Consider the following 72089-nt stretch of genomic DNA (forward strand, 5'->3'; position numbering starts at 1 on the left):
TTATAAATTATGACTTTAATAAGAAACTATTAATCTGTTTGGTGCAGCTGTTGAATTATAGATTTAAGTTGCTGAGTAGTATTTGTTAAATAAGCTGTGAAGTAGCTTTTTTTATTTTTTATTATTCATTACTTGTCTACATTTCTCATAAAAAATAATAATAATATTCTATAGTCCATTTGGGTCATTTTTTATTTTTTAAAAAATATAAAATAAAAAAATCTAAGAGTATAACGATAAATTAACATGTCCACAGCAGGAGTTGACAATAAAAACAAAGGGTGAGTAGTTTTTCAGAATCAATTTTTTTGACTTAAAACAAGTTACTAGAATCATAAGCAGTTTGAAATAAATTTAACCAAACAGTTCAAAATAACTTTTCAAAAACTAAAAATCATAAATTAACTAAAAAAAGCCCAAACACGCCTAAAGAGTGAGTAGTATTCAGTGTGAGTGTTTTGAATATTATTTTTTAAATGAGCAAATCTAAATCATTCATCTCTCTGAGGATGACGTGGCTCAATCTAAACCGTTTCTCGTAGTAGTATTCAATAAGGTCCCATTTGTTTTTACAACCATGCTGTAGATTTCCAGTGAGGTGGCGAGCCTCCACTGACTGAAACTCAAAAAAAAATAAAAGTAAAATAAAATAATTTTTTTTTGTCCAATCACAACGCGCGACTTTAGTGGGGGTCCACCGCCAGTGGGGTCTAAAGCATTTTTCTTGTTTTTAATTTGAAAAATGAGTGAGAGCACTAATTAGTGCTATCACTAATGATGTGACAGTGGGCCTCACCAGGAATGATTTGATGGTTTAACCTTGATGTTGTATTTTTTTTTTTTTTATGGAATACCATGTTATTAGTGGACTTTGTATTTTTTTTTATTTTATGAAGTAACATGTTATTAGTGGACTTTTTAGAGCATTGTTTTAATTTTATCCGCTCCCCACTTTCCCGTTTCTTCCAAATCTGGTCGCCAATTCTCTCTCTCTCTCTCAATGTCGACCGCGAACCCAAAATTTCAGTTTGGTTTGTTGGTTCTCTGTGTTCGCTGTTCTTATAGATCAATTAGAAATGAAAAGAAAACCCTAACTTTCATTCCCTTCAATTCCATCTCACTCCAACAGTACATATACATATACATGTCCCAGTCTTCTTTGTGAATTCCAGATCTGTACATATTGAAGTTTGCTTTTTCGAACGGTGGTTCGTGCTCATACCTTTGGATCTCGAATAACTGTTCTTGTTTATTCAGATTTTTCAGCGTCAATTTGGAATCAGGGGTACGTAAAAGGTATGTTGAATCGATTTCCGAGTCTTTTCTCCGCCAATTCGAGTTCGAAAAGGTTTGGATGGTAGTTGATTGGTTTGAATTGGTTGTTTCCTTGTGTTATACGTTGGTTTGTGTCTGGGCTAGGGTTTTGTTGCTTGAATGATATATAGGGTGCCACTTAATTGTAAATTTGTTTCAGCTTCACATTCAGGCTAGTTCAAATCCTAATCCAATCAGTGTGTGTGTGTGTGGGTGCAATTTCAATCATATTTGGATTAGGGTTTTGTTTCTTAGTTCGATTCGGCAATTTGAATGCTGTTGTGGAGGAGTCTGAAGTCTGGAACTGCTAATAGCTTGTAGATTTGAAAAAAAATAAAGGTGGTGTGTTTGGATGGGGGAAGGTGAAGGTGAAGGGGAAGTCTTTGTGGCAGTGTTAGACGATGGAGGAATGGAAAATGAGAATTCATCGAGAATTGAATGGTTAGGGGACGATACTGAAGTTGAGCGTTGCACAAAGAAGCAGGCAAAGGAAGCTTCAAGTGATACTGAATTGGAGTCTTGTGCTAACAAGTATGAATTGGAGTCTAGTTGCACAAAGAAGCAGGCAAAGGATGCTTCAAGTGATACTGAATTGGAGTCTTGCGCTAACAAGCATGAATTGGAGTCTAGTTGCACGAAGAAGCAGGCAAAGGATTCTTTAAGTGATACTGAATTGGAGTCTGCTAACAAGCAGGTTAAGGAAACTTCAAACGATGAAATATTCTCAGAAGTTTCAAACCCAAATTTGTCTCCAAGAGATAATGCTTGCAGCATTCAGACTATTAGTAGTCAACTGGCCGAGTTGGTGAGCAATAACCAAGTTGCTTCTAGTGAGAATTCGTCCACTTGTTCTGGGAATTGAAGTTCCGAGGAGAGCCTGAATGAAGAAGAGGAGTAAAAATGATACATCTGGAGCAGTGTCTACGTCCCTTTTTGTACGCGAGATTCCAAAAGATTTCAGCTCCACTGGTATCAGGAAAATGACCTTCAAATTCTGCAAGCGTAAGGAGGACTATGATAATCAGTTATCTGCAACAGCAGTGGGATCTGGGTCTGATGGAATTTCCCAGTGGAATCATTCAGCATCAGATGATATGAATACAGAAATAAGTTCATATGGGAAGGTTGTGGATGAGCAGCAAAGTTTTTTTATGTCAGCCTAATATGGAACTGAAAATGTCTAAGAAGGTTCTGCCAGACAGTTATCCCACAACTGTTAAAAAGCTTTTATCTACTGGGATTTTAGAAGGAGCTCGGGTGAAGTACGTTACTGCTTCACAGGAGGTACGTTGTAGTTCCATTTTTATTTTGGTAAAATTTCACTCAATCTTTAAAATATGTGGAACTCTTATTCTGTTTCAAATGATTGTAGAGAGAGCTTCCTGGAATCATAAAAGGCTGTGGATATTTGTGTGGCTGCTCATTATGCAATTTCTCCAAAGTAAGTTGTTTTATCTCAAAATTATTATTATTATTTTTTTGGTGGTCATTTGGCTGTTTTTGGCATTTAATTTTGTTTACCATACAATTGAATGGCATAAGCAGATACTCAGTGCCTATGAGTTTGAGTTGCATGCTGGTGGCAAAACTAGACACCCGAGCAACCACATATACTTGGAGAATGGGAAGCCAATATATAGTGTAATCCAAGAACTCAAGACTGCACCACATAGTGTACTAGATGAAGTGGTAAAGAACGTTGCCGGTTCATCTGTCAATGAAGAGTCTTTCCAGGCTTGGAAAGGTGATGCAGATTCCAAGCTTTTAATTTACTTTTTAGTGCCTTAGGCATAAGCTGTTGATTTCGCAAAAGCTCGTCTTTTTAGTTATTGAATTGATTTTGACATTCACTTTTACCCGCAGAAAGTCTCCAAGAAAACAGTCATATGGTTAAAACTGAGAAGAGACGTCACATCAGTGTTCCTGGGATGCATCATGCTACCACAAGGTACATGAAATATTTTCTTTTGGGAATTATCTCATTTATATATTTTATATTTGGTTTTGAATGTTTGGTTCCCTGTATTTGGGAATTTAAGGTTAGGCCTTTTGTGCTGGTAGAGTTCTTTTCAGATTTTCAAAATACTTGTTTAACATGTAAAGTTTCATTTCGAGCTTACAAATTTATTATCCAATATGATGTGTTGTGTACATAATAAAGCTGTTTCGTGCTGTGCAAATAATAACAGGAAGGTGAAACTTGAGTACATGTGTGTCATCATATACTGCTAGAAGACTCATGCTGTATATACATGTCATATATTTTGCAAGTATAAAAGTGTACGATGTTCTTTTTGACAGTACATTGCCATTCTACTAATGCATGGTTGTGGTGATCTTAATGGTGTTAGAGATTATGGTTTGTGGCCATAATCGCTTAAGAGATCCACCAAGTAGCAGGTTTCTGTCAGTTTAGGATTTTATGAAGCATAGTTTTTTGAAGGCTCCTTATAGTTTATTTATTTATTTTGATTTTGATTTTTCATACTTTGTGTGGTCAAAGAATTGTTAGGTTATTATTTCAGCGGCCAACAACATCACTAAACTGAAGCTTTTGGCTGCAGTGGTCAAATGATAGAAGACAGCCTTTGCCCTACTTTGTCTTCCTATGTTCAGAACTACGATTTTAAACAGCAAAACTGCATGAAGGAGGCGCTAGAGGGGAAGAAAAAAGGGGTGGCTAAGAAGTTCGTTCTCTCTCAATTTGTTTTTTCTTATCTATATTAGTTAATTCATATTTCTGAAGCAGTCAAGATTCTTTTTCATAGAATTGATTACTAAAATGAAATTCATCATTCTCTCTGTCACTGATTTTGCAATCTTTTGTGCAGGCCAAGCTTCTACCATTCTAGTTCAGTTGTGAAACAGAAAAAAACTGCGGAAGGTCGTACCAAGAAAAGGTAAAACTTATTCTCTCTATTCTCCTTCTCCCCGGTCAGGTGTCTCAGTTTTCTTGGTACTTTTATAGAAGTCTGCTTCTAATTCTGGGATTTTTTGGGCTTGGCTTGAAGTCTTATGCTTATTGAAATTTTGCACATTGATTACAGGGATAATGATCTGCATCGATTACTTTTCATGCCTAACGGATTTTTAGATGGTGCTGAATTGGCTTACTATTCCAAAGGACAGGTGGTTTTTTTGATGCACTCTCTTCTTTTGCTGATGTGTTTATATTCTTCTCAATTTCTTCATTTTATATATTTTATTTTTATTGCAGAGAATACTTGGGGGCTACAAACAAGGAAATGGAATAGTTTGTAGTGGTTGTCACACCGAGGTAAATTGTTGGCACAACACTTATTGAATAAAGTGCTAGGATCCCCTTCTCTTCGCCCCCCTTCCCCCAAACATTTATAGGTCTCAGTTATGAGATTATTTTCCTTTGTGAGCAGATTAGTCCTTCGCAGTTTGAGGCTCCTGCTGGATGGTCTGCTAGACGCCAACCGTGAGTAGCCTTAAAAAAAACTTATCATTGGTTCGGTGATTGTGAGTACGCTATGCTGAATTAATATTTTCCATTGTTTACTCCAGCTACCGGAACATCTATACTTCTAGTGGACTGACGGTTCACAATATATCTCTGTCATTGGCTAATGGACAAAATCTGGCTACTGGAAGCAGTGATGATATGTGTGCAGCATGTGGAGCTGGAGGGGATCTGATTATTTGTGATGGATGCCCTCGGGCTTTTCATGCAGGTGGGTATTTCCCTTGAATGTACTCTCTCTGTTCTTGTTGTGATTGATGTTCATATTGTGTGGTTCTCATCTCTACATTATACAACAGACATTTAATTTATTTCTTATTTGGTGTTCTAAGAATTACATTCCACCATTGAAGTGACTACTACGCACTAAAAGTAGAATAAGATAACCTATGTAGATACTAGAACAGTTGATACAAAAAACTGTAGTGTAGATATGCCATGGTTTGGTTGTGTGTTCATTGTCATTCATTAAGGGATACATTTTCTCAATTCATGTCAACTTTTTAAGCTTGTATTTTTTTGGTTTCATTTTGTCTAATGGCCCCATTTGGTAACACTTATGAGTCAGCTTTTTTAGCTTATTTGCTTAAAAAAAGTCGACTAATGTTGTTTGGTTGCAATTTTAAATTATAACTTATTTGATTTTTTCAGCTTATTTGACAAAAAAAAGTGAGATTTTTTAAAGTTAAAATTTGTAGTTTTTAAAAAAAAAAAAATTTTCAAAACCATTAAATATGTATGGACAGAAGAGCCTCGTATCTTTTGTTTTTACTGGTATAAAAAGACTTTTGAGGGCATTTGGGATATTTGCACAATAAAAAAACTATGTGACAACTTATTTAGCCACCATGCTCAACTTTTTTCACATATTATCAAAATCTGAACCAAACAAAATTACAACTTGTTTTAATTATTTTGAGCTAATAATTTGAAAAGCTATAAACATAAAAGCTAACTCTTATAAGTAATACCAAGCTTGCCCAATGTGCTTTTTAGGGAATCATATAATGGTGGTGAAAGTGAAACACAATTTGTTAAAAGCGGTCTTGAAGTATTTATAAATGACTTGCTTCTTCTTGGTTGCGTTATTGATCGGTTATTTTAGTACTCAATTGAAGTATTGCAAGGTAAGGCCAATTTACAACCTTTACATTACAATTTGAAAGCGTTAAATGACAAGCCCTACACTCAAATAAGCTAGTATATTTAAGCGTATCTAACTTATGTTTAACCAAATATACATTTTCATTGTTTTTCTTCTGTTATATAAATACTTATCAATTATTTTTTACTCTTCCCTTTTCCCACTCTCTCTTGTGGCTTCTTTCAGTTTGTTTGGATTTACAGTGTGCACCTAAAGGTGACTGGCACTGCCCATATTGTAGAGATAAATTTGGTTTTGGACGAAAATCTGCTGGAGAGTCCTCAAATACGGGAAGACATATTATAATTCAGTTGACATGAGTTGTTAAAGCCCCATAAATTGAAATAGGTGGTTGCGTTGTTTGCAGGTTGGTTTAGTGTAGTCATTCAATAAAATTTTGGTTAAAGTTCTCTTATAATGAAGAAATTAATTACTTCTTCTATGGATTTTATACATTGCTCTGTAATCCTGAGAACCCAAATAGCAGTTTTGTGTATGATGGGCTCTTCCAAGAGTGTTGATCAAAAGGTCACAATCTTATATTTTCCTTGAGGCTCATTGATTTGTTAAATATATACACATTTAATTATTAGTATAGTTCCATGTTTATCAGGGTCAGTTTGTTGTGTCAGTGGTCTGAATGGGTTTTTATCTCATGTCAGCTCCTTTTAATTGTTATCTCTTCATTTAGAGTCTCATTTGGTATGCACTTATTCTGTCATTTGGTATGCACTTATTCTGTTTTCGACTGTTTCTTCACTTGTGTACCGCTGCTAGAAGGACTAACTTATTGGTTTCAAAGTCGCAAACTATGACAAGAACTTTTAATTCTTGAATATTTGTCATTTTGGCTATTCCGATAATGAAGGAATAATAGTAAAAGTGAAACTGGCCGCAGTAGAATCGATGGTAATGATTAGAAATTTAGAAACCAATAGTTTCATTTAACCCAAAGGTTGAACATGGCTTTACTCAGAAGGCCATGTAGAATCGATGGTAATGATTAGAAATTTAGAAACCAATAGTTTCATTTAACCCAAAGGTTGAACATGGCTTTCCTCAGAAGGCCATTTTAGGTTTTGAAGGCCAGGAGCTCCTTTGCTTTTAACTTGCAGTTTAACAGTAAAAGTACAAAAAATTTATACCAATATAGAAATTTCATGCTATACACAACATCAAATTGTGTGACTTACAAAATTATTCACTGTTATTTCATTAACCCATATGCTTATTTATTCCCTCCAGAAAATTAATTATCCCAATTCTCTCCATCTATGCCCTTTCATTAAGTCATGTCCACTTCTTTGTTGTTAGTAAGATTGATTTTCTTTGTTATCTTTACAGGGCTCACGATTTTAGTGTTGAAAATTTTGATGAACGAACAATTATGCTCTGTGACCAAGTAGGGCTTGCATTTTCCCTTATATATTTTACCATATGTGTGTTTTTTTTAATTATCTAAATCTGACTGTTTATTGCTGTTTAGTGTGAGAATGTTGGCTGCTTGCGTGACAGTGGCCTCTGTGATTTAAAAGTAGGTTTTAGAATCTTTGTAATGCTTTCGACATGTATTTATTCAGCGACTCAGTATAGTTTCTCACATTTGGTGCAGGAACTGCCCAGGGATAAGTGATTTTGTTGTGATGACTGCAATAGGATCCATGTGGCACTACAAAATTTAGTTTTAGTTGGTGCGGAGATGATTCCAGCTTCAGTGTCATATGCAATACACAGAAAACATGTTGAGAAAGGATTTACAGATGGAGTTTCAAATGATGTTCAATGGCAGATTTTAAGTGGGAGAAGTTGCTATCCAGAACATTTGCCAGTACTGTCTAGGACTGCTGCAATTTTTCGAGTAAGTTTTTGCTGATACCATGTAGAATAGCAAAACGTGATTTTTAAAATTTGTAACAGCCTGTCTAATTTTGTTCTTATCTATTCTAGTGCTACTTCTCGGTTACTTCTCTTTAGCAACATAATGTAATATGATGTGCTAGAAGAAACAGATCTGGGGGCCAGGACCTCTTCGGGGCATTTGGTTAATATTGATTCTCTATGCTATATCTTAAATGTATCTTTGTCCAAAAATGGTTTTGATTTTGACTTCTTTTTTCTTTTGCTGTATAGTCCTTCTGACAGCAGTTGTATAAAGATACTCCTTTTTGTTATGTTATACTTTCTTTTATTACTTAATTTTATTGGGGGGTTAAACCTATTTGTATGTCTCATCTTTGGCAGGAATGTTTTGATCCTATTGTTGCAACTTCTGGTCGTGATCTTATACCTGTTATGGTCTGTGGGTAAGTTATCATTGTACATTGTGCTTAAGTAGCTCTTCATCTGAAGGGTGTATCTACCAAAACTTATGCCATACGGAAGAAAGTTAAGTGCTTTGTGAGGAAAATTTCATCATTTCCCTCTATTAATGAATTGGTGTGAAATGAAGTTATTTTGTAGGTTGTCAACAAATACTTGTGACTACATTAATCAAGTATACATTATTAAAAAGAATGCATTTTGGAGGAGGAAAATATGAATTTTGCTTATAAACGAAGCTTTATTTTATGTCCTAGAATTGTTCAACTCACATTATGTGCTTTTCAAAGATTGACCATAAGGTTCAATTAGGAGAAAAGGATTGGTTTTATTTAATGAAATTTGAGAATAGAAAAATAAGGAGAAAAAGGGCACTATGTAAGTAGATTGTTTGCTTCACTAGTTAAATTTCCCTGACTTCTTATTGATCTTTTTGTTTTTGGTTAATCTACCAAACCTGTTTAAAATGCCCTTTGTTGTACTTAATGCAGGAGAAATATATCTGGGCAAGAATTTGGTGGAATGTACTGTGTCGTTTTAATCGTAAAGTAAGCTGCTTCACATTAAAGTTGTTTCTGCATGTTTAATTAATTTACTTTACATTTTCATTTTCATTTTCATTTTTGTTAATGGTTGTTATTAGTTTTATGTTCTTATTATTTTTTAATCATTGGATTCCAAATTGTCGTGCACAGGTCAGTTGTTTCAGCTGGTCTTCTGAGGATTTTTGGACGTGAGGTTGCTGAGCTTCCTCTAGTGGCTACAAGTAGAGAGAATCAAGGAAAAGTAAGTTTTTCTTTTGTTTTTTAATTTTCTTTATTTATTGATTTTTTCCCTTTCTATGCAGCCGGAGTTATTCCTTCATTTTTGTTTGTGTTGATGATTTTTTTTTTATCTGTGGGGATATTTCCAAGCATTGTTTTCATGTATCAAGAACCTATTGTATTCCCTGAATGTTGAAAACCTGGTACTCCCTGCTGCTGAGGAAGCTGAATCAATCTGGACGAAAAAATTAGGTTTCAGAAAGATGAGTGATGAAAGGGTAATGCTCTTCTACAACTTAATTAATGGCTCAAATTTTTTTCTCCCATGTTTTTACCTTAAACTTATAGAATCTCCAGTCTGCATGAAAAATGCAATGGGAATGCATTCTATGCTACACTCGGTATTTGGCACCGCATATTAGTTACTTTTGTCAGTGCATTTGACCAGAGATGTGTAGCTAGAACTTTTCATTGCCATTCTATAATTGGGTAAGGGAAGAACATAGATTTTGTGGTTTTAGATGATATGGGTTTGTTATCAAAGTGATCAATAAATCACATTTTGTTAATTACCAAATCTTGTCTTTCCCGATCGGACACTGTTTGAGGTTCTTTCTTTACAGTGTCAACCTTAAAATACATTTGCTTCAATTTTGAGTTAATGCGCAACTCTACAGTTTTGTATGCCTCGGAAGGAGGTACATAACATGTATGCACAGTGGGTCTAGGAGGTCACGTGCCTCTCTTGGGTTTTGGAATAATTTTTTTTTTTTTTTTTTGCAAACATAAAAAAAATATTTTAAATAAAAAAATTATAAAATATTATTTAGAGTGAAATATCAATGACATTTTTAAAATTATGAGAATAATAATGGTTGTTTTTTTATTGAAAATAAAGATATTATGATAAGTCATATTATTAGCTATGAAAATTTCAATACAATGGTGATGTCTATCATTATTGACATACAATTATAATTAATCTCAATGAAGATATGGAATTTATTGAATTGTTAGTTACATTTGACATTTAGGGTTCATCCTCTATATGTTTCTTTACTATTGATTGGTAATATCATATGTTAATGATGACGTGATATTACTATTATATTGAATTTTTACTAAACTTTTTATAAAAAATTACTTTATTATTATATAATTTATTTTAAAACTTATATCCATGATTTTTTTTTTTTATATTGTCTATGATATACTAGTTACAAATAATATATATATATATATATATTTTTTATTTATCTTTCTTGAAGTCAATCATAAAAATTTATGTGAAATATTTTTGTAAAAATTTTCAATGTTATAATTAATAAGTGTCCACCTTTGATTTAATTTCTTGGCTTCACCACTGCATGTATGCCATGAGATAGGATTGAAACAACTGCATATTTATACAAGTGAAGATGTTACTATAAATTCTTTCTTTTTTCTTTTAAGAAGGAATTTTTTTTTTTAACATTTCCACTATGAAAAAGGGTGTTGGCAAAATGGGTACTTTCATGGTTTAATTGGGCATCGACTTTGGTACTATTTGTGTCCCATGTTTATGTTCACAGCCAGTGCTTCAGTACTAACTGATATAAACATGTTTGAGCAGTTATTGAAGTATCCGAGGAACCTCCAGTTGACGATTTTTAAGGGGACATCAATGTTAGAAAAGAAGGTGCAGCAGATAGCAGATTAGCGCGTCGCGGTTAAAGGTGTAGGAATTAGGGATTATTTTGTTCATTCTTGGTTGTTTATGTAATATTGCTGCTATTTTCTTTGGTTAGCATGCCAGTGATCTGATTGAGAATTGTTTTTGTTTTCATGTATGAATAGGAGGGGAGGTGTGTGACAAAGCAGCCATGCATGCTGACCTTTTAATATGCATGCATAATGTTGTTTCTTTCTTTTCTTAAATCTTTTATCTCTGCATTTTTTCTTCGTGTATGCGAACAGTTTGAGATGAAAAAATACTCTTTTAGAGTGCATTGCAGGAAGATATTTTTGTTAGGGCGAATTTCAAAGAAGGGGAGAGTAGAAAAAAATAATTTCAAAGTGATGAAGGTACATGATAGACTTGCACAATCTAATGCATAAAAATCACTTGTACTTCCATCACTTCGAAATTATTTTTCTACTCCATTTTTTTATTTTATACTCCCTTTTTGTTGCAGTATGTACCTGGACATAGAACAATGAAACTCTTTAGGCTGTGTTTGAATTTTGGATTTATGGAAGTAATTGCTTAGTTCTCTCTCCCCTCCACCCCTCCACAAACTGCAGTTTGCTAATATGTTTTGCTTAGTTTGGCTGTTCTAGGTTTAGTTTGGTAGACAAACAAACCTGTCATCTAGATCTGTTTTTAGGGTAGGATTGTCAATGTCAAGGGAATGGTTGTAGAGCAAAGATGCATCGACTATTAAAACTCTAGCGGCAGGCCATTGGCCGTCACGTGGAGAAATTGTGTGTGGAGCTGAGCAGAGGCAACGCTGTTCCGAAAATTGTAAGGACTACTGATTCATTGCTTTTTGTGTATGACAGTGAGACCTAGTAGTATGAATTCAAAATTGTTTTTGTTCAATGAATTGGGGTCAGATATATGCCACAGTAACAGTGAATCGAAATTTGCCTATCATATGGCCTTTGTTGAGAAGAGATTTTTGTTATGGCCTTGTTTGGATTGAAAACAAAATTTTCACAGTTTGGTCTAAGCTTTGTATGGTGAGTACAACGCAGAACCTTTCAATTAGCCCAATAATATTATTAAATGAAAATTAGAAATGTCATGTACATAAGGGGGGAAAAAATTAGAAAAGTTTTCAAAATTTAGTTGTATGATAATTTTGTTTTATTGTGTTGGTTTGGGATATAAAATCATGTGATTAGACTATGTATCTAGTCAATTCTTAATTCCATTTTTGGATATAAAAATGGGTCTTTAAAAACATTTATATTGATGTATTATTTTTTATCCTTTCATTTTCAGTTGAAATACCAACTAGCTCATGGGTGGAACTGAATCAATAAATTTTGAATCCATAATTGATTTTACTATGTTGTTTGTTTGATATCCTATATTCTTTGTATATTGGACAAATATATAAACATAAGGAGTATACCAAAAAAAAGAAGAAACAAAAAATCACTTATATAGAATATGATTTTGGAGATTTATATCAATTCATTTTAAACTATAAGACCTAGCTTATTATTTTTAAAATGTCATGCAAATTTGTATCAGTGATTTTAAACCAAAACACCTAACCTATTATTTTAAAAATGTCATTATCATATATTGATGCATTTTATTTATGTCAACGACATTTTTAAAATAATAAATCAGTTTAATATTGGCCTCTCTTTTTTTTTTTCTTTTTTTCTTTTGAAATGAACGAATTCAAATCTATGACATTATTTTGTACAAATTTTTATTTGCATATCAAAATTTTTCTTTTGTTTTTATTTTTATGAAACCAATTCTTGGCCATGCTCTCATGCTTGTCCATCCTTTTGGTATTTTAATGGTTCTTCAAAAGTTCATATTTCATATTGCAACTTCTTTTAATTTGACAAAATTAAAAGACTTGTATTGATCATAAAACACTAAATAATTTCGGGCTAATTAGTCAAACTAACCAAGGTCTAATTCGCATGAACCAGTTAATCACACAAATCTTATGTGCTCATAATAAGGTTTAAATTTTTTATAACTATATACTACAAGAAAATACACTTTTGGCGACTACTTTTGCCAACTAAAAATATTTTGGTCACCAAAAGTTGTGGAATTGGGGACCAAAAATTGTATTAGTCGGCAAAAGTATAATATTTAGCTACTAAATTTTTTTAGTCAGGGTATATTGACTATTGGTGACTAAAAAAAAATTTAGTCGCTAAAAATATCACAATTGGCGACTAAAAAAAATTAGTCGCTAAATTTGCCACAATTGGTGACTAAAAAAATATTTTAGTCGTTGTATAGTTAGTTTTGGCTATTAAAATTGTTTAGTTGCTGAATGAAAAATAAAAATTAACTTTTTATTTTTGGCGACCAAAACCATGGTCGCCAAATATTTATTTTCAGTGACTAAAAAATATTTGTCGCTGTATAATTAGTTTTAGCTACTAAAATTATTTAGTCGCCAAATGAAAAATAAAAAATTACCTTTTTATCTTTTGGTCGTCAAAAAATTATTTTTTAGTCGCTGTATAGTTAGTTTTGGCTTCTAAAATTATTTAGGCACCGAATGAAAAATAAAAAATTACTTTTTATCTTTGGTGACCAAAAGTTTGGTCGCCAAAAATTTATTTTCAGCGATTAAAAAATATTTTAGTCGCTGTATAGTTAGTTTTAGCTACTAAAATAATTTAGTCGCAGAATAAAAAATAAAAAATTAATTTTTATCTTTGGCGACCAAAAGTTTGGTCGACAAATTTATTTTTAGTGACTAAAAAAAATTTTAGTTGCCAAAAAACTAAAATTTTTGGAGGGAGACATTTCAAATTTTGGAGGGATTTATAAAACTAATTGGCAACCAAAATGTTTAGTCGCGAATTGTGTAAAATGACCCCATATATATATATATACATATATATTTTGTTTCCAAACCAAACCCTAAACAAACTAGCGCCCCTCTCTCTCTTCAGCGTCTCTCTCCCTCTCCCTCTTCTTATTTTCTACTCCTCTCCTCTCCCTCTCTATCGCTAGGGATAACAATGGGGTTAATGGGATGGATATTAATTCCCCATCCCCATTCCCCTATAATAATTTTTCCCTATTCCCCATTCCCCATGGGTACTAACCTCTCCATCTCTTAATGGGTTTGGATTTTCCCCAACCCAACATAACCTTCTTTTTTTATCTTTTTTTTCTTCCAAGGTTCACAACCAAAGCTAAACATATATTCAATCTTATTTTATTTTATTTGGCTCAACAACAAAATCAAATACACATTAATTAATTGAAAAGTTTGTTTTAAATAATCAAATATATAATTTTGAGACTATCAAATAAGCTCACAAGAATATGAGATAAAATTGTTTTCATATATTTATATAACAAAATCAATCCGGGTTAAAGGCATTCTAATAAAAATAATGTTGTTGTAATTTGGAGATGAACCAGCCCATCTTCTCTTCTCTTCTCTTTTCTCTCCAGTCTCCAATAACCATGTATGTATAGGTATGTTCCTCTTTGTGTCCTCATTGAGTTGCTTTTCTTTTTTCCATTTGGCTGTATTAGGGGGATAATGGACACCCAGCTCATGTGCTAGACAATTAGACAGCTATTAGAGTATCTCTAATGCTTACTCAAAAAAAAAAATTGATATTAAATTTGAATAAAAAATTAATGAAAAGTTTTATATGATACTATGTGTTCTAATGCTAATTTTTTAATTTTTATTAAACAATTGGTTGACCAGGAGGTCGTCAAACTTATGTAAATTTTCATCAAACAATCAGTTGATCGGGAGGACAATCGGCCGGTCATCCAGTGTACGGTGAAGCCTCTGCAAAAGTAACGGTTATTTGTAAAAATTTGAGGAACGATGAAGCCTTCCTCAATTTGATGAAATTTTTTATTTTCCTTTCATTTGATATGGGTTTGATGCCATGGTTGGAGTAACAAAAGTGTGCGTATTTTAACAAATTTAAATTTGATGGAAAATCTAAGTAAAAATTTGAGACGCTCTTATCGGAGTAAGAAAAAAAATATATATATATATATATATATGCATTTATACTTAGGGCTTGTGAAGGAAATGATTTTTTAGTAATTTTGTTAAATTATGAGGTGAAAAAAATAAAGTGTTTGAGAATAATTCTTTGAATTTTTACAGAAAGAAGTACAAAAAGAAAGAAATGAATCTTTAACTTTTTTATATGATTTTTTAAAACGTTTTTAATGATTTTTTATTTTATTTTATTTTATCAGTTTCCCAAACAACCTCTTAAGCTTAATTTCATATCACTTGATGGGTAAACGAAACAAATATCACATGTTTCTTTTTTTGTCTCTTTAAATTTTATTAATTTATAAAATTATTCATGTCACAAAAATCATCATAAGAATCAAATAAGATCCAATAGGATAGAGAAGAGAAAAGAGGTAACAAGTAATGTAGATTCGTGTAAACTATCATGATGATTTACATTCGTTTATATAATGCTACTTTTTATTTTTATTTTTTAAAGATGTGCTAAAATTTCAATCCTAACATATAGTTTGGTAGAAAAACCATGATCATAGGGTAATTATTTAGTAATTTCAAAACATTATGTGATATTATTTATGTGATATTTTAAATTAATCATGTAGTAAAATATTGCATGACTGAAATATGGAGATTTATACCTTTATTAGATAATTAAAAGACAAATGATGGTTGTGTGTTGTGATTTTTCTCATTTGCCGAGATTAATTATCATATAGACAATGTCATATGAAGATAAAAAAAAATATAGACAATGTTGTATGATAATCCGAAAATATTAATAATTTTTATGATCATATTGTATACAAAAGACGAAAAACTGAAAATAAAAAATTGAGGGCGCTAGTTGTCAATTGTACGGGATAATAAAATTAGCATAGGTAGGGAGCGTGGATTTTGGGCGTGTTTGTAGTATCCTACCCCTAATGTTTCATTTTATGCATAAGTTATTTTCAATTGACTTCACTACTGAATCCATTATAGGGTGAATTATATAAAATTGGTAAATCACTTAGAAAATACTTTTTAAAGCCATGGTAGATTTTCAACCAACTGAATCCATTTTAGAGTGAATTATATACAATTGGTGAATTACTTAGAAAATATTTTTAAAAGCAATGGTAGATTTTCAACCCAAAATTATTCAGTTTGACATGTAATTGCATAAAAAACAAAGTAGATAGGGTGTGCCATGTCTCTCTTCCCTTTTTTTCAAAAATAAAAATTTAAGAATTATTCAAACATGAGGGTAGCCACTAGAATCTATGAATTTATTGAAACAAAAAACTAAACTTGATCAAGGACCCTATATTCATCCACAGTTTTTCATCCTAAAACATCCTCAGTCATAAAGATTTACTAAACTCAAATGTTACAACTACTGAACTTTTTTTTTTTTGATCGGCAAAAAAAAAACTTTATTGATGGAATAAACAAGTACAAGGTACAAGACAAATTACATCAATAATGATAAGGGAAGTGCAAAAGTATCACAATAAGCTAAATGATCCCAACTAGGTTGGCACCACAAAGCTCATCCTATCATTTGCTAACACCCCAAGTTAGTGAGAGACCAACGATAAAGAACAGACCATAGTAACATTAGAACGGCCACCCAATTCAGACCACCAGCCAAACATCTGAAATAAAACAACCAACCAACCAAACCTAGCACCTAAGCATAGCAGACCAGCAAATCACCAATTCAGATCTCAGCAGATCACCAATTCAGATAAAAAAGCAGAACTGAAAAGCAGAACACCAGCATCACATTCCTTGAGTTGCCAGCAGTAGGCCAAATCTGTTGACGGAGGCACACCATCTGCAGACCACAGCAGCCATCCATACCCATCCACTTTCTGAGCCTTATATGAATAGCATACAGCAAACAGAGCAGACCAGCTGCACAAAGCAGACCAGCTTCCCTCCTAAAATCTCCAATACCATATGGCAGACCAGCAAACAACCAGCTCCTAAACATCAGCCTCAATCCTGCACTCCTAAACAGCAAAATTAGCATACAGTAGCAGGCACAGCCAGATTAGCATAATACTGCAGCTGGAGGTAGCCCCAAGACATCCTACAGCAGCAGGCACACCAAAATAGCAAACTGCAGAAACCCAACAGCAACCACAAATCATTAGCATAACTCTGCATGTGGATGAGGATCCCCTTTGATTACTGCATTCAAGTTTGCTTAGCAGGCCAAACATAAGAGCAACATACACTAGTAAGACTGCAGTGCAGACTCCAGCTCCAGAAAGACTGCAGCTCAAAAAAAAAAACAAGACTACAACTACTAAACTTAACAGTAAAAAAAAAACATATGCTAATATATGGTATGAATATCGAGTATTTTTCTCAATATTTTATTCCCCATCTTCTCCACCTACTATTCCATTCCGTTTAATTCCATTCGCTTGTCTCTAGCTCTGCCTAAAATCGAGTTCTGATCCATACTTAACATATTCGCAGCCTCCACTATTAGGTCATCCATCAACAATTTCTCAATTTCCATACCTATCGCGTCCACGCCATCCCCAGCATCGAGCCACTGCATCTCCCTATCCAACACCCTCTCTGTCACGTCCTCATGCATGCTCTTCTCTTCACTTGCCAACAACTTATGCAGCTCGTAACCGATCCCATGTTTCTGCCTTGTAAGGCCCACCTTCCCTGTTGGCTGCTTCACCCACGGGAGTGGGTCCACGAACTGATGGGACATTTCAAAGATCGAGTTCTGATCGATACTTAACATATTCGCAACCTCCACTATTAGGTCATCCATCAACAATTTCTCAATTTCCATACCTATCGCGTCCACGCCATCCCCAGGATCGAGCCACTGCATCTCCCTATCCAACACCCTCTCTGTCACGTCCTCATGCATGCTCTTCTCTTCACTTGCCAACAACTTATGCAGCTCGTAACCGATCCCATGTTTCTGCCTTGTAAGGCCCACCTTCCCTGTTGGCTGCTTCACCCACGGGAGTGGGTCCACGAACTGCTGGAACATTTCAAAGAGCCCAGAATTTATGCGATCAAACAGGAGCTTCCTTTCAGACCTCAATGACGTTGTCTCATTGGAATACTTCTCCTCGACGTTGTCAAATAAACGAGGGTCCAGAGGGCAATCGAGAGAGTACCATGTTGACACGAAAGTGTCGGGGTCAGCATCATCATATCCAGAGTCGATTAGCACATCAGCTAGATAGACAGATTCCCAACTCTCATCATTAAATACTTCATTGTCCTCGGACACCGAGACAAATCCTTGGCCAACATCTTTGTCACTTGGTGTAAGCATTAGTCCATCTGCATTTGAATCCTGTGCTTTTGAATCCTCCGGACCAGGGGTAGAAGAAGTAGGATTTCCTAACAAACAAGATGATGGTTTTGAGGGCAACTCCTCATCAAGAGATTCAGAATACATATCCGCATGTCCACCATCCACCTCAGCATCATTAATTGTACTTTTACCGTTGATGTTATGAGTCCGCATATGAGAAACTAAAGAATTCTGTTCTGCAGGATCTTTCTTTCCAAGGTTGATCTCCACCTGAGATAGGTTAAATTGCTCTTCCCCGAAGGAATCAGTACTACCACGATAAGTGCAGCGAGAGGATTGAGATTTCTTATTATTGGATCTTATTTTTCTAGATGAACAATCTTCTTTCTTATTGGAATTTCTCCTGATTGCCTTATTTTTACCCCGATTCATGGCTTCTCCAGCCATCAAATAACTGTCCTGGCCAAGAGTTCCACATTGCATGTTTGTTTTAGGGCCACCAAAGCTAGTACATGAAGCAGCAAAATATCTCGATCGGGATGAAATTCTGATACTATCCTTCCAACCATCCCTAAGACTAATACCCAAAGGACTATCCCATTCAGCAATTTCATTATTGCTAACAAATCTGTCACTGGATCCATCCAAACCAGTCATTGGATAAAAATTCTCTGGCCTGCTGGCTTTACCAACTGCTCCAACATTCTGATACCTTTGGGACATCTTCCACCTCTCTGAGTGTCTCTTCTTGGCCTCCCTACTTACAAATGAAGGTCTAGGTCGGTTACTCCGGTGAAAGGACTTTCTGGGAGTCGATATTGTCAATTCTAATTCACTTCCAGAATCACTTCCAGACACATTATATGAGCTCTCATCCCCAGCATATCCCTCAAGTATGGAGGGCAAATCCATCGGCTCACCGCATAAACTTCCTCTCATTTTCCTAGTAATCTCCTTAGCTTTTTCTTTGGACTCTCTAGACTTGGGCCTCAAAAAACCTGCATCATCATTAGATGAGTTTTCCTTAACCCAATGTCCTCCCTCTATCAATGGTTAAAATTACAGGAGACAATATGTATTTGAACTAAATTTCAGGGAATGTATTTATAATTTATCTGTCAATTTTTAAGCAGATGTGAATTACTTTATTTATTTATTTAACTTTTGCAGAGAGGCTCACATCTTTGTTTGAAAGTGAATTAAAAAGAAAGTGAAATTGAAATCACATTGCACAAAGTGGAGAAAAAAAAGTAATCAAGCAAACAAAACACAGAAACAAATTAAAACACAGAAACTCCACCTTTTTTCGTCTGACCTTCCTTCCTCCTAGAAACCTTCTTGGACTCTGGGAGTGAGTCTAGACCCATGAGTCTTGCGACTACTCCTGGGGTCTTGACTTGGGTGGTGGTGGTGGTGGTGGTTGGGACGTCGGTGGTGGTGGTGGTGGTGGTGATGGTGGTTGGGATGTCAGTGGTGGGGTCGGATGGGAGGCTGCCGACGCAGAGTAGGCAGCGGAGGATGCCGGAGAAAAGCTTGAACTTGGAATTCTGTGCGGCCATCTTTGACACACAGAGAGAGAGAGTGGAAAGGCAAAAGCTGTGTATTTTTGAAAGAGAATTAATTGTTATTTTAAGAATTCTTAGGTAAAATATGAATCAGCTTGCTTAGGTAAAATATGATTTCCATAATTTCAATATGGAGGGAGGAGTGTTCCGCGCCTAATCACAGCAGCTTGCCAAACGACACAGTTTCTTCTTCTTCCAATTTTTTTTTTTTTGGGTTTAAAACAAAACAAAATAAAATTTTACAAATCTTTATAGACATTTATTGTAATAAGGAGGAATATCTACTTGCATATTTTTTATTTTATTTTTGAAAATTCACATGAATTGAAATTTATTATTTATTGAGTATTACATTTTTAATGTTTTTAAACATTAAATGAGACTAGTTATATTTTATTTGACATTGATATTTATCAGAGTATATTGGTTGATTTTTCAACAAATCAATAAATAATATGTAATAATACACATCGTTGCAAGTAAATTTAACAGTAATTTTTTAAGGATTTTATGATTTTTTTTTTATTGATTTGTCTGAATGAGTACAATATTATTATTGTTGTTGTTGTTATTATTATATTATTATTATTTGAAGAAATTATAAAAAATAAAAATAAAATTCATATAGTGATCCTGGTGATAAAATAAATTATGAAATTTTAATTTTATCAATTTAAACTTTAAAATTTTGATTTGTTTTTAATCTCAACAATTCATCTATTTTTGTTAGGTAAAACTCACAATTTTTTTTTTAGTCATTAAACTCAATATAGATATACATAAAATGTCTAAAATATCATTTTCTATCAAGTTACCTAACGAAAATAGGTCAATAGTTTAAATTAAAAACAAATAAAAAATTAAAGTTTGAATTAATAAAATTAAAAACTCATTATTTATTTTGTTACAAAAACCAAAATTTGAGATTTTTTTTATAATTTTCCCTTATTATTTTTGTTAATTTTTCTTAAAGTAATGTAATGTTGACAGGTGTGCGCAAACTAGAAAGTAACCAATTGCAGCGCACACCAACAAAAAAACAAAACAAAGAAATATTATGTTGAAAAAAAAAAACAAAACGCACAAAATTGTGCCGTTTTACCGTACAGCAGACACCCCTTTCCCCTAATGTACATAATTTCAATGATTTTTATTTTAAGAATTATTAGGTAAAATATTTATATAAAAATTAAGATGGTTAGACCTATTAAATCCAAACGCTCTCTTAAATTAAATAACAACTTAAAAAAAAAACAAATCCTTTCTAATACTGTGACATGGCTTATGTGTTAATTATAAACCAAACCAAGCCAAGCCTTAAGTCCCATCAAATGGGGTCGGCTACATGAATCATATTTCTCCACGCGGCCCTATCAAAGGCCATTTCGTTAGTCAAATTAAGTAGATCCATATCTCTATTTACAACGCTAACCAACGTTAATTTAGGCCTACCCCGTCCCCTAACACTTCCATCTACCGTTATAGCATCGCATCTCTTCACTACTGCCTCTGTTGGTCTCTGTTGAATATGACCAAACCATCTCAATCGATTTTCTCTAAACTTATCTTCTATCGGTGCTACTCCAACCATTTCCCGAATATACTCATTTCTAATTCTGCCTTGTATGTTTTAATTATATGTACATAAAAAAAAAAAAGTTATAGATAAAACATGTCGAGTTATTTTTTTTTAGGTAGTTAAATAAATGAATAAATTATGAATACACATCCGAGATTTATTTAAAATATGAATTATTTCACGTGATTTTAAAAATTATATCATGTCCCATGAAGTTTTTTATTTTATAACAAATGGTCATTTTACCAATAAATCATCTAGTCACAGCTATTATTGATGTCAACATTATATTTCAATAAATAATTCAACCAATTTTATTATTAAATGGTAGAGCATTTAGAAATTTTATTTTTTACGATGATTATTTTTTACTCGTTAAGTTTTTAAAATTTATTTAATTATTTCCCTTTCAAAAATCAATATGACCAGTTTTTAAAGTTCATATATTTTTACTCTAAAATAGTGAAATATTATAACTATGTCATTTTTTTTATAACAAAGCATAATTTTAATTATTAATTGTTAATGCAACAATTTTAATTTATCTATACTATATGTTATAGTAAAGGAATATTTGAAACAAAACACTTAAACTTATATAATTTTTTTTTTACAAGAGACAAAATATAAAAAATTTAAATATAATTATCGTATTTTTAATAAATTATATATTATTTTATCCCGTGCATAGCACGGGTGATATGCTAGTTCCATCACAACGCAATTCATGTTATCTCTATATGTAAATAATTTATTTTGTAAAATTTATCGAACAAATCATTCGTGTAAACAATTAAATTAATAGAGTATTGGTAGATGATAAAATCAGATTATTATTAAATAATTTAAGTAAAAGTGTAGTAGCCTCTTTGAAGTTGAGAGTCTCACCCCAATTTTTTCAATTTTTTTGAGTTTTATAACACTTAAAACACACATGTCATTCTATGATTAGCTCAAAATATAATTTATATAAATTAAGGTAATTTTTAAATCCCCTAAATCATTACCAAAATTTATAAGTATTGCTTCCTTAAAATTTGAGATTATTATTCCTAGAATTACCTTATTCTAATTGGAATCATAATCTACATGATTGTACATACCAAATTTCAAAGACTTCTATAATTATATTTAAAAAGTTTAGGAAATATAACAATGGGAAGAGAGCGGCATATTAGGTCCTCAATTTTCTTTTTCTTTTTTCTTCTTTAAAACACAATCATAACATAATTCTTTAAGTATATGGGAAAAAAATAGAAATACAAAAATAATTATTCAGAGATTTTAGCTTGCAAAACAAGCGAATTGTGCAAATTAAATTATGAATATGATCCACATATTTTAAATGACGCATGGATATTCATATTCTATATTTAATATGAGTTGTTATTGGGTTATTTTAGCCAATTTCTTTGTACATATCCTTTTTATTTTAATAAAGTTTTTTTATATTTATTTTTGTATAAATGAAAAAAATGCAAAATACAAAAATATTATTTTTATAGCCGGCGAAATCTAGCTCTAGTACAACAAGAGCACCAAGCTCCCTCCTAAAGACAAAACAAAAGTGATGATAATCTTGGGTTTGACATCCTTCTTATAATGACATAAGGGAATCCTAAGGAATTTTTACTATCAATATAAGAGAATTTACTTAGAATTTTTACTGATCATGTGGCTATTTGAAAATCAAAGTATGTATGTGTATATTTTTTTTCTTAGTTTAAGTATTTTTTTAAGGGAAGACCAATTGATGGAGTACATTTCTTTAGATTGGAAAAAAATTATAAAATGGAAGAGACGTGGAATTTTTGTAACTTTATGTCTACATAAATTTGAAAATAGTAGAAGGAGTAATTGATTAAGAGGCACAAAATTTAAAATTAAGAGTCAAAATTGATTAAATTAAAAGTGTAGAGAGCAAAATGATATAACAGATAAAATGTAGGGACTACTAATATAATTTGTTTCTGTTTTGTTAATTTCTTACTCATAATTTAACTTATTTTTAATTTTTTTTCCCCTGTTGTTTAGTGGCCTATTATATTCGGCAACTATTGCAAAAAACTTTGAACGTATGAAATAAATGTAATGATATTTCATCATCAAACAATTTTTATTATTACTTTTGGTTTAAATGGATGAAGAATTAGTGTATATTTAGTTGCATTATTATTTGGATTGATTTGCATTTAATTTTGAAATAATTTAATTTGTTTAACTGATTTACAATTTATCCTTACATTATCAATGTTTCACATAATTTTTAATCTTTTGTGTTTATTATGTACTATACAGTGATTTTTATTGTATTTTATTAAGATAAAGTGAATATGTCAAAACTATATATACATTAGCCATGCAGATCACGGGCTTAACACTAGTTAATAAATAAAGTAAAAGATAAATTACAAACATACTCCTGAGATTTACTTAAGTTATAAATTACTTCCTATAGTTCTACAAATTACATTATGGCCTCTAAGGTTTCTAATTTCATAACAACTAGGTCCTTTTATTAATAAATCATTAAGTTAATTAACAGTTTTTAAGAATGTTAAAATTTTATTTCAATTAATAATTCAGCTAATTTTATTATTGTATAGATTAACAGTTAGAAATTTCACTTTTTCAATTAATTTTGTTAAATAAAAAATTCTGACAGCGAGGTATTTGTAATTTTCCAAACTACAAGGGGCAATTCGTATTTTAAGCAAACCTCAAGAGGTGTATTTGTAATTTACCCTAAAGTAAACAACAAAAAATATTTTGAAAGGATATAGCCTGCACGGTGAAATTTGTCTATGGTGAGTTTATTTTGATAATTCGAATCGTTCATCTTGTAAGACCCTTCAAGTAAATCATCTATACCAAAAATCACGTTAATTGGATATCAATATCCACACGATCGAATCACATTTTAAAAAAATAAATAAATAAACTGTCAATTCCAGAAATGATGCATGCCATACATTTTTTCGAATTTTTTTTTTGTTCCAATCATGTGGCAAATAATATTCGATTAACTTAATTTTTTGTATAAATTATCTACTCAACAGGCCTTGTAAGATAAATAATTCAAATAATTAAGATTGATCCACAATAGGCAAACTACAAGATACATTGTAGAGGAAATATCATTTTGCTCTCTAACTATCACGTGTTTTTCAATTTGACTCCCATATTTCGATGTATTTCAATTTAGTACATGAACTTTCAACAAATTGATCAATTTAACCCCTGTCATCATATTTCGTCTACAATTAGACGGAATGTGCTGATGTGACACCAAAGTTCATTTGGAATTTCATCTTACCCCCCAAACTATACCTTAAAAATCAATTTGCTCCCCAAATATAAACAAATTAAATTTAAATATTTAATAAATAATTTTTTTATCTCAATAATAAAAAAAATTAAATCTTAAATAATATATACTTTGCAAAAAAATAATTAAAAAAATAAAAATTCTCATTTTGAATTATTTTGAGACTGTAAAGTATAGATTATTTGACAAACATGTTGTATCTGTACTGGATACTTACAAATAGAATTTAATTATATGATTAGCCATGTTTTTTTTTTTTTTGTTGTAAACGTGAAAAAAAAAAGAAAAAAAAAAAAGGGATACTCTAATGTGTCATCACTGCATCGGTGGACTCAAGTCCCATGGTAACTAGTTGCCAGCTTGATTTAACCCAACTTAAAGGAAGAGAGTCACCACCTAACTCCAGGGAAATTCAACCATATGTCGCAAACAAGCTTAAAATTCGATTGAGAATTTATGCATAGCGTCACTAGAATTACCCAGCATTAGCCATGTCCTCTAGATTAATTTTAACATGAATAATTGGCTTCAAATCTTAAAAGTTAGCTGGAGTGGACCCCATGAAAAGGCCGTGTTGAACCCTAATGGACTTGTGATACAGTGTTGAGTTTTGAAAGAGAATAGTTGAGTTCATTAGTATAATACCAAAAAATTACGGTGAACATCATCAGTGTAGGAATTTTTGTGTTAGTGAAGACGCATTTTGTGAGGTGGAAGTGATTGGCTTTTATCATGGTTTGGGATCTAATTAATTACTTTTTTTATATTGATAAATTAAATTATTTCTTTTAAGATTTTAAAAATAAAGAAAAATTTACTCACAAATCTCATACGGGAGAATGTTGACCCATTTAATTCTAAGAGTTTTCTTATGAACCAATTAGTTATTTTTGTTTTAAAAAATTGTATTCATTTGATTTGATACCATTTGAGTTTAAGTAAATGCCTTTTTATGATTTATTTTTCTAATTTTCCGATTCATTTTTGGAATGAGAATGGAAATGTGAGGTGTAAAAGATTCTTTTTGAAGGAATTGGTGGCTGAAGTGTTGGTGTTGAACATGGAAATCTACATTTCTGGTAGTGTGGTTTTTCGGTGTTACATTGGAGTGTTATATTAGAGTGTTACATTTGAAAAAATACAATAAGGCGTTTTTATGTGTTACATTGATTAGAGTGTTACAATTGGTAAAAAAAATACACTAAAGAGGTTTTAAATTATGTGTATGTGTGTGTGTGTGTGTGTGTGTGTGTGTTTATTATAATGCGGTTTGATATATAGATGTTTCATTTTAAAACAAAATAGGTATAATTCATAAATTTAAATTTATTTATAAAAATGACATTATCGTATTATTTTTGTGAAAAATTTTGCATGAAAAGAGTATCTTTATATAAAAAGCTATCCACATGATACTCGTAACTAATAATGTAACAAAAAATTTTACGAATGAAATAATGTTAGTTCACATTTGTTAAGTAGTTAGAACATTTCCAATGGTTCATCTATTTGAATAAAAGTTCAATTTGATATCAAGTGCTCCAACGGAGATTTTTAAGACTTCATCGAAACACCGATTGACGTGGCGAACGATTGGGCAGATGTCTAGCTGATCGACCGGCCAGTTTAATTTTTTCACAAATTTTTATCTTGAGGTGGTCATCTGAGGGGATATTCAGTGGTTAAAATCTAACAGATATGAACAGTGATTTGATGAAAGTCACATCTACCTTCAATTTAATGAAAGATTTGAGAAATCCTGAATTTTATGAAAATTTTGGTATAGGGTAGGAACAACAAAAAATGAGTTTTTTCTTCAAATTTAAATTTGATGAACCATTGAAAATGGTCTTAAAGACAAGATTTGAACCAACTTAACATATTTTTGTAATTCTTGACTACTTGCCTCCTTAAAGTTTTACCCATTTCTCATTTTGACCATTTAAGTTTGATTTTGTTTTCACTTTAACCCTTTATGTTTACAATCCTTCTCACTTTGGTCCTTCATGTTTGCAATCTTTCTCACTTTGGCCCTTTAAGTTCGATTTTTCTCACTTTAACCCTTCATATTTTTAATCATTCCCACTTTAGCCCTTCATATTTGTAATCCTTCCCATTTTACTCCTAGACTACCTTTCATCAAAAAAAGTAACAGAATTTATCACATCAGCTCCGTATATGATGTAAAAAATTCACTAAAGATGCAAAAAATAAAAAATAAAAAAATTGAATTTGTTTTTTAATCTTTCGTGAACTTTTTTTCCAAATTTATTCATAAACATTATTACATTATAAATGAATTTAGATTAGATACAACTAAAAAAATAAAAACAAATTTAACTTCTAAAAAAAAATCTCTAAAGACGAAAAAAAAGTGATAATGAATTTTTCATTTCAAAACTGACAATGCAGGGATATGAGTCAGTAAACTTTTTTTTTTTTTTATAGTTAAATTTGTTTTAATTTTTTTAACTGTATCTACTCTTGATACATCTATAATGTAATAATGTTTATGAATAAATTTAGTTAAATTCATTTTAATTTTTTTAACTGAATCTAATCTAAATGCCTCTATAATGTAATAATGTTTATGAATAAATTTAAAAAATAAAGTTCACTAAAGATTAAAAAAAAATTCCAATTTTTTTTTTGTTTTTTATTTTTTATTTTTTACATCTTTAGTGAATTTTTTACATCACACATGAAGTTGATGCATTAGTGATGTGGCAGATTCTGTTAGTTTTTTTGGATGAAAGTTAGTATAGGAATAAAGTGAAAAGGATTGCAAATATAAAAAGCCAAAGTGAAAAAAATTAAACTTAAAAAGTCAAAGTGAGAAATATTACAAACATGAAGAGCCAATGTGAGAAAAATTAAACTTAAAAGGCCAAAGTTTAAAATGGGTGAAACTTTAAGAGGGCAAAATGTAATCTACCCTTTTATTTATGCAGTTGTTCGTGCAAGCAAAAACAATCTCTTTCATAAATCAATAAAAATCTAAAAGAGGTAATCTAGGTTCCAATTTAGGCAGGCCTAGCACACAAAAGATGTCTATATTCCACTTGCACTAATTGCCAACTTTCTCATAGACTCTATTCTCAAATAGAAAAGAACAATAATGATAATTACATTCAAATTAGCCTTTCAATACTTTTCTTTTGAAGAAACATTAACAGGTGAACATATTTTCTTATTTTAATAGATTTCACAGGCAAATACAACTTTCTGAGACAATCAATGTGTAAGACGTGAATAATACATGTTTTGGCAATAAATATTTATTACGTATCCGGTTGCAAAAAATCAATCAGCACAAGAGAATGCTTTCTCGACCATAAGAATGAGGAATAGAAACCCGCCAACAGAGATGCAAACTGCAACAAGTATAACCACTAACATAGCATGCAAAGAAATGTAAGGGCTCACAAAAAACACAACTGCGATCGAAACACACTGCCAAACCTTGAGTTGTGCAAATGCTCCTTCCTGTACACCCCAAAAGTAACATTTGAGAATTAAATGCAAGTGCATTTGCACAAAGAAACGACTAAGAAAAAGTGAGGGCCAAATATCTTTAATATACTTGAATGAGAAATAAATTAGACATAAGTATGAAAATCATTAAGATAACTAACATTATAAAGGAGAGTACAACACACAAAAGTCAATTTTCTCCTATTTGTTTAATTGTTCAATTAGGAGAACACTTGTGGAACCCATATCTTTAACTTTCCTAAAGGAATAAGTTTTCCTAATTTCCTTCAATATATGGAATTTACGTCTCAAGAATCTCAATATACCTTGTCTTCAACCATAAAACATACGTTTTCACAATTACATCCACTGATTTATTTATTTTTTTTATAAATAAAAAAATACATAGTTTCATCCCACCTGCATCTCAATTAGATCGCCCAAGCACGAACACCTCTAAGAAGATAATGTGTCGGATACACGTCCAAATGTGTCATTAATTTTATTATTATTTTATATTTTTTAGATCTAGACACGCTTTGGACACGCGTCCATCACTTATTCATACACTCAACTCAAGGCATGCAATTCTCGTGTCAACACTTACGTGAAAAAGAGTATAAATCAAACTAAAAAAGGCTAAGTAAAACAAACAAAATAAATCACTATCATATCATGCTTAAAGAGCATCCCAAGCAAAGCATTAAGCTGTGTGTTGAATATTCCATCCCCAATTCCCAATGCGGCTGCCATGATAAGGGGGTATAAAATGCCGAGTACTCCACTAGTTACGCTGCACAATGGCACAGTTAACAAGAACTGATAAAGTCATAGCAGTTTCAAATCAGATATATATAATTAAAAACTTTAGATTCTAAATAACTTTAATTGGAATCAACAAGAAACCTAACCTGTACTTCAGTAGAAGCCAAAGCAGTACAATTAACTGAATGAAAGCTCCAGCACAAACTATTAGAGTGATTGACTTGAGACCAGAGGTGAGTCGACCCATAGCCAGCGAACACTGACACATATTCCAGATATAAACTGAGTCTGAAAAACTTAATGAATCAAACAAATGACAAATTATAAAACAAAGATGGTTTTCCTGGGTTTTTAACGTTTAGCGAACTTGAGGTGTAATAGTATTTACATCCTATGCCACATTATTATTGAATAATTTCCTATAAAACATATGAGGCTAGAGATCATAGCAGAGATTGTGAGTAATAACTTGAATGCACATACCGTGGGAAAAATAAGATTATGCAACAAAACACAAGATATGATTATCCATCCATATTATCCATGTGAAGTACCACCAGGGCAATAAATGAAATTTTGTATATTGTTGCAAACACACAACACAACTCATAGAGAATAAATCTGGAAAAGGATATTTATTATTTGTTATTCTTGTTGCTTACAAAAGGAAAGGGTAAATGAAATTTAAAGTTGTTCACTCAATTCATTTTTATTCCTCCAACTCAACAAGAAAGAGACGAAGTGAGCTAATTCATGTACGTAAAACATGAATTAATGTACGTAAAACAGAAACAGACTCACCAAGTGAGCTAATTCATGTAAACCATTCCATAAAGCTACTCATTTCTGCAGTGCCATACTTACAATTGCATCAAAAGCCCAATACACTGCCATAGCACCACCTACACCAGACTCACCAAGTGCAGGTTCCGCAATGTACTTGGTGTATTCAGCCCTAAAATTGTAAATGTGTTCCACGCTTAATTGAAGAAAATATTACAATGTATATAGTGCACAAATTGAATGGTCAAAGGACAATAAAAAGGTAAAATGTCATAAGTTAATCAACAATTACCATACAAATGCTTGTTTTAAGCCTGAATATGCAATAAGGGGGATGATTAATAGCATTCGTAAGTCAAACAATGGAAGAGTAGAAACTGACAGAAGAATCTGGTAAAGTCTCCTCTCCTTTAGCATCCCTCTTTTGTAAGAAGCACATGAGTATGGTACCTAAGGTCCTACTACAAACGAACACAATATATAGTAAAGTTGTGCCACTGCCACTGGTAGTTACCCCCTGCAGTGATGTGAAAGAAAGAATAACAAATTAAAGATGCGAGTGTTTTAAAAGAATTAAAAAATCATAGATTCTGACACTGAGGTAGAATCTACAATGCTTCAAATTTTCCACAACCAAATGAAAGATAGTGGTATATTGCTGTCAAGGATGACACTACATAGGATTAAAGGTGTGCCATAGAATATCCTTATTTATTTTTTTTAATACAAGTAATTTATGTATATTTTAATATTTTATTTGATATCTTAAAATATATATATATATATATATATTGAACAACCCAAGAAACACATACACTTCTTGACACTACTAAGAAGGTGCATATCCGTGTTCAATGCATGTCCGGCACTAGCACTCATCAGACACTTTTTGACATGTGTTGGATACTGTATCAACTTTTTTTTTAGACCTTGATACCTTTCAGATACTTGGGTAGAGGTGTGAAGGATGCGCAGAATGGAATGGTCAAGTTTGTCAACTTGACAAAATTTTCTAACAGAAGGAATGCCAAAAATGGGAGTCAACCATGTTGAAAACTCTATAGCTCTAATTGTCGACATGGCTATACAATTGTTTCCCACGATTAGACAACTACTCCAATGGGCGATGCCACTCAAACCAACTAAGGGAAGTCATTCCTCTTGAAACTCTCTTCATTGATTGATTTCGAGACTATCGAAAAAGGTTTGGGACCCTTGATTTTATCCCTTTTTAAAAATAAAATAAAAAAAACTATCATTAAAACGTCCACCAAAGAAATTATTAAAGAAACAAAAGAAACAGGGAAAGCCTCCCATAGCCAAAGAGGGGGAAAAAAGGAAATAAAAATTATTCACTTCATAATACATAGGACTTTCCTCATCTTTATTTTTCAGTGCTAACTTATAGCTAAAATTGCATTAGAGATGCAAAAGAGAAATTTAACATTAAATAATTTTTTTTGTACAACGAAGGTCAGAGTTTCTTGAGTGTAATGCAAGCATTAATAACTAAATCTATGATAATGAATTGGTACTGGTAATACAACAAACAACATAGAAAAATATAGGACATGGAAATCAGCTTGGAATCACAAGCATGCACATACCGTTCCATCTTTCAATAGAAAAAGAGACATGAGGTTTCCAACGAACTGCAAAATTCAATAAAAAAATGAAGATTATTCCAGATGCACAACATCCATACAAAACAAATTGAATATATTCTTATTAGAACCAAAGATCATTAAAATTGTCATCAAAAACTAAAATGCAGCACCTGGTGGCCTGCAAACATTCCCCAAAATTCTCCATTGAAGTTACCAATCACGTTTCCTTCTTCTAAGTTTAAATCATGTGCAAGACTGCGTGCTGTAGAAGTAAGATATGTACCCTGATGGACTATAATAATGTTAGGGAAAAAGTAATGTACTTATTACATCATCAAACACAACAAAGTGACGAACCAAATCTAAAAGATGGACTTGTACCTCCGCAACCCATTTTATTGAAGCAGAAAATCCGAGGTACAAGGAAGCTGGAACCATTGTGTACCTACCACAAGAACATTCATTTTTAAGTATATACAACTTCATCAATTTGATGAACATAATAGGGCTCTGTCAAATATGTGTCCACATCATTATTTAGTACAATACTAACAAGCACAAGAATGTTTTCTCGAGTCAGAGAGCAACCACTTTGCGCAAATAGAGGAAAGACAAGGTCTACATCTAGTCTTACCCTCCCAAGTCCCAAACCACATGGACTTTTAGTCTCATGAAATTCACTCAAACATTTTGGGAGCAGCTCCCCTCAAGACTTCATCCTATCTCTCAAGACTTCATTTTGTGGGCTCCATGTAACCAAGGAAGATGATCCAAACCGCTCATCTTGTATGCCCAATAGAGTAGAACATATATGCAAAAAATTAACTTTATTGAATATCGATAAGCATACTAACTTATCAAATTTTGTCTTATAAGATCAATGGTTTTTATTAAGATTCATATGTACCGCCCATTTCATAAAATGAAACACGATTAGTTTTTTTTTTTTATCGGCATGAAACATGATTAGTTGGTGTATCAATCAATGTCCGATCAAGCTAAATTTTTATAAATACATTCTTCTCTTTGAACTACGAGATGAACGGTTCAAATCACAAAACTATGGAGCCCACAAAATAGTCTTGAGGGAGTATGGAGAAGATGTGGTCTTGAGGGGAGCCTACTCAACAATTTTGGCTATTTCATCACCTATCAGTGCAAAGGCAGAGTCACAGAAAACTTAAAAATAATGTGTCAAAAAAAAAAAAAAAAAAAAAAGGCATAGGCAGTGGGCAGGCCCCATTGCCACATCATTAGTGGTGCTATTAGAGCACCACTTTTAGTGGTCTCAATCATTTTTCATCCATACATTGACCTGTTTGGGTTTGGAGAAAAGAAAATAAATTAAATTATTGATTGTGTTTGGTGCAACTTTGAAAACTTAATTTCACCTCTCTATTTGTATGTATTATTTGGAAGGAGTTTTGAAATTTTGATTCCACAACACATTTCAAAACATATTTCTCTTTCCTATTTCGCTACTCTCATTCTCGTGTACTATATTCTGAAAAGCAGAGGATTTTTGAATTTTGGGTCTACTCGGTCATTCTCCCGGATGTTCGGCCAGTTAACCGGAACAATGTTAGTGTTTGCGTTTTTTTTTTAGCACCTATTATTATTATATTTTAAATAAAAAATATTTTGAATTTTTTTTTAAATTTTTTTTTATGAATTTTGAATAGAATTATGGATTGTGTGTTTGGTTACGAGTTGTAAATTTTTGAATCAAATATCATATGAAATATCACTCAATTCAAAACACTTTTCAAATTTCATAACCAAACAAATTTTCCACACTCAAATCATAATTCCAAAACTCACAAACTCAAAATACAACTTTATTATCAAATCATAATTCTAAAACTCTACCAAACGCAACCATTGTATTTTTTATTATGATGTTTGGATGAGTAAAAAATTAATTAAGTAAAAAAAAGATACGAGTGAGATTTTTATTGTTATTGTATTTTACGAAATAATTTTGATATTATAAATATTTTACAATCAAGCAATTTGTTTATCACTAAATCTCATCAATTTTTGTGAGAAAATAAATAGTCTTAATAAGATATTTGGCTCCGTTTGATTTTAGAGTAATGATTTGAGTATGGAGTTGTCCTAAACACAAATTTCATATCTTGCAATTAAGACACAAAATAAATGCACAAATAATTAATTTTATTGATTATAAAAAATTGGTACAATCCTCTGTAAATTTGCTCTATTACAAAAGAATAGATCCTCTGATTCGGTCTCCGAAATAGTTGAAATTCAACTATTGTAAAAGCTTTTTGTTGAACGAGACAAGTTGATGAATTTCTACAAGTCTTCGAATGGAGAAACACAGATAAAAGAGGCTTGATCGAGAGTTTGAACGGCATGATCTCGAACGAGTCTTGAAATGATCTCTTTGGAATGAGAGACCAAATTTGTATTTTTAACTTGAAAGGATTGGCACAAATTTGAAGAGCTTGATAATCCTCTAATTTTATGTTTGAAGAACTTTAGAAATAATTTTCAGAAATAATTTTTGATAGCGTCTCAAGATTGTTTGGAAGTTTGCAAGACCATTAGCCAAAAACAATCCATCCATATCCCCATAGTGAGAGCCTCTATTTATAGGCTTAGGAGAGAGAGGTTAATTTTGGGGAGACTTTCTAAAAAAATAATTTTTTAAGTGTTTGTATCTCATTTAATCCATAAGATATTATTATATTCCAATAAGTTCTATTATTTGAACATTTGATCTAACAAATCAAAATTCTCATATTTAAGGTATTTTATGAATATTTCTACCCTTACAAATATTTTTTGAACGGATAACAATTTGGGGATATGAACATTCATATTTTACAATGTGACTATTCACATTGATGTGTAAATGTTCACGTTGATAGTGTGAACATTCACATTGACAATATGAATATTCAAATTGACATGTTTAACATTCATATTGATGGTGTGAACATTTACATTGACAATGTGAACATTTACATTGATGTGTGAACAAACTCAAATTCTTTAAAATTGGGAAACCACCCCGATAATTTACTACTGATTACTCAAATCATGATCAAAATATGAATCACTGCCTAAATTGAACACCCAAATCTTTGTAATTACTATCAATATACCAGTTATTACTATCAAATTGAACCCTGCTAATGCTCCCTCCATGCAAAAGGAGGTAAGTTTGGTCACAAAAGGGTACATCAGTTATTACTATTAATATACCACTCTTTCCACAAGGGAATGATCAAACAGTACTAGTAGCATAGTCTCATGCTTGCCTTATTGACATAACAGAACCCACGAAAAGTGTTCGGGATACTATGCAACAAACCCGAGGATAGGTGAATGGAACCAGTTAATTTTGTTCAACACTTACAATTGGGACTCGAAGTCATCGTCATCACCCACTGGGTGATAGTTGCCCGACCAAGGGAATTCTGAGGAATTTAAAGGATTCCTACCAGAATGATAAATCTAAACAATTGTCTTTCCATTATTTATTGTTTCCCGAAATGTGCCCCAATTTATTTTCAAAAGTACGTCATCAAATTTCAACGTCTATTTTTTTCAAAATCCTCTTTCAAAATAAAGTGCCGTTTTTTTATTTATTTATTTAAAATTTCAATGTTCCCCCCATTCCTCTTTTTTTCTGAAAGTTCTGAGGAGTTCGGATTTTATTCCAAGGAATCAAGCAAACGATCACCCTTTAGCCAAATATCTCGTACAGGAACCAAAATTTTATTCGAAATTAGAGACTTGGTCATTACTTCCTTGTCCAACATTTCCCCATAAAATTAAGGTTCCCTCAAATTTAGTGGCGCAAAGGTTTTTACCTTATGAAAAGAACATTCCATAATTTCGGAACTCTATTCAAATTTTTTTTTTTCAAAAAATTTACAAGTAATTTTAGATCTTATTTAAAGAAATCAATCAAACAGTTACCGTACAGTCAAATGTCTTCTAAGCAAATTCAAAATTTCACTTCAAAGTGAAAGATTCGGTCATCACCTCCTCATCAAAACTTTTCCATAAAATCAAATTCCCTCTAAAGTAAAAAACCTAAAGATTTCTGTCCAATAAAAAACTTTCCATATTTCTAAAATTCTACTTGGATTTTCCTTCACAATTCTTTCCTCCCAAGGAGCGCTCGATCTAATTCCAAGTATCTAATCAAACAATTGTCTCCTTAGTCAAATGTCTTTCCAGTGGATTTCGAATTTTATTCAAAATTGAAGATTTGGTCACCACTTCATCTCCCATTTATAGTAAAACTCGAAATTCCCCCTAAAGTCAATGACTTAAAGATTCTTATTCGATCAAACACCTTCCATAATCTCCGAGGCTCTACTTAGGCTGGAAAGTTACATTTTTTTTTAGAAGTTATTCTTTAATAACATGTTTTCTGGGGGATTTAAATTTTAAAAACGCAATCATTCCTTTCTTTTTCCTCTTCTTCTTTGATCACTAAGGTAACAACCCAAATTCAGACTCAAATTCTTTAAAATTTGGAAACCACCCCCCTAATTTACTACTGATTACTCAAATCATGATCCAAATAGGAATCACTGTCTAAATTGAACCCCCAAATCTTTGTAACTGCATCATTGCCCCCAAACAACTCAAATTGAAACAGAATCAAATCACTGCCACGTCAGACTCCCCAGATTTTGGGAATGAAATCACTGTCTTTCTCGTTGTTAGATCGCTGGAATCAAATCAAATCAAATCATTTCCAAAATATCACATAAGCACATAATTTGCATTCATGCCTATTTGGCGGGTAGGGCTGCCCTGTCCTAATTTAGAAGTCAGACCTAGGATTCACTAAATCATTCAAAGAGGCAATAATACAATCCTGGAAAGGAGGGTATCCTGCCCTAGTTCGGAAGCTGCTAATGCTCCCTCCATGCAAAAGGGGTTGGGTTTGGTCACAAGAGGGTACATCAGTTATTACTATCAATATACCACTCCTTCCACAACGGAATGATCAAACAGCACTAGTAGCATAGTCTCATGCTTGCCTTGTTGACATAGCATAACCCACGAATAGTTTCCGGAATACTATGCAACAAATCCGAGGATAGGTGAATGGAACCAGTCAATTTTGTTCAACACTTACCATTGGATCTCGAAGTCATCGTCATCACCCATTGGGTGATAGTTGCTCGACCAAGGGCATTCTGAGGAATTTAAAGGATTCCTACCAGAGTGATCAATCTAAACAATTGTCTTTCCGTTATTTATTGTTTCCCGAAATGTGCCCCAATTTATTTTCAAAAGTACGTCATCAAATTTCAGCGTCTATTTTTTTCAAAATCCTCTTTCAAAATAAAGTTCCGTTTTTTTTTTATTTTTATTTTTTAAAATTTCAATGTACCGCCTTTCCTCTTTTTTTCCGAAAGTTCTGAGGAGTTCGGATTTTATTCCAAGGAATCAACCAAACGATCACCCTTTAGCCAAATATCTCCTACAGGAACCAAAATTTTATTCGAAATGAGTGACTTGGTCATTACTTCCTTGTCCAACATTTCTCCATAAAATTAAGGTTCCCTCAAAGTCAGTGGCCCAAAGGTTTTTCCCTGATGAAATAAACTTTCCATAATTTTGGAACTCTATTCAAATTTTATTTTCAAAAAATTTCCAAGGAATTTTAGATCTTATTCCAAGAACTCAATCGAACAGTTACCTTACACTCAAAGGTCTTCTAAGCAAATTCAAAATTTCACTTCATAGTGAAAGACTCGGTCATCACCTCCTCATCAACACTTTTCCATAAAATCAAATTCCCTCTAAAGTCAAAAAGCTAAAGATTTCTGTCCGATCAAAAACTTTCCATAATTTCTAAAATTCTACTCGGATTTTCTTTCACAATTCTTTCCTCCCAAGGAGTCTCGATCTGATTCCAAGTATCTAATCAAACAATTGTCTCCTTAGTCAAAGGTCTTTCCAAGGGATTTCGAATTTTATTCAAAATTGAAGATTTGGTCACCACTTCCTTATCTCCCATTTTTCATAAAACTCGAAATTCCCCCTAAAGTCAATGACTAAAAGATTCTTATTCGATCAAACACCTTCCATAATCTCAGAGGCTCTACTTGGGCTGGAAAGTTCCTTTTTTTTTAGAAGTTATTCTTTAATAACATGTTTTCTGGGGGATTTAAATTTTAAAAACGCAATCATTCCTTTCTCTTTCCTCTTCTTCTTTGATCACTAAGGTAATAACCCAAATTCAAACTCAAATTCTTTAAAATTGGGAAACCACCCCCCTAATTTACTACTAATTACTCAAATCAAGATGCAAATAGGAATCACTACCTAAATTGAACTCCCAAATCTTTGTAACTGCATCATTGCCCCAAAATAACTCGGATTGAAACAGAATCAAATCACTGCCACGTTAGACTCCCCAGATTTTGGGAATGAAATCACTGTCTTTCTCGTTGTTAGATCGCTGGAATCAAATCAAATCATTTCCAAAATATCACATAAGCACATAATTTGCATTCATGCCTATTTGGCGGGTAGGGCTGCCCTGTCCTAATTTAGAAGTCAGACCTAGGATTCACTAAATCATTCAAAGAGGCAATAATACAATCCTAGAAAGGAGGGTATCCTGCCCTAGTTCGGAAGCTGCAAATGCTCCCTCCATGCAAAAGGGGTTGAGTTTTGGTCACAAGAGGGTACATCAGTTATTACTATCAATATACCACTCCTTCCACAAGGGAATGATCAAACAACACTAGTAGCATAGTCTCATGCTTGCCTTGTTGACATAACATAACCCACGAATAGTGTCCGGGATACTATGCAACAAACCCGAGGACAGGTGAATGGAACCAGTCAAGTTTGTTTAACACTTACCATTGGATCTCGAAGTCATCGTCAACACCCATTGGGTGATAGTTGCCCGACCAAAGAAATTCTGAAGAATTTAAAGGATTCCTACCAGAGTGATGAATCTAAACAATTGTCTTTCCGTTATTTATTGTTTCTCGAAATGTGCAACAATTTATTTTCAAAAGTATGTCATCAAATTTCAACATCTATTTTTTTCAAAATCATTTTTCAAAATAAAGTCCATTTTTTTTTATTTATTTAAAATTTCAATGTTCCCCCTTAGTTTTTACGAAAGTTCTGAGGAGTTCGTATTTTATTCCAAGGAATCAACCAAACGATCACCCGTTAGCGGAATATCTCGTACAGGAACCAAAATTTTATTCGAAATGAGAGATTTGGTCATTACTTCCTCATCCAACAATTCACCATAAAATTAAGCTTCCCTCAAAGTCAGTGGCCCAAAGGTTTTTACCTGATGAAAAGAAAATTCCATAATTTCGGAACTCCATTCAAATTCTATTTTCAAAAAATTTCCAAGGAATTTTAGATCTTTTTCCAAGAAATCAATCAAACAGTTACCTTATAGTCAAATGTCTTCTAAGGAAATTGAAAATTTCACTTCAAAGTGAGACCCGGTCATCACCTCCTCATCAGCACTTCTCCATAAAATCAGATTCCCACTATAGTAAAAAACCTAAAGATTTCTGTCTGATCAAAAACTTTTCATAATTTCTAAAATTCTACTCGGGTTTTCTTTCACAATTCTTTCCTCCCGAGGAGCCCTCGATCTAATTCCAAGTATCTAATCAAACAATTGTCCCCTTAGTCAAATGTTTTTCTAGGGGATTTCGAATTTTATTCAAAATTGAAGATTTGGTCACCACTTCCTTATCTCCCATTTTTTATAAAACTCGAAATTCCCCCTAAAGTCAATGACTTAAAGATTCTTATTCGATCAAACACCTTCCATAATCTCCGAGGCTCTACTTAGGCTGGAAAGTTCCTTTTTTTTTTAGAAGTTATTCTTTAATAACATGTTTTCTGGGGATTTAAATTTTAAAAACGCAATCATTCCTTTCTCTTTCCACTTCTTCTTTGATCACTAAGGTAACAACCCAAATTCAGACTCAAATTCTTTAAAATTGGGAAACCACCCCCCCTAAATTACTACTGATTACTCAAATCATGATCCAAATAGGAATCACTGCCTAAATTGAACTTCCAAATCTTTGTAACTTCATCATTGCCCCCAAATAACTCAGATTGAAATAGAATCAAATCACTGCCACGTCAAACTCACCAGATTTTGGGAATGAAATCACTGTCTTTCTCGTTGTTAGATCGCTGGAATCAAATCAAATCATTTCCAAAATATCACATAAGCACATAATTTGCATTCATGCCTATTGGGCGGGTAGGGCCGCCCTCTCCTAATTTAGAAGTCAAGACCTAGGATTCACTAAATCATTCAAAGAGGCAATAATACAATCCTGGAAAGGAGGGTATCCTGCCCTAGTTCGGAAGCTGTTAATGCTCCATCCATGCAATAGGGGTGAGTTTGGTCACAAAAGGGTACATCAGTTATTACTATCAATATACCACTCATTCGACAAGGGAATGATCAAACAGCACTAGTAGCATAGTCTCATGCTTGCCTTATTGACATAACATAACCCATGAAATAGTGTCCGAGATACTATGCAACAAACGCGAGGATAGGTGAAAGGAAACAGTCAATTTTGTTCAACAGTAACCATTGGGTCTCGAAGTCTTCGTCATTATCGATTGGTGATAGTTGCCCGACCAAGGGAATTCTGATGAATTTAAACGATTCCTACCAGAGTGATCAATCTAAACAATTGTTTTTCCATTATTTATTGTTTCCCGAAATGTGCCCCAATTTATTTTCAAAAGTACGTCATAAAAATTCAACGTCTAATTTTTTATTCCAAGGATTCACTAAAAATTCCTGCCGTGTTTTTTTTTTATATTTAAAATTTCAATATTCCCCCCCTTCCTCTTTTTTTTGGAAAGTTCTGAGGAGTTCAGATTTTATTCCAAGGAATCAACCAAACGATCACCCTTTAGCCAAATATCTCCTACAGGAACCAAAATTTTATTCGAAATGAGAGACTTGGTCATTACTTCCTTGTCCAACATTTCTCCATAAAATTAAGGTTCCCTCAAAGTTAGTGGCCCAAAGGTTTTTACGTGATGAAAAGAACATTCCATAATTTCGGAACTCTATTCAAATTTTATTTTCAAAAAATTTCCAAGGAATTTTAGATCTTATTCAAAGAAATCAATCAAACAGTTACCTTATAGTCAAATGTCCGCTAAAGAAATTCAAAATTTCACTTCAAAGTGAAAAACTCGATCATCACCTCCTCATCAATACTTTTCCATAAAATCAAATTCCCTCGAAAGTCAAAAACCTAAAGATTTCTGTCCGATCAAAAACTTTCCATAATTTCCAAAATTCTACTCGGATTTTCTTCACAATTCTTTCCCCCCAAGGAGCTCTCGATCTTATTCCAAGTATCTAATCAAACAATTATCTCCTTAGTCAAATGTCTTTCTAGGGGATTTCGAATTTTATTCAAAATTGAAGATTTGGTCACCACTTCCTTATCTCCCATTTTTCATAAAACTGGAAATTCCCCCTAAAGTCAATGACTTAAAGATTCTTATTCGATCAAACACCTTCCATAATCTCCAAGGCTCTACTTAGGCTGGAAAGTTCCTTTTTTTTTAGAAATTATTCTTTAATAACATGTTTTCTGGGGGATTTAAATTTTAAAAACGCAATCATTCCTTTCTCTTTCCTCTTCTTCTGTGATCACTAAGGTAACAACCCAAATTTAGATTCAAATTCTTTAAAATTGGGAAACAACCCCCCTAATTTACAACTGATTACTCAAATCATGATCCAAATAGGAATCACTGCCTAAATTGAACTCCCAAATCTTTGTAACGGCATCATTGCCCCCAAATAACTCGGATTGAAACAAAATCAAATCACTGCCACATCAGACTCCCCAGATTTTAGGAATGAAATCACTGTCTTTCTCGTTAAATCGCTAGAATCAAATCAAATCAAATCATTTCCAAAATATCACATAAGCACATAATTTGCATTCATGCCTATTTGGCGAGTAGGGCTGCCCTGTCCTAATTTAGAAGTTGGACCTAGGATTCACTAAATCATTCAAAGAGGCAATAATACAATCCTGGAAAGGAGGGTATCCTGCCCTAGTTCGGAAGCTGCTAATGCTCCCTCCATGCAAAAGAGGTTGAGTGTGGTCACAAGAGGGTACATCAGTTATTACTATCAATATACCACTCCTTCCACAAGGGAATGATCAAATAGTACTAGTAGCATAGTCTCACGCTTGCCCTGTGGACAGAACATAACCCACGAATAGTGTCCAGGAAACTATGCAACAAACCCGAGGATAGGTGAATGGAACCAGTCAATTTTGTTCAACACTTGCCATTGGGTCTCGAAGTCATCGTCATCACCCATTGGGTGATAGTTGCCCGACCAAGGGCATTCTGAGGAATTTAAAGGATTCCTACCAGAGTGATCAATCTAAACAATTGTCTTTCCGTTATTTATTGTTTCCCGAAATGTGCCCCAATTTATTTTCAAAAGTACGTCATCAAATTTCAACGTCTATTTTTTTCAAAATCCTCTTTCAAAATAAAGTTCTGTTTTTTTTTATTTTTATTTTTTAAAATTTCAATGTTACCCCCTTTCCTCTTTTTTTCGGAAAGTTCTGAGGAGTTCGGATTTTATTCCAAGGAATCAAGCAAACGATCACCCTTTAGCCAAATATCTCGTACAGGAACCAAAATTTTATTCGAAATGAGAGACTTGGTCATTACTTCCTTGTCCAACATTTCACCATAAAATTAAGGTTCCCTCAAAGTCAGTGGCCCAAAGGTTTTTACCTGATGAAAAGAACTTTCCATAATTTCGGAACTCTATTCAAATTTTATTGTCAAAAAATTTCCAAGGAATTTTAGATCTTATTCCAAGAAATCAATCAAACAGTTACCACACAGTCAAATGTCTTCTAAGCAAATTCAAAATTTCACTTCAAAGTGAAAGACTCGGTCATCACCTCCTCATCAACACTTTTCCATAACATCAAATTCCCTCTAACGTCAAAAACCTAAAGATTTCTGTCCGATCAAAATCTTTCCATAATTTCTAAAATTCTACTCGGATTTTCCTTCACAATTCTTTCCTCCCAAGGAGCTCTCGATCTGATTCCAAGTATCTAATCAAACAATTGTCTCCTTAGTCAAATGTCTTTCTAGGGGATTTCGAATTTTATTCAAAATTGAAGATTTGGTCACCACTTCCTTGTCTCCCATTTTTCATAAAACTCGAAATTCCCCCTAAAGTCAATGACTCAAAGATTCTTATTCGATCAAACACCTTCCATAATCTCCGAGGCTCTACTTAGGCTGAAAAGTTCCTTTTTTTTTTTTAGAAGTTATTCTTTAATAACATGTTTTCTGGGGGATTTAAATTTTAAAAACGCAATCATTCCTTTCTTTTTCCTCTTCTTCTGTGATCACTAAGGTAACAACCCAAATTCAGACTCAAATTCTTTAAAATTGGGAAACCACCCCCCCTAAATTACTACTGATTACTCAAATCATGATCCAAATAGGAATCACTGCCTAAATTGAACCCCCAAATCTTTGTAACTGCATCATTGCCCCCAAATAACTCGGATTGAAACAGAATCAAATCACTGCCACGTCAAACTCCCCAGATTTTGGGAATGAAATCACTGTCTTTCTCGTTGTTAGATCGCTGGAATCAAATCAAATCATTTCCAAAATATCACATAAGCACATAATTTACATTCATGCCTATTTGGCGGGTAGGGCTGCCCTGTCCTAATTTAGAAGTCAGACCTAGGATTCACTAAATCATTCAAAGAGGCAATAATACAATCCTGGAAAGGAGGGTATCCTGCCCTAGTTCGGAAGCTGCTAATGCTCCCTCCATGCAAAAGGGGTTGGGTTTGGTCACAAGAGGGTACATCAGTTATTACTATCAATATACCACTCCTTCCACAACGGAATGATCAAACAGCACTAGTAGCATAGTCTCATGCTTGCCTTGTTGACATAACATAACCCGCGAATAGTTTCCGGAATACTATGCAACAAATCCGAGGATAGGTGAATGGAACCAGTCAATTTTGTTCAACACTTACCATTGGATCTCGAAGTCATCGTCATCAGCCATTGGGTGATAGTTGCCTGACCAAGGGCATTCTGAGGAATTTAAAGGATTCCTACCAGAGTGATCAATCTAAACAATTGTCTTTCCGTTATTTATTGTTTCCCGAAATGTGCCCCAATTTATTTTCAAAAGTACGTCATCAAATTTCAACGTCTATTTTTTTCAAAATCCTCTTTCAAAATAAAGTTCCGTTTTTTTTTTATTTTTATTTTTTAAAATTTCAATGTACTCCCTTTCCTCTTTTTTTCCGAAAGTTCTGAGGAGTTCAGATTTTATTCCAAGGAATCAACCAAACGATCACCCTTTAGCCAAATATCTCGTACAAGAACCAAAATTTTATTCGAAATGAGAGACTTGGTCATTACTTCCTTGTCCAACATTTCACCATAAAATTAAGGTTCCCTCAAAGTCAGTGGCCCAAAGGTTTTTACCTGATGAAAAGAACTTTTCATAATTTCGGAACTCTATTCAAATTTTATTGTCAAAATTTCCAAGGAATTTTAGATCTTATTCCAAGAAATCAATCAAACAGTTACCATACAGCTAGGAAGCAAAACGGGTACGATACGATACGATACGGATACGGCGATACGACAAAATTCGAAAAAGTAGGATACGGATACGGCGGGGATACGTTCATAAAAAATATTTTTTTTCACAATTTTTAATAATGTAGCATACACAAAAATAAAACTTCAACAATTTTTAGTAATGCATCACCCATAACAAAAAATGCATAACCACCATAATGCATCACCCATAACAAAAAATTCATCAATTCAATTAAATTTCAACAATTTCAACAATATAGCATCACCCATAACATAACAACCATAATGCAATTCAATCCCATAATTTGAATAATTTAAATTAAGGGGGAAAAAATTTACAAAGTTCATTTATTTATCAATAAGTTTATTTATTTATTTATTAATAAGTTTTTCTTACCTTATTTGATTTATTAATAAGTTTACAAAGTTTATAATTTTATAATTTTATAAGTTGACAAAGTTTATTTTTAATAATTTTATTTATTTATTTATTTGTTTTATCAGGAATCAAGTAATAGTACGTACAAAAAATTTAATAAGTTTATTTATTTATTTATTTAATCAGGATTCAAGTAATAGTAATAAGTTTATTTATTTATTTATTTGATTTATTTGATTTACTTTACAGAGTACACATACAAAAAATTAAAAAATAATAATAATAAAAATAAATATGCAAACAGAGACGACATAGATAAGAGAGAGGGAGAGAGAGATCGACCAAGAGGGGGGGGAGATGAGATCGCAATCTGTCCATCTCCAACCAGACACAGACAGATCGAGCGAGAGGGAGAGGGAGAGAGAGAGTTCGTGAGATCGAGTGAGAGGCAGACAGAGGGAGCGAAAGGGAGAGAGAGAGGGACGAACCTGATCGACGACCGTGGAGCTCTTGTTCGCGAACCTGATCGACGACCATCGAGCTGCTGTTCGAGATCGAGTGAGAGGCAGACCGTGGAACTCCTCCTCCTCCTTCGCACTGCTGTTCGAGTTCGACCTAGGTCAAAGTAAGTTTGATTATTATTATTTTTTTTTTGTGTTTTATTTTATCTTATTTTCATATTTTAAACTTTGACCCCATTTTAAGTTTTTTATATTATTTTTTTGCCCCGCCGTATCCATACTATATCCTGACCATATCTCGACCGTATCCTCGAGTATCCTAGACGTATCCGAAATTCGAAAATTTTTAAAAAAAATTGGATACTTCATTTCCCGTATCTTATACGTATCCCGCCGTATCGGGCGCGTATACGTATCCGATACGTGTACGGGGGCCATTTCGGAGTATCCGTGCTTCGTAGCCATACAGTCAAATGTCTTCTAAGCAAATTCAAAATTTCACTTCAAAGTGAAAGACTCGGTCATCACCTCCTCATCAACACTTTTCCATAAAATCAAATTCCCTCTAACGTCAAAAACCTAAAGATTTCTGTCCGATCAAAAACTTTCCACAATTTCTAAAATTTTACTCGGATTTTCTTTCACAATTCTTTCCTTCCAAGGAGCTCTCGATCTGATTCCAAGTATCTAATCAAACAATTGTCTCCTTAGTCAAATGTCTTTCCAGGGGATTTCGAATTTTATTCAAAATTGAAGATTTTTGGTCACCACTTCCTTATCTCCCATTTTTCATAAAACTCGAAATTCCCCCTAAAGTCAATGACTTAAAAATTCTTATTCGATCAAGCACCTTCCATAATCTCCGAGGCTCTACTTGGGTAGGAAAGTTCCATTTGTTTTTAGATGTTATTCTTTAATAACATGTTTTCTGGGGGATTTAAATTTTAAAAACGCAATCATGCCTTTCTGTTTCCTCTTCTTCTGCGATCACTAAGGTAACAACCCAAATTCAGACTCAAATTCTTTAAAATTGGGAAACCACCCCCCTAATTTACTACTAATTACTCAAATCATGATCCAAATAGGAATCACTGCCTAAATTGAACCCCCAAATCTTTGTAACTGCATCATTGCCCCCAAATAACTCGGATTGAAACAGAATCAAATCACTGCCACGTCAAACTCCCCAGATTTTGGGAATGAAATCACTGTCTTTCTCGTTGTTAGATCGCTTCAAATCAAGTCATTTCCAAAATATCACATAAGCACATAATTTGCATTCATGCCTATTTGGCGGGTAGGGCTGCCCTGTCCTAATTTAGAAGTCAGACCTAGGATTCACTAAATCATTCAAAGAGGCAATATTACAATCCTGGAAAGGAGGGTATCCTACCCTAGTTCGGAAGTTGCTAATGCTTCCTCCATGCAAAAGGGGTTGAGTTTGGTCACAAGAGGGTACATCAGTTATTACTATCAATATACCACTCCTTCCACAAGAGAATGATCAAACAGCACTAGTAGCATAGTCTCATGCTTGCCTTATTGACATAACATAACCCACGAATAGTGTCCGGGATACTATGCAACAAACCCGAGGATAGGTGAATGGAACCAGTCAATTTTGTTCAAAACTTACCATTGGGTCTCGAAGTCATCGTCATCACCCATTGGGTGATAGTTGCCCGACCAAGGGAATTCTGAGGAATTTAAAGGATTCCTACCAGAGTGATCAATCTAAACAATTGTCTTTCCGTTATTTATTGTTTCACGAAATGTGCCCCAATTTATTTTCAAAAGTACGTCATCAAATTTCAACGTCTATTTTTTTCAAAATAAAGTGCCGTTTTTTTTTATTTATTTAAAATTTCAATGTTACCCCCTTTCCTCTTTTTTTCCGAAAGTTCTGAGGAGTTCGGATTTTATTCTAAGGAATCAACCAAACGATCACCCTTTAGCCAAATATCTCGTACAGGAACCAAAATTTTATTCAAAATAAGACTTGGTCATTACTTCCTTGTCTAAGATTTGTCCATAAAATTAAGGTTCCCTCAAAGTCACTGCCCAAAGGTTTTTACCTAATGAAAAGAACTTTCCATAATTTCAAAACTCTATTCAAATTTTATTTTCAAAAAATTTTCAAGGAATTTTAGATCTTATTCCAAGAAATCAATCGAACAGTTATCTTATAGTCAAATGTCTTCTAAGGAAATTCAAAATTTCACTTAAAGGTGAAAGACGCGGTCATCACATCCTCATCAACACTTTTCCATAAAATCAAATTCCCTCTAAAGTAAAAAACCTAAAGATTTTTGTCTGATCAAAAACTTTCCATAATTTCTAAAATTCTACTCGGGTTTTCTTTCACAATTCTTTCCTCCCAAGGAGCTCTCAATCTGATTCCAAGTATCTAATCAAACAATTGTCTCCTTAGTCAAATGTCTTTCTAGGGGATTTCGAATTTTATTCAAAATTGAAGATTTGGTCACCACTTCCTTATCTCCCATTTTTCATCAAACTCGAAATTCCCCCTAAAGTCAATGACTTAAAGATTCTTAGTCAATCAAACACCTTCCATAATCTCCGAGGCTCTACTTAGGCTGGAAAGTTCCTTTTTTTTTTGGAAGTTATTCTTTAATAACATGTTTTCTTGGAGATTTAAATTTTAAAAAGGCAATCATACCTTGCTTTTTCCTCTTCTTCTTTGATCTCTAAGGTAAGAACCCAAATTCAAACTCAAATTCTTTAAAATGGGGAAACCACCCCCCTAATTTACTACTGATTACTCAAATCATGATCAAAATATGAATCACTGCCTAAATTGAACCCCCAAATCTTTATAACTGCATCATTGCCCCCAAATAACTCGGATTGCCACAGAATCAAATCACTGCCACGTCAGACTCCCCAGATTTTGGGAATGAAATCACTGTTTTTCTCGTTGTTAGATCGTTGGAATCAAATCAAATCATTTTCAAAATATCACATTAGCACATAATTTGCATTCATGCCTATTTGGCGGGAAGGGTTGCCCTGTCCTAATTTAGAAGTCAGACCTAGGATTCACTAAATCATTCAAAGAGGCAATAATACAATCCTGGAAAGGAGGGTATCCTGCCCTAGTTCGGAAGCTACTAATGCTCCCTCCATGTAACAGGTGGTAAGTTTGGTCACAAAAGGGTACATCAGTTATTACTATGGACTCCTTGGACTACGAAGCAATACAATGTGCAGATGTCAATGAGATTTCTAATTCTATCAGAGAACTAGGAATGAACAACTTCCTCGCAGAGTGAATCAAGGTACGAGTACAAATCATACTTTAAAATTTTCATATTTGTCAAAATCAGCTTCAAATGGCTCTGGCCGTGTGTAATAACAAGCTAAATGCAGAAACCTATAAAAAAAAAAAAAGTTGATAATGATTACATAATTATGCAGGATTTCCTAAAACCGAATGGTTATAAAACATGGAAGCATTGACCTTGAGTGGTTGAGAGATGTTCCTCCAGACAAGGCAAAGTAAGTCATCTCGAACCCCAGACTTGTAATCATGCATAAACCTTACCATTTTGTATAAACGGTGAAACATCTAATGAACCATGATAAGAGAGCTTGCTATAACATGTATTTCATCAGGTATTTTGTTTGTATGTGGGGAAAGATTTTCATTGGTAGGGTTGCTTTTGCTACTCATTTAAGTGAATTTAAACCAAAATTTATATATAATCAACTTCATTTTCTTAAGTGACCGAGTTTAACTAAAACTAATCATGTTTATTCTCTACAAAAGAGAATTTACTGACTAATTATAACTTAACGATCTTAGTTTAACTTAAGCACCTCACTTAAGGTTTTTTAAATCACCTAAGTGTTCAATTCTCAAGTCCAAATAGATGAATTTTAATTCACTTTGATTTTCTTCTTATTTCTCTTTCTTTTCTCTTCTACCTCTCAAGAAGAAAGTTTCTCTCCAACTTTCTCCATTCTTCTCTCTTTTGTTGTATGAAATAATTAGCTTAGGCCACTTGTTTCATTATCTTAAGTAACCAAGTTTAACTCAAACTAATCACGCTTAGTCTCTAAGAAAGAGAATTTATAAAGATAGTGTCTCCAAAGTTTCAAGGCCAAGATGACTACGACCAACTCAAGATCGTGGGTAGGGTAATTTCTTTCATAAGTTTTCAGTTGACGAGAACTGTAAGCTAAAACCTTGCCCTCTTGCATCAAAACGCATCCCAACCCCTCTCTAGAATCATCACAATAAATGGTATAACCTCTTCCTCTTTCTGGGATAATCAAGATAGGTGAAGTAGTTAATCTAGCTTTTAACTCTAGAAAAGATTTCTTACATGCATCATTCCAAACAAACTTCACCCCTTTTCTAGTTAATTTGGTCAAAGGCGCCGCCAAAGTGGAAAAATCCTTTACAAAATGCCTATAATACCCGGCAAGACCCAAGAAGTTACGAATCTCAAAATTTCTAGTTTTTCACTGCTTCAATTTTAGAAGAATCTACTGTAACTCCCTCCTGCGATGTAACTCCCCGAAATAATTACGATAAACCATCCACAATATCAATTACATACCACACATGATAAGATAAATATCTTCCATTAATCCCAATTACTTTTACAAAAGAGTAGCATATGCAGATATACATTCACAAGTCTAACTCTGAATCTATAACAAGAGATAAGGTATGAATGTCCATTGGGTAAGTTGCCGACATGGCAATAATACCAGCACATGCTCCAGCTCCAAGGCGTAACGGAGGGGTGAGTTCAGTATCCTCTGCATGAGATGACAATGAGAAATAACAACCCTATTCTACATGCCAACATTGTTTAAATTCAAATCTAACATTTAATAGAAAACAAATTTAGTGATTCGAATAGGAGATGATGTATGAACCTCATTTAAACATTGTTAGTAGTTAACTGCAAAAGTTGAATGCGTTCATATGCAGAGCATTTAGTCTTCTATTTCTGATCCATTAACTACTAAATTACAACCATTACATCTTATCAGAGACAAAAATAGTCCATATTCCACATACTAATTATCTCGTCCCATTTTATAAGCCACTTAAAGAGATCACATCTTGTTTTAGTAGCATTGTTCTTCATAACAATCTTCAAAATTTTGATAGTTAAAGAGCCCACATCCCAAGGAGATTGAAATGAATCAACTCATTGTGTTTCAGATAGCACTAGGGATAACCCGCGCTTGAAGGCACGACCAACAATTTTTTTAGTATCACATCTGTTACGAAATTCAATTGTAATAAATCAATTCAAAATGATAATATTATTTTAATTTATAATCTCAATGATAAGAAGTTGAAATTGTTTCTACATATTGAACTGACAAAAATATTCATAAATCTCAAATATTAAACTTCAAAAATAAAGTCCAAATAATGAATTTTATGTTTCATGTAGCATAAGCAAAGAATCTAAAAAGATTTGCTAAAATTGAAGTCCCAATAGCAAATTTTATAATTTGATCCATGTTAAAATGACACATTTATAACAAACATTCAATAAAAAAATATTACTGAATTAGTGTCATAACTGGTAACCGTTTTGCCTTATCAGATTTCAATATCTTTTTTGAGTGGATGAATGAATATTTTGATACAAAAGAGTAATCATCCTAGCTAGCCAAAAATAAAACATTAATCATCCAATTTAGAATGAGAGCCAACCAATGGCACACATAGACTGTATTACAATCACATATGTTCTTAAACTCATTGTCAAATAAAATCACATAATAAAAAGATCTCTACTGAATCACAAAAAATAGAGACCTCATGTCTTCGAACAATTTGATTACATGTCTAACACATATTTTCTATATTTAAGCAAGCATTGCAAAAAATAAATGAAAAAAAAAAAGTGGCACAATAACAGTTGAAATTTGAACTTGATGACAAAATAGTGCCGCATTAGATAACATTTTACCCAACAATTCCTTTTTTTCAAATAAAATGTTGGAGAGGAGTCAAACAACTCTGACATGTCACCAAAATGTTTTACAAAATTGACTCAACTTGAGAGATTGTAAGTTGCAACACTTGGACTCTAATCTTACCCTTCTAGCGAATGACTCGTGCCAAAAAATATTTGCATATATTTTGATTTCTTCCAAAACCAACTATCCTTCCAATAACATATAAAAAAACTCCAATGATTTAGTAATTCTATATGTTTCAATATTTTGATATGAAGTTTATAACCATAAAAATTAGGGATTTTTGGTGAAACCCCCTTTTTGGAATTTTTTATTGGGGTAAAGGATAACCCAATCAATTTTCTTTCAAAAAGTCCCTGAGTAGGAAATGCCTACCTTAATAAGGACATTTTATAATTTCTATTTTTTTTTTATCACAATATTGCCCTTCTATATATACGTATCATACACTTGAAATATTTGAAATCTGAGCTGAAGATCTCGCATGAACGAAATCAGGAACGAAATCAATGAAGACGATCTCGAAATCTAAAGATCTCGCAGCCAAAGATCTCTCACTTGGTCAACAATAGACGATCTCGCCGTCGACGATCAACACTCTCAATTAAACGAGAGTTTCATTGAGATTTGTGATTGTTGATCGAGTTTTAGAAGTTTTTCTTCTCAATTAGATATGTTGATTTGTTGATTAATTTGTTTTGTTTTTGTTTGTTTTTTTTTTTTTTGGATTTTTTTTGTTGTTTTTGATCTGATTTCATTTGACAGAACCAGAGTAAAATTTTACTCTGGTTCTATTGCTCTATTTTTTGTTTCAGATAATGAGAGTAAAATTTTACTCTGGTGTTAGAATAACAATAAAATTTTACTGTCAATAGGTGGTCATTGCCAAACACTTCAACCGCCACAAACACTACCTCCGCTTTTTTACTTTTGTGCAGAGTAACATTTTACTTTTAGATTCAGAGTCTAACATTTTACTTGTTTTTTAGAGTAAAATTTTACTTTTATACAGAGTAAAATTTTACTTTTGTGTAGAGTCCAACATTTTACTAGTTTTTCAGAGTAAAATTTTATTTTTATACAGAGTAAAATTTTACTTTTAGTTTCAGAGTGTAACATTTTACTCTTATTCATAGTAAAATTTTATTTGTATACAGAGTAAAATTTTACTTTTAAATTCAGGGTGTAACATTTTACTCTTACATTCAAAGTGTAACATTTTATTCTTATTTCAGAGTAAAATTTTACTTTTATGCAGAGTAAAATTTTACTTTTACATTCATGTCTCAAGTTGTGTTGGTGACACACTGTATGAGTTGTCAATCTTTGGCAAACCTAATAGTAAAAATTAACTCTAAAATATAGTACAATGTTACACTAAACCACAGTAAAATTTTATCAACACAAATTGACTTTTAGACTTGTGGTGACAGTAAAATTTTACTTTGATAGTGATAGTAAAATTCTACTTTGATTGATAGTAAATTTTTACTGTTAATTGTTTCATATTTCCCCACTTATATGGAAGGACATTTCAGTCAATTCATGACATTTTTTTAATTGAGTGGCTTTTGAAGTCATTGTTTAATTCCGTGGGTTTCACACAAAATAGGCCCAATGGGAGGGGCTTTTCACCAAAAATCCCTAAAAATTACCACCTACTAGAATTGCCCATATACAAATAGTGACATAGGGTAAAAAAATCCTTTAGCCTTCTAACAATTTAACAAATTAAAATGACAAACTCAAAGTCTAAAAATTTGAAATACCACACAACAATCAAACAAAAAATTACTCATGCCTACGATACTTCTAAATTGAATATTGCTAGCAAAACTAATTAACGATGCCTACTTAATTAATAATACGGCTAAATACGCCATAAATAATTTCTTGCAATACATCCAAGCTCTCTAATAAAACTATGTGAACAAAGTTGAGAACTGCCTGAAACTGCCAAGTGAACCTTGAAAGATAAATAACTCAAGTATTGAAATAACCTATTATCTCATACTCTTAGCACTTGTAGCATTTTCAAGCTCAGTGTGTCAAAATAGAGATCTCATGTCTCGAGCAATTTGATTACATGCCTGACACTTGTTTTCTATATTTAAGCAAGCACCGCAAAAAAAAAAATGGCAAAATAAAAGTTAAAATTTTAAAAATTGAACGTGATCACAAAATAGTGCTGCATTAGATAACATTTACCTAACTATCCATTTTTTTTCAAATAAAATGTTAGAGAGGAGTCAAATAAACAATTCCTTTTTTTTTAATAAAATGTTAAAGAGGAGTCGAACAACTCTGACATGTCACCAAAATATTTTATAAAATTGACTCAACTTGAGAGATTGTAGGTTGCAAAACTTGGATCTCTAATCTTACCCTTCTGGCGGATGACTCGTGTCTAAAAATACTTGCCTAAAAATACCACCTAGTGAAATTGTCCATACACAAATGGTGATATAGGATAAAAAATTCCTTTAGCCTTCTAACAATTTGACAAATTAAAATGACAAAATTAGAGTGTAAAAATCTGAAGTACCATACAACGATCAAAACAGAAAATTACTCATGCTTACGATATTCCTAAATTGAACACTACTAGCAAAACTAATTAACGGTGCCTACTTAATTAATAGCACAACTAAATATGCCATAAATAACTTGTAATACATCCAAGCTCTCTAATGAAACTATGTGGAAAAAGTTGATATCTGTCTGAAACTGCCAACTGAACCTTGAAAGATAAATAACTCAAGCACTGAAATAGCACATTATCTCATACTCTTAGCACTTGTAGCACATTCAAACTCACTATGTTAAAAAAAAAGGATACAAAGTAAAACAAAAAATAAACCCAACAAAAGTAACACAATAGCCAAATTTATTAGATTGATGTAATTGAGAGTTAATTAACATTGAAAAGAGAAAACCAATTCAAAACCATCTTCTATATGTGACCAATAGACGTTTTAGCTTAAGTGACATTGTCATTGTACGGGGAGGAAATAATTCTCCTCGTATAATCCTGTTGACCAAGTCCACGCTCCTCCGTACGACGTCGCTTTACCACCTGAAAACACAAACGTGAGCTAGCCGGCGGGTGTGTGCCGGAAACCTCTCCGATGCCTAAGTCAGTAAGCTTGACAAATAGACAAAGTTTTATGTTCTCAGAAAGAATTGTGTTCAATTACCTCTTCCAAGGTGATGCTTGTGAGCTTTTATAGGTTTCGAGTGGCATAATCCTAGTAGGACTTTTATTTCTCCATGCAGAGTTCTCCTAGGATTCATACTCCCAAGGATAATGCTTATCCTTTTACACCCTCCCCCACTGCTTAAACCAAGTGGGATGATTTTTATTTTGGCCGAACTACCATATGACCGAAATAAACTTGGCTATGCAGAGCCACTGAATAAACCAAACTCATCCTTAGTTCGGTCCTTGTGTCATCCCTTTCTTATCTCGGCTTTCTATGTAGAACCCATAGTACGGTCTTAGACCGAACCAACGACTTTCGGCCGGTCTAGCCCCAATACCGGTATAACTCCAAGTTGCTTTCGGACCGAAGTATCTTTTACAGTCACTGTGCCGAAATAACCTTATCCCCCTTAGGCCGGAGTAGCCTTGCCTCTCCTGGGCCGGAGTAACACTGCGGTCTTCCCTGGGCCGGAGTAACATTGCGGCCTTCCCTGGGTCGGAGTAATATTGCGGCCTTTTCACCAAGTTTTTGGCACTTTGGGCCACAAAGCCCATCTCATAGCTCGGCCAATTTTTACCAAAAATTACCCTCTCAATTGCCCCTTAATTCCATCTGCACAGCATGATTGGGATTATCAGTCCAACCGAGCTGAAGTTATTAAGCTTTTCCAGCCGAGCTAAAAACCCTTTAGCCTCTCCAGCCGAGCTAAATTTACTTCGGGCTTCACTTTATCCAGTCAAAACGTCTCTTCAATCATGATTGTAACGCTTCCCTTTCTGTATACACGTGGCATGCTCCCATTCGTAGAAGGCAGCTGTCAACGCCGTCTTCGTGTTTCACAATTTTTGAACAGTTCCCGCTTCTTCCCTTTTCTTTTCCCTCTCTCTCATTTCACAAAACACTCTTTTCATACTTGAGCCATTCACCTTTGGATTAACCACTCTATCATTTCCTTTCTTCTCTCTCTACCTTGTGTTCTTGCTGCTCTTTTGTTGCTTCTGAAGACTGATCTTGCTGCCATCATCATATCTTCAGTTCCCTCTTCATCAATCTTGGTAAGTAAACTCATTTTCCTTCTTTCATTTTGCTTTCGTATCTGTTCTATGTATTTGGTTTAATGTGTTTTTGCAAAACATGTTCTTCGCTTTCTGTTTTGCTTCTGAACTCTTAGTAGAACTCATGTATGTGTATGAACTATTCTGTAGAAAATTAGTTTCTGATCCAAAATATTGCCCCAACCGAACTAGGATACTGTTTTTGTGCTACAGCGGTAGATCACCTTAGACAATTAACCGAACTAGAACTTGTAAGATGACAGTAGCTTTGAAAAATAAATTTCCGATTCAATTTAGCCGAAATAAGATCACTGAACGAAGTATGAACCCAATAAACCAGGAACCTCAGTCATTAACTGAGCTAAGCCTTTGGGGCTAAGCCAGCTTTCTCGGTTTCTATATCAGACTCCGAAAGCTGCCCCTAGAGGCTCAACCGAAGTAACAAAGCACATAGGTCAACCGATTTAGGCCCTGGGGCTAAGCCAGCTCTCTTAGTTTTTAGACCGAACTAAGAAAGCCGCCCCTAGATGGCGAACCGGTCTAACAAGCAATTTGCTCAAACCGAGCTTACCAAACCTTTTGCCGAACCGAGATATCACCTGCCCTTAAAGCCGAAATAGGGCATTTTTACCTTGTTTTTAACTTGTAGCACGGTCCTATGGTCTGTGCTTAACCCCTTTGTTTTCTACTTTGCTGACTTAGGTTGCCCAGGCATTCCTTCTTGTGCCCAACCGAGCTACTTGAGTCCAATCTTCCGACCGAGATAACTTATTTAATAATTTATACCACAAATGGGTAAGTATAGGTATCTGGTAGATACCCCAGGTGGCATGGCCGAATTCCGAAGGGATTATGGCATTCCAGATGATGTCCACCTTACCTTAGCCAAAAAGGAAACCATTCCGTGGAACAACCAAGGCTTTGTCCCCTTTACTGTTTTATCTATTATAGAAACCGGACTAAGGTTCCCGGTCCAGCCTTTAATTTGCGAATTTCTTAGGCAAACCAGACTATGCCCAACCCAGCTATCCACCAATACATACCGGATAATAATGGGTATTGCCGAGCTAAACCGCCAAGCAGGCTTGAACCTCGGTTTAGCCGAAATCTTCCACCAGTACTCCATAGGTTCCAAAGATGATGGCTGGGTTTATTACCTTAGGATACGCCGACGTAGAGAAAAGATAATAAAAGATACCCCAAATAAGGATGTTAATGACGACGACTTCTTCTGGGTATCGGGCAATTTTGAGGATCACCAAGCCCAAATCCCAGGCCGAAGTATTAACTGGAAGAAAGGAGAACCTGGTAAAGTTACTTCGGTTTTATGCATGTCTTTCTTTTACTTCGGTTTCAGGCGTTATGACCGATCTAACAGTCGTATATTTTTTGCAGACTTGGCCCATCTTGCTTCCTACTATAGTTACCCACATCTGAACACACTTCGAGCCGCACTACGGATTAAAGAAAGAGGTTGGGCCAAGCTTCTAAGCTTCGAACTGACCTACCGATATAGCGGTCGTCGAAAGGCCCGAGTGACCGATTTCCTTCTAGAGGAAGCACCTGAACCGGACCCCAACTTGCCCGAAATACGACTTGTCCCACTAACAGCTGAAGAAGAGATGGCGAAGAAAAGCAGAGTGAGGGCCCTTTTGACCGCAACAACCAGGGCCGAAGTGCAACCATCCTTAGAAACGCAGCCTGCCATTGTGGCCCTCCCTTCTCAGCAACCTTCTTCATCTCGCCCTTCCAAACGTGCCCGATCTGCATCGACCGAACAGCAACTTGTCGATGAGGTCGAATCCATCCCCCAAAGTCCTCAACCTGCCCTCCAACCGGAGCAAACTGACCGAGCAGAATCTTCGAAATGGGCTCCGCAGCTGACCTTCAACGACCGAGACATCAAAGCTACTGATTCGGTTATTGCCGAAAAAGATCATCTATTGGCTTTTAATCTGGCCAAAAGTGTGTGCCTCCCCAAGGACATGGAGCACCACCTCAAGCAATTGAACACCGAGATGAAGTCCATCCGGTCTACATCGAAGTCCATGATTTTGGTAAGTAGCTCTGTCCGTTTTTTCTTGTTTGAATTTTCCAACTTTTACTTCGGCTTAAGAGAAGTCTTCGTTTTTTCAGGCCTTACAGAAGAACAACATCACATACAAGAAAGTCCAAGAGCTTAGAAAAACCACAAGGCAGGCAATGGCGGAAGCCGAGGCAAAGGTGGCCGAGCTAGAAGAAGCTGAAAAGAAAATGGCCGAGATGCAAGCAGAGAACGGCCGACTTGCCGATCTGGTTAATTCGGCTGAGGCGGAGAAGCAGAAAGCCGCCATCGCTATGAAGGACAAGTATCTGCGGGAGTTGGTGAAGCTTGAGAAGAGAAAAGACACCGAAATAACTTTACTCAAAAAGAGCGCGGAGGAAGCCGAAAAGGAGGGGTACAAGCAAGGTTACAAGAAGGCAGAAGACGCCTATGTCAAACAATGCGACGCCGCCAAGGAGCTGTTCTTCAAGTACGGCTGGAGGGCGGCTGTGGAGAAGCTCGGTCATGATCAACAGACCGAGGTCTTCGACCCTCCAGCTTACTTTATACCGAAGTCCCTTGCGGAGTATGCAGACGCCTTGCAACAAGAGTTTCTGGAGGACTCAGATTCTGATGACTCCTCTGCTCCTGTTGATCAGCCAAATGAAACCGTGGTTCCAACTGAAACCATCCTGGCAACCGAGAGTGAACTTCCTCTTGAGACCGGTCTTCAAGTTGATGGTGATGCGGCTTTTGACGCCGAAATTGAAGAACTTTTTTCCTGATTTTTTCTCCTTTTTTGTTACCTTTTCTTTGTAACCGGGCTATGTTCCTTTTGTACTTGCTTTTCAATGAATGAAAATTTTGTTGACTCTTATTCCGGTTTCTGATTCATATGCTTGCACTTGTAATGTCTTCTATTTACTCCAACTGTTATTTCGGTTTTATCTAGTTAAACTATGCTTACTAGCCAACCACTCCATAGCCGATACAATCACTTCGGCTGAGGAGTACAAAGTGTTTAATCCAGCCAATCCAGTTTCAGCCATACCCTTACTTTGGCTGAAGAGTAACAAGAGTTGGTTTATTCCAACCAACCACTCTTCTGCCTTGCACTTACTTCGGCTGAAGAGTAACAAGTGTTGGTTTATTCCAGCCAACCACTCTTCAGCCATGCACTTACTTCGGCTGAAGAGTAACAAGAGTTGGTTTATTCCAGCCAACCACTCTTCAGCCTTGCACTTACTTCGGCTGAAGAGTAACAAGTGTTGGTTTATTCCAGCCAACCACTCTTCAGCCATGCACTTACTTCGGCTGAAGAGTAACAAGAGTTGGTTTATTCCAGCCAACCACTCTTCAGCCATGCACTTACTTCGGCTGAAGAGTAACAAGTGTTGGTTTATTCCAGCCAACCACTCTTCAGCCATGCACTTACTTCGGCTGAAGAGTAACAAGAGTTGGTTTATTCTAGCCAACCACTCTTCAGCCTTGCACTTACTTCGGCTGAAGAGTAACAAGTGTTGGTTTATTCCAGCCAACCACTCTTCAGCCATGCACTTACTTCGGCTGAAGAGTAACAAGAGTTGGTTTATTCCAGCCAATCACTCTTCAGCCATGCACTTACTTCGGCTGAAGAGTAACAAGTGTTGGTTTATTCCAGCCAACCACTCTTCAGCCATGCACTTACTTCGGCTGAAGAGTAACAAGAGTTGGTTTATTCCAGCCAACCACTCTTCAGCCTTGCACTTACTTCGGCTGAAGAGTAACAAGAGTTGGTTTATTCCAGCCAACCACTCTTCAGCCATGCACTTACTTCGGCTGAAGAGTAACAAGAGTTGGTTTATTCCAGCCAACCACTCTTCAGCTTTGCACTTACTTCGGTTGAAGAGTAACAAGTGTTGGTTTATTCCAGCCAACCTCTAAGTTAGTTTTTTCCAGCTAACTTAGAACAATGCTAGCAATATACCTAATCTTTACTAAGGCTAACTTTTACAAAGAACATCTTGTGCTGAAAAGAATTGCTTGTTTTATTGAAGGAAGAAAAAATTACATATGTTTGAAGAAAGAAAAGCTAAAAGTAAAATAACTTGAGATTGGCCGTGTTCCATGGCCTAGGGATTGCTTTGCCATCCTTGTCTTCTAGGTGGTATGCCCCTTTGCCTGCTAACCCAACCACCTTATAAGGACCTTCCCAGTTTGGGCCTAACTTGCTATCTCCTGGGTTTGAGGTGTTTCCCATTACTTTGCGCAGTACCCAATCTCCAATCTTGAATTGTCTTGGATGGACCTTTTTGCTGTATTTTCTGATTAACTCTCGTTGGTATGAGGCGATGTGGACTAGTGCTCTTTCTCTTCTTTCTTCTGCAAGGTCGAGTTCTAAGGCTATGGCTTCTCCATTTAAGTTTGGATCAAAATTTTCGCTTCGAATTGTGGGGAGGCCAACTTCTAGTGGGATTACTGCCTCCATTCCATAGGCTAAGGAGAATGGTGTTTCTCCTGTCGATCGTCGAGGTGTGGTGCGGTAAGCCCATAAAACGTGAGGAAGTTCATCTGCCCACTTGCCTTTTGCCTTTTCTAGCCTTTTCTTTAATCCATCCAAGACGACTTTATTTGATGCTTCTGCTTGCCCATTTGCTTGAGGATATGCCGGTGTAGAATTGTAGAACTCTATCTTGTACTCTTCACAAAAGCTTCTAAAGATTCTGCCGTCGAACTGAGTACCATTGTCTGAGATCAGTGCTTTTGGTATGCCAAACCGAGTGATGATATTCTGCCAAACAAACTTCTTCACGTCTTTTTCTTTGATTGATGCTAATGCTTCTGCTTCCACCCACTTTGTGAAGTAGTCTGTTGCTGCGAGAAAGAATTTCCTGCCGCCGGGCGCTGTTGGAAGTGGTCCTACTATGTCCAAGCCCCACATTGCGAAAGGCCATGGGCTTGTCAGTGGTAGGAGTTCTCTTGCTGGTTGATGTATTTGGTGCGCGAATTTTTGGCATTTCTCACACTTCTTCACATATTTCTCTGAGTCTGCTTGCATATAGGGCCACCAATATCCTTGCGAAATAGCCCTGTAAGCGAGCGACCTTCCCCCTTGATGACTTCCACACACCCCTTCGTGTATTTCGAACAAGAATGCTTCTACTTTGCTGGGATGAACGCACTTGAGGTAAGGCCCAGAGAATGACTTCTTGTATAATGCCAAAGATGGAGATAGCCAAAATCGCTGTGACTTTGCCCTTATTTTGTTGGCTTCTTTTTTCTCTTCTGGTAGGATGCCGTCTTTTAGGAACAGGATGATGGGATCCATCCAAGAAGGGCCTAATTCTGTGCAACATACTTCTTCTGCTTCGGGGTCTTCTATGCTTGGTCTTGGTAAGAAGTCGATGAGTAATGGATGAGGGATTGATGTATCTGCCATTGAGGCAAGGCCTGCTAGTTCGTCCACTCGGCTGTTTTCCTCCCTGCCAATTTGTTCTATCCTTACTACATCAAATTTCTTGATCTCTGTTCTGACTAACTCTTGGTACTTGGCCATTCTGTCGTCCTTTGCTTCGTATTCGCCAGAAATTTGGTTTACCACCAGCAGAGAGTCACTGTATACCATTAGTTCGGTGGCCTTCATGTAGTATGCCGACTTGAGTCCTGCGAGAAGCGCCTCATACTCCGCTTCATTGTTGGATGCTGGGAAGCCAAGGTTGATTGCTTGCTCTACAACCAGGCCGTCTGGAGAGATGAGGACTATGCCAAGCCCTGCACCATGTCGGTTGGATGCTCCATCGACAAAGAGCTTCCACATCTCTCCAACGAATAACTTCCAGTAAGTGGAAGGATCAGATGATGTCGTGGGGTCAAGAATGGTGTTTTCTTCAAGGTCCATGTTGGCTGTCTGCCCTTCGTCCTCTGTTTGAACTGCTGGTGAGCCTTTGTTTGTCTCTTCCTTGTTGTCCTTAGTATGGTCTGCCCTGGTGCTTGATTGACTACCTTCTACTAGGGGTTGCGCTATTCCGGCGTCAACTTCTGTCCCTAGTTCGGTTGTGTCAGTCAGGTCGACTGGGCAGATATGATGACTTCTAGGAGTAAACTCTGCGACGAAGTCTGCCAAAGATTGGGCTTTTATTGCGGTCTTGGGTTGGAACTTGATGTCGAATTGTCCCAACTTTACTGCCCACTTCAAAATTCGCCCACTAAAGTTCGCCCTTTCAAATAGAGCTTTTAGTGGAAAGGCTGTGAGGACGACTATGGTGTGGGCGTGAAAGTAGTGCGCCAATTTTCTGGATGCCATCATTAATGCTAATGCTAGTTTCTTTAAGGGCAAGTACCTTGTTTCGGCTCCCAACAATGTCTTGCTGACATAAAAGATGGGCAAGTGTTGTATTCCTTCTGCACGAACCAACACTGCGCTGACTGCGTACTGAGAGACTGCCAGGTACAAAAAGAGTTCTTCACCAGGTACTGGAGTAACAAGTAGTGGTGGGGAAGACATATACTCCTTCAAGCTTTCCAGAGCTCGGTCGCATTCTTCATCCCACTCAAACTTGGCCTTTAAAGCTTGGAAGAATGGTCGTAGTCTGTCTGATGACCTGCTTATGAACCGGTTGAGCGCAGCTGCCATACCAGTGAGATGCTGTACTTCTTTGACTGAGTTTGGTCTCTCTAACTCCTGGATTGCTTTAATCTGAGATGGGTCTGCTTCTATACCTCGATTGGTCACCAGGAAGCCCAAGAATTTGCCAGATCCAACTCCGAATGCGCATTGGGACGCATTGAGGCGCAACTTGTGTTTCTTCAGGATCTGGAACATCTTGTCTAGATCTTTAAGATGGTCATTCTCATCCTTGCTTTTGACCACCATGTCGTCGATGTATGCCTCCATTGTTCTGCCTAACAATGGTTCAAACATCTTGGTGACCATCAGTGGGAATGTTGCCCCTGCGTTCTTTAGGCCAAAGGGCATGACCTTGTAGCAATATAATCCCCTTGGTGTCGTGAAGGATGTGACCTCCTGGTCTGGTTCATGCATGGCGATCTGGTGGTAGCCTCTGTATGCATCCAGAAAGCTAAGTCGGTTACGTCCTGCCGTTAGGTCCACCAGTTGATCTATCCTTGGTAGAGGAAAGCTATCTTTTGGGCACGCCTTGTTGACTGTTTTGTAGTCGACGCAGACACGCCATTTACCATTATTTTTTGGCACTACGACTGTGTTGGAGATCCATCTTGGGTAGTGCACTTCTCTTATTGGTCCTGCCTCTAGCAGGTTGCCTACCTCTTCTGCCACTATTTCGGCGTGGTGGAGTACCGATCTGCGTGTGCGTTGGATGACTGGTCTGGCGGATGGGTGGACATTGAGTTGGTGACTGATGAAGTTTGGATCAATGCCTGGCATGTCGTAGGGCGTCCAGGCAAACACTTCGATGTTAGAGGTCAAGAATTCCAAGACCTCTAATCTCTCAGTGCTGGACAACGATGAGCCAAGCAAGAAGAACTTATCCGGGTTCTTCTCATCTATTTTTACCTCCGCCAATTCCTCCACCGCTTTCTGATCAGCCTCTTTACCGACGTCCGCGAATAGTTCATTACTTTCTGGTTCTTCCACCGAATGAACATATCCTTTGGCAGCGCGGCTGCCATTCACCGTGGCGAAACATTGTTTTGACATGATCTGATCTCCACAGACTTCTTCAATTATACCGGTGTCGTTGGGGAACCTCATTACCTGATGGTATGATGACGCTACCGAACGCATGGCATGCAGCCATGTTCTGCCCAAGATGATGTTGTAGGTGGAGGGGACCTTCAATACCCAGAACTCCACTTGTTTCGTTACGCTCCCTGCTCTGACTGGAAGAATTATTTTTCCAACAGGCCACTCTGGCATGGAGTTGAATCCAATCAGGGGAGAAACTGCAGGCGCCAAGTCTTTGTCTTGCAGCTTCAGTTGTTTAAATGTGTCGTAGTACATGATCTCACATGAACTACCCTGGTCAATCAGAATCCGCTTGACGTCAAAATCTTTGACTCGGAGAGTGACAACCAGAGCATCATTGTGAGGACAGTATATTCGATCCAGGTCTTTATCCGAAAAAGACATGACGTTTGTTGCCTCTGTCTTCCCTTTCTTGATAGCAGGTTGGGCACTTAATACTTCCCTAAAGTGCTCAGCCTTCTTGATTGATCCCCTGAGCTCGCATACACGCTTAGGTTCAAAGACTCCATGTATTACATTGATGATGCCTTGTGGTGGGGCGTCGATCGGCATCCCATTGGGGTTATTATGATCCTGGGGGGCTGGCTGTGTACCTCCTTCAATATATTTGTCCAAGTAGCCTGCTGCCACCAGTTCTTCCAAGTGTTGTCTTAGTGGTGTGCAATTCTCAGTTCGGTGCCCCTTTTCTTTGTGGAAGGTGCACCGTGATCTGTCATCATAGTCTTTCTGAGCCTCTCCCAGCTTGGCTGGCCACTTGACAAAAGGCTCATCTCTTATTTCACTCAGAATCCGATATATTGGTTTTTTGAACACCGTTGTTATGGCAGTGCGGATTCTCAGCCATCTTTTGTCTGGGTCTTCTCCGTTATCTCGTCTGCCACGCCCGTTTTTATTCTGCCGATCTACTGTATTGACCTTTGCTGAGGCCTTCTTTTCTGGTACTGCGATTGCACTAGATTTTGCTTTGGCACGTGCGCCATTCTCTTCTACCCTGATGTGCTGATGCACTCTCTCCATCAGGGCTTCCATGGTAAGGGGTGGCGTCATGGTGATCGAGTCCCTTAGTCTGTTTCCGACTGAAAGGCCTCTTTTATACTGCGCAATGGCTAGATTGGTGGGGCAGTCTCCAATCTGGTTGAATGTCTCCCAGTAGCGACTGTTGTAAGATCTGAGGGTCTCTTTTTCACCCATGTCGATGGAGAGCAACTGGTCTATTTCCACCGGCGTTTTAGTGTTTGTTCGAAACCTTGTTACGAATGCTTCTGCCAATTGGGCCCAGGAGGCTATGCTGCCTTCTGGGAGCTTTTCGAACCAAGTCAAGCCTAGGTCGCCAAGACTTGACGGGAAGAGTATGCACATTAAGGCCTCGTTTCGCCTGTACACAGCCATGACTTGGCTCAAGTGGCTCAAGTGTGAATACGGGTCCGTCTTCCCTTCATATGTAGTGAATTTCGGCTGAAGGAAGCCTGATGGTAGGGGCGCGTTTTCAATTGCGGAAACAAACGGCGAGGTCTGTAGTCTTGCTAAGGCTTTGTCCGTTGGTTCATATGCTGGGCGCGGTATTGGCATTCCAACCTCGACGCTTCCATGCGTCCGAGGAGCCAACCGTTGTAAGGCAGAGACTCTGTGTGGATCGCGTGCCCTGGCATCCTCCTTGCATCGTGCTTTTTCTTCGAGCACGGTTCGTAAGTCGGATGACCTGGGCAGCTCTGTCTGTCTAGATCTGGTTTGGTGTGAGTGCGAAGGCCAATACGTGCTTCCTTCAGTGTATGATCTTTCGGATCTCGTCCTCTCAGACCTGGATTGACGAGTTCTGGAAGATAAGGAATGAGTGTCGCCTGTCCTGAGGCTTCTGCTCTCTCCTTGAGAGGGTGTAGTATTCCTACTACGATTCTCTGAGTGGCGAGGGGGCGTCTTGTGCTTGCGCCCCTCTCCTGTCGCCACATCTTTAGTCTTCATCTAGCGTTTCAAAGCCTCCATGCCCGCCGCCATCTTCCGAATTAGTTCATCTTGCTCCTTCACGCGATCTTCCAGGACTTGAGGATCAATCCTCCTCCTTTGCCTGTCAGGACTTTGAGAGCGACGAGGGCTGTTATTCTGCCTTCCCCTGCCACTCCTCTTGGAGTTATGTTGTTGGGGCTCCAGATCTGCCATAGGAGGGACAGAGGGTAATCCTTCTCGCCTTGCGCCCCCGTCTGGAGTTAGCCCGTCGACGGCGGATTGCGGTAATTCTTCAATGTGTGCCATTGATTGAGAAAAGGAGAAGCTTAGTCAAGAGGTTTTTGTTCTTGTCTGTTTGTTCCCACAGACGGCGCCAATTGTACGGGGAGGAAATAATTCTCCTCGTATAATCCTGTTGACCAAGTCCACGCTCCTCCGTACGATGTCGCTTTACCACCTGAAAACACAAACGTGAGCTAGCCGGCGGGTGTGTGCCGGAAACCTCTCCGATGCCTAAGTCAGTAAGCTTGACAAATAGACAAAGTTTTATGTTCTCAGAAAGAATTGTGTTCAATTACCTCTTCCAAGGTGATGCTTGTGAGCTTTTATAGGTTTCGAGTGGCATAATCCTAGTAGGACTTTTATTTCTCCATGCAGAGTCCTCCTAGGATTCATACTCCTAAGGATAATGCTTATCCTTTTACACCCTCCCCCACTGCTTAAACCAAGTGGGATGATTTTTACTTTGGCCGAACTACCATATGACCGAAATAAACTTGGCTATGCAGAGCCACTGAATAAACCGAACTCATCCTTAGTTCGGTCCTTGTGTCATCCCTTTCTTATCTCGGCTTTCTATGTAGAACCCATAGTACGGTCTTAGACCGAACCAACGACTTTCGGCCGGTCTAGCCCCAATACCGGTATAACTCCAAGTTGCTTTCGGACCGAAGTATCTTTTGCAGTCACTGTGCCGAAATAACCTTATCCCCCTTAGGCCGGAGTAGCCTTGCCTCTCCTGGGCCGGAGTAACACTGCGGTCTTCCCTGGGCCGGAGTAACATTGCGGCCTTCCCTGGGCCGGAGTAATATTGCGGCCTTTTCACCAAGTTTTTGGCACTTTGGGCCACAAAGCCCATCTCATAGCTCGGCCCAATTTTTACCAAAAATTACCCTCTCAGTCATATAAAGCTGCCTTGCTTTAGAACTATGTTCACCAACACTCCCTCCATGGACTTGACGCATCCTCCATCTTAGCTATGTCTATTGTCATGTGAGAAAACAAACAATAAGCTCCATTGTTCTAACTACAAAAGGACCAACAAATTAGATTAAAATAAATTTTCTAGTAATTAAGAAATCACCAAACAATAAATTATATAATCTAGTGTGTTTCTTAACAAAAACAAACCCATAGAATAAACCAATCGAAACAAAACCAAGGATAAAGTAATGATAAATTTCTTTCATGAATGGTCAAGAACAAATAAATAAAAAATCTACACCTCCCAACTTGCATTATTAAGGGAAAAAACAAAAGGTCTAGTTTAATTTTTTAATAGGAATATCTCTAAGAAAACATCAAAACCATAGATAATTAATGATATTATAATTTTCAAAAAAAAAATTCTTCGGTGCCTCCTCTTTTTACTTAGCTTTGCAAAATGCATGAAAGTCAATAAGTCATTTTGTTGGCAGCAATTCAAAGCTAAAACGGGTCTAAACTCATCTTATATGAAACTCACCTTTTACTTGTCTGATCGCATTGCGGTTTTGTTAGCTCTATAAGAATATTTTTATTCTATCTAAATAGGCTCTCACTCCATTTTCAATCTTGAAAGAATTCTCGAAGATTCTGTTTTTTCAAGAAAATCAAAATAAGGATACATGCTAATCTACGCAACAAACATTTGTTGATGTTTCAAAATTCAGATTATACATTGTCACTACCCTTGAGACAAATCCATTAGAAACATGAAATTCAGATCATGACAGCCAAACTAAATTCAAAGTTACATATAAATAACCCACACAACGTGTAGGAACCATAAGTTTAAACAATGTAAATTTCAAATAAAATTGTATTCTCCTAGAAGATTAATTAATGCTTTTTGACACTGATACACAACAATATAGACAATATAGTGATAACCTATACCTAAAGGCACTCCTTAACAAAACCTAAGCAGTCGGTAGTGTATACAACTCAACATTAACTGAGGAAAAAATTGTATAAAACTCAGTAGTGTATATGTTAAAACTTAAAAAATATTTTTCAAAACCTTTAAGAGTAATTCAGCCATAAATATTTTATTAGCATCGTTCTTTCAACACCAAAAAAAAAAATTAAATAAATCCACATTCACCAGGGTTCCTTTCCCTTAACTCTTCCACATTCACATTCCACTCTTTCCATGTAGACTAACCAAGAATAACCCAATTGGTGAATGAAATATTGAATTGCCTTTTTTTGGCATTTTAGAAGTTGTTTCTAGTGTAAAAGTTGCTTCAATTTTGTTGCCTTAAATGCAAGAGAAGTAACCAAACAGCTAGTTTCAGCATTCTCATGGCAGCATTAACAGTAACAATATTATAAATCAATTGCTAATTTAATATTCCTTTCATAATCAATTAAGAAAAACTCTACAATTAGAATACAAAACAAATTCTGTATAGAATATCAAAAAAAATCCTGCACATAATATCAAATGAATTCCTATATGAAAATGAAGACAATTGGTTTAGAGATGATAATTTATTGTATTCCATAAAAATATTATTCAAAGGATGTGATCAATCTTAAAAAAAGAAAAAAAAAAAAAACCTATAAACTCAAAACCAGTTAATCCATTTGCTTCAAATAAACGAATAATGAACTTGAAATATGAATTAACTTATGTTGTTCATGTCAAAACATTTAAGTTCTATTGATTTCTAGAAGGCACACATTGCAAAGTCTAAAAGTATATAGAACATGAACTTGGCATTCATTTTCATTATAACAACCATGTCAAAATTAGAGTGTCATAGTGTTGGAGACAGGTTCATACCCAAATCTTGCACATACCATGATGGAGAGGCTTGAATAGCAATTTCACTCACCTATAAAACTCAAAGCATTATGTGCTACTTGAAATATTTGTGTTCAACAAATGGAATTAAAGTGCAATACTCATGACTTACACACGTCAAAGTAGACCAAAAAAGATAACATTCATTTGAATATTTTAACAGGCTTGGAATTGCATTCCTACTTTCTTTTAATGCTAATGCTGTGTTTGGATCATGAATTTAGATAGAGATTTGGAAAGGGAAAGGAAAATAGAGAAATAATTTAGTTTATATTCCATTTACATTTCACTAATTCTTTTCCTCTATCTTTTCAAAATCCTACCAAAATCCATGATCCAAACACACCTACGAAGATTATACAACACATCGTCCAACCAATTGGAAGAGAATCAATAGATTCCTTTTCGGGAGCGATCCATCCTAGAGATTTTCATAAATATATGTCTTTTTTAAAAAAACATAAGCATAACTATGCCAATCTTAAGCAATGTTTCTACAGGAGAGGGGAAAAAAAGAAAAAGGTCATATTAGCACCTCCACAATTCAATCCCACGGGAAATTGAAGTGCCAAAAAATGATTATTGAATAGTATTTATTAAGATATAAAGCTCATAGGCATGGCTACTATAGAAACTTTTTTAAAAAATTATAAAAAAAAAAGAAGCAAAAAATCATATGCATAATGCATAAGGAAACCATTCTATTTGGAATTATACCATCGGGATTTTTATTAACCCAAGAAAGACAAATTTAGTGATGTACTTTTTGTTAATGTTAAAGTGGCAGATAACATTAAATTTTATTGCTAAGAATATAATTGAAACTACCTAATAGAATTTTAAGCTAATTCAATCAAACTTATAATTAATGTAAGCAAATTCTTGAACCCAAACAAATATTAGCTAAACACACATACATGTTCCTCGAAGAGATAGAGAGAGAAAAAGAAAGTGAGAGGACCAAACATCAATCAATTGAAGAGAAACCCATTACAAATATCTTCTGTTTATTCCCCACTACAAAAGTTTCTCTTTCTTTATCCGATTCAAATCTTAGGAAAGTAAATGCTACATATCAGCCTATTCGTTCTGTTCACAATCGAAAACCTTCCTAACATAATTCAAATTAATCCCAACCAAAGAATCCACATGATCAAAGTAATTAGAAAGTTTTATAGCAATATCCAAAAGTTCTCTTTGTTTTGGGAAGAAAGTTGGGAATGAATCTAAACAATAACAAAAATCTACATGATCAAAGTTTTTCTGCTATATACAAATCACAAAAAAAAAAAAAAAACAAAACAAAACAAAACAAAAAAAAAAACAAATCACAGAGTAAAATAGAGTGAAATAGTGGATTGTGCTCCAACCAGTAATAAAACTTCAAGAGGGCTCAAACCTTACACCTCTTTGGAAATAGAGCATCCTTGGAACCCTCAAGACAATATCAGACATCCAATTAAAATCATTACTAAAAGACAATAATTCATGACTCAATCAGAAAACCAGAGGCCCAATCGATACTTTATGTTGCGTGTATCAGAGACACAATTAATCCCCAGCTGTAAATGGCCTAATTGATACCCAATCCCTACCCGAAATTTTATTTTAATAAACCCAAGGTATGATAATTGCAAGAAAAGATTAAACCATTGCTTCAAAATTTATTCAACTTTTCAACTCAATAGTAAGCATGATTGATGATTAATTCGTAGACTTGTAGAGTTAAGGAAGACAACCAACCAAAAGAAATAGTTAGACAATAAGAAGGAGCAACCATTGCTTCAATAAGAATACAAATCAGATACTTACCTTAGTGTTTGGATGTGATAGGTTCTGAAGAAGTTTTACTTCTTCTTCATGCTCTCTAATGTGATCCTATTAAGCAAATTTTAAAAAAATAAAATAAAATGGAAATGCAATTCAATCAAACAAATAAAATAGTTTTGCCGATCAACCAATCCAAATATATACATAGTTATATAGTACACCACAAAGGCAAACCTTCAAATACAAATTGTAAGAATCCGTAACATAAATGTAATAAAGCAATTAAACCTTTGTTTTCTCTTTTTGAAGCACTATTGATTCTAATTGTAACCTTCATTCAGACATGTACCAATGACAACAAAACAAATGCTATCAAAACTAATAATAATAACAAAATTACTAACCTGCTTGATGGCTGGAAGCTCTCTATAATCTAGCCAAATGCACTACAGGGTGTGGCTGCTTCAATAAGAATCTAATTCTCGATTTACAAATGTTGGAGCCGATGGGTGTTATTCTAATTAACGACAGGAATAAAAATTAGAATTTAGGAATAATTATTGATTGTGATGGGGGATACCCATTGAATCGTGGACTCGAAATCGCTTTAAGTGCTTCAGCCGTTAAAATCAATCACTTGTAGATCAAGCAGACCCAATAAATAAATAAATAAATAAAATTAATAATAATAATTTTGTTTAGAATGAGAGAGCCAACCAACGAAACACAGGTAGAAGCAATGTAACCCAACATTTCTAATATGGATCAGTCACCTGCAACAAAATCACTCGTTTAAATTCGCTTTAAAAAACCAATAGCTACGAAAAATCACATCAAAATGCATATGAGAAATCGGAAGAAATTATAATGAAGAATAATTGCATCAAAAGAAGCTGTAACATGAAAAATCGCATCAAAATACATATGAGAAATAGGAAAATCAATAGCTATGAATTAAAAAGAATTAAACATAACTATTATGATCAACTGAATTGTATCATTCAATGGTGAAGCAAATAAATCATACAAACCTCCAAATAGAATTAAACTCAAATTTTTTAAGGGAAGCGAATAATTTTCTTTATTAAGACTAAGAGAGTCTTGTTATAAGGAATAAGAATTTTTTATGGCTGTAAAACCAAACAAAATTAAATTTTAAAACAATTAAAGCTTACCTTGTGTGAAGTATCCATTTTTAGATGATCATGCTCCTTTGAGTTTCCATCCCTGTGATAATGCATACCTCATTTTCTAGTTGAAGCATTATGTATAACAATTAGCAGGCAACAAAAAAAGAATCAAACTTGAAATCAATGTTAATGGGCAAATCTAACTAAAATTAAACCCAAGATTCATTAAATAAAATTAACTGTACTATTTTTTTAAACAAAGATTACAACCAAATACTTATAAAAGATACTTACCACAATTGAAAAACGAAAGAGAGAGAATGAAACTGAATTAAACATAATTAAATAGAGAAACGGAACAATTAAAAAGAGAATAAGAAAAACATAATTAATACTCTAAATGATATAAACAGAACAGTTACATAAGGGAACTAAATTAAACAAAATAAAGATAGGTTTCCGAAAATGAGTAAATGAAAATTGATTTTAGAAACCCATTTTAATAATTGTGCTGGTTCATTTATCATTTTCATATTTTTGGAATCAAAACCATTCAGAAACACATTTAAATCTAACCCATTTTAAAAGATCATTTACATGAAGATGGGTTTCTAAAATCTAAACCATTTCAAAAAATCATTACATGAAATTCATGCCTTTTCCTCACCTCATACCCAACACCACCTTTGCCTCAAACCAATCAATTGACCTGCATACTAAAAAAAAAAGAAAAGAAAAAGGGAATAGTTAGTTTGCATGCTTTGTAGGTGATTGATAACATGCTGGTTATTAAGTGAGGATAGAGAAAAGTAAAAAATGTAAGGAATAAAAAAGGCGAACATGATCTCTTGCTATTAGAGAGAGAAGGGAGGTTAACCAATGACCCGTACCTAAAAATAATCTCAAAACACATACAAAGTTTGAACTATCCATCACGAAAATATAATTCTAATTACTTTCACATAATTCAATATATTACTAAAACCGACATCGAAAAATTATTTGTAGTATGATGCGTTTTTGTGCTCGAAACTTTGGTACAACAATTATGCTAAATAAACACACAAAAAATGTGGACAAAAGAACAATGCATACAACAACACACCTATAAAAATAACACACATACAACAACACGCATAAGAAAGAGTAAGACATGAAAGGAAGCTACCCTCCATCTGTTGAACCTCAAATATCCAAGTAGATCATTTTCAAAGAACTTTATTTTTTTAACACAAAAAATAAAATAAAATAAAATAAATACAAAGTGAATAGCTGAAACAAAAAAGGAGAGGTCATCAATCACCAAGAATTTGCCCACAACCTTTAAGAGGGCACTTCACCAACATTAAGGGTTGAAAGTGAAGTCACATTCTTCTTCACTTATGACGAGGTACCATTATGCATAATCATCCAATTAAAAGAATAAAACAGTTTTAAACTACTTCAAGCATAAAGTAAGTCTGTGACTAACTAATAACATAGATGGTCTACTGAATTAATTTAGTTCCAAAACCAAATAGTTGCAAAAAAAAAAAGAAAAAGAAACGGCAATTGGCTTATAACTGACTTTTGTTAC

General features: G+C 34.9%; 1 protein-coding gene and 2 pseudogenes across 3 annotated transcripts; 2 read left to right on the forward strand and 1 right to left on the reverse strand.

Moving 5' to 3' along the window:
• The first annotated feature begins 1666 nt into the window (after window positions 1-1666).
• LOC145803053 (uncharacterized) lies at window positions 1667-2421 on the forward strand. Its single transcript, XM_082896368.1, has one exon. It carries the CDS (start codon window positions 1667-1669, stop codon window positions 2174-2176), a length of 510 nt encoding a protein of 169 aa, XP_082752494.1. The 3' UTR covers window positions 2177-2421.
• On the forward strand, window positions 2321-11025 carry LOC114272358 (uncharacterized; annotated as a pseudogene). Its single transcript, XR_014345136.1, has 19 exons — window positions 2321-2598; window positions 2687-2755; window positions 2860-3058; window positions 3178-3262; window positions 3879-4001; window positions 4146-4214; window positions 4362-4443; window positions 4532-4591; window positions 4707-4759; window positions 4846-5012; window positions 6132-6312; window positions 7290-7347; window positions 7432-7479; window positions 7558-7803; window positions 8187-8248; window positions 8756-8812; window positions 8960-9050; window positions 9179-9306; window positions 10641-11025. The product of XR_014345136.1 is annotated as an uncharacterized LOC114272358 (transcript).
• Window positions 11026-27672: 16647 nt separating this feature from the next.
• Window positions 27673-44798, reverse strand: LOC145803052 (UNC93-like protein 3; annotated as a pseudogene). Its single transcript, XR_014345137.1, has 8 exons — window positions 44669-44798; window positions 31514-31577; window positions 31303-31416; window positions 31133-31177; window positions 29818-30042; window positions 29607-29697; window positions 28889-29001; window positions 27673-28770 (listed from the first exon to the last, which is right to left on the reverse strand). The product of XR_014345137.1 is annotated as an UNC93-like protein 3 (transcript).
• Window positions 44799-72089: the final 27291 nt, after the last annotated feature.

The sequence above is a fragment of the Camellia sinensis genome, chromosome 11 (assembly GCF_055761805.1).
Source record: "Camellia sinensis isolate YWXY chromosome 11, ASM5576180v1, whole genome shotgun sequence".
Classification (NCBI taxonomy): domain Eukaryota; kingdom Viridiplantae; phylum Streptophyta; class Magnoliopsida; order Ericales; family Theaceae; genus Camellia; species Camellia sinensis.

Excerpts from the sequence above, each read along its gene's own strand:
- LOC145803053 (XM_082896368.1), top strand. The coding sequence starts at position 1,667 with ATGGGGGAAGGTGAAGGTGAAGGGGAAGTCTTTGTGGCAGTGTTAGAC.